At 43.2% G+C, this 51,679-nt stretch overlaps 3 protein-coding genes and 1 non-coding gene across 4 annotated transcripts; all 4 read right to left on the reverse strand.

Annotated features, from left to right (window-relative positions):
• Positions 1–2,981: 2,981 nt before the first annotated feature.
• Positions 2,982–23,407, reverse strand: LOC119934676 (keratin, type I cuticular Ha4-like). Its single transcript, XM_038754240.1, has 12 exons — positions 23,134–23,407; positions 22,928–23,009; positions 22,701–22,851; positions 17,374–17,502; positions 11,835–12,107; positions 10,585–10,667; positions 7,130–7,286; positions 5,873–6,034; positions 5,660–5,785; positions 4,547–4,767; positions 4,014–4,030; positions 2,982–3,040 (listed from the first exon to the last, which is right to left on the reverse strand). The coding sequence occupies exons 1-12, from the start codon at positions 23,405–23,407 to the stop codon at positions 2,982–2,984; spliced, it is 1,734 nt and encodes a 577-aa protein (XP_038610168.1).
• LOC119935470 lies at positions 15,949–16,086 on the reverse strand. Its single transcript, XR_005453351.1, has one exon. It is a non-coding gene; the product is annotated as a small nucleolar RNA SNORA7 (small nucleolar RNA).
• A 7,303-nt stretch (positions 23,408–30,710) lies between the features above and the next one.
• Positions 30,711–36,495, reverse strand: KRT40 (keratin 40). Its single transcript, XM_038754241.1, has 7 exons — positions 36,085–36,495; positions 35,067–35,149; positions 34,275–34,431; positions 33,134–33,295; positions 32,911–33,036; positions 31,553–31,773; positions 30,711–30,801 (listed from the first exon to the last, which is right to left on the reverse strand). The coding sequence occupies exons 1-7, from the start codon at positions 36,493–36,495 to the stop codon at positions 30,711–30,713; spliced, it is 1,251 nt and encodes a 416-aa protein (XP_038610169.1).
• Positions 36,496–44,842: 8,347 nt separating this feature from the next.
• LOC119934960 (keratin-associated protein 3-3-like) lies at positions 44,843–46,084 on the reverse strand. Its single transcript, XM_038754550.1, has one exon. The coding sequence runs from the start codon at positions 45,494–45,496 to the stop codon at positions 45,191–45,193; it is 306 nt and encodes a 101-aa protein (XP_038610478.1). The 5' UTR covers positions 45,497–46,084; the 3' UTR covers positions 44,843–45,190.
• Positions 46,085–51,679: the final 5,595 nt, after the last annotated feature.

Here is a 51,679-nt window from a genome sequence, read left to right on the forward strand (position 1 = left end):
CTGCCTTCTAGGAGCTTACAATCTACAACTCCGTGGAGATTCAGACATTTGAAAGAGTTGAAATAAACTTTCCTAGAACACATAAATGTAATCTAACCTAAATGACTTGTTTCTTAGCCTAAGACAACCAAGGAGAAGCAACCTTAAGAAAAAAAGACATTATTGAATAGGCACGTCCTGTAAATCCATTTTTCTTCTTCAACTTACTATGTGCCAGGCACTGCGGTAAGCTCCAGGATAGATACAAGACGATCGGGTTGGACATAATTCCTGTCCCAAATTAGGGGTCCCACTCTCAAACCCCATTGTATGGATGAGGTAACTGAGGCACAGAGAAGTGAAGTGGTCACACAGCAGACACGTAGCAGAGCTGGGATTAGAACCTAGGTCCTTCTGACTCGCAGGCTGGTACTGTAAAATGTGAATTTGGTACTCTACCCTCAAAGCCATAAATGTCATGATACTGTGCTCTGTCAAATAGGTCTTCCACTTCCCCCTCTAATGAATTATTAGGTTCATTTTTTAGTTTCCCCCTCTACCTACATAGTTTATCTCATCCCTACCTCTATCCTCTGGTTTAATCATGTAAATAAAGGTGCCTAAATTCGGCACAAGTAATTTTAAATTCCCTGTGAGTGTTTTTTTCTAATGGCAGTAGGGTGATTTTGTTTGTTCTACATCATCACTGTATAGTGTGTAACTGAGTTACAGCATGGGTGGGATCATGATTGTATGCTCTTTATGGAAAGGTCTGTGTATACTGGGAGGTCTGAAGATTCTTGTGTGAGGGGAGAAAGGGATTAGTAAGTAACTTCACATCAGCATATATCATCAGTGGTATTTATTGAGAGTTTACTGTGTGCAGACCGCTCTTACGATCATTTTTTAGTCTAAAATTATAATGTAAATGATTGTAAACTGTTTCAGTGAAGCAACTAGGCATATTGGCTGAAGACAAGTCTAAAGAAAACCAGGTTGAGGAAAACTGACCCTCCTTGAGGGCAGGGCAGGGATTGTGTCCACCAACTTTATTTTATTGTACTTTCCCAAGACCTTGGCGTGGCTCAGTGGAAAGAGCATGGGCTTTGGAATCAGAGGTCATGGGTTCAAATCCTGCCTCTGCCACTTGTCAGCTGTGTGACTTTGGGCAAGTCACTTCACTTCTCTGGGCCTCAGTTCACTCATCTGTAAAATGGGGATGAAGACTGTGAGCCCCCCGTGGGACAGCTTGATCACCTTGTAACCTCCCCAGCACTTAGAATAGTGCTTTGCACATAGTAAGTGCTTAATAAATGCCATTATTATTATTATTATTATTACTCTGCACCCAGTTAAATGCTCAAGCAGCTTGGCCTAGTGGAAAGAGAAGAGATCCGGGAGTCAGAGAACCTGGGTTCTAATCCTGGTTCTGCTACTCGTCTGCTGGGAGACCTTGGTCAAGTCACTTATCTTCTCTGTGCCTCAGTTTCTGCATCTGTAAAATGAGGATTAAATCCTACTCCCACTACTTAGACTGTGATCCCCATGCCTGAAAAGGTACTGTGTTCAAACTGAATATATCTACGTTAGTCAGCACAGCGTTTGGCACATAGTAAGCACTTAATGAATACCATAAAAAGTATTATTAATAAATACAAATGATTGATACCATCTTTGTTATGGTATCATTAAGTGCTTTCTTATCTGTCAAGCACTGTTCTAAGCACTGGGATAGATACAAATCAATCAGGTCAGACACTATCTATCCCTACCCAACATGGAGCTCACGGTTTAAATAAGAGGGTGAACGGGTATTGAGTCCCCATTTTCAGTTGAAGAGACTGAGGCACAGAGAAGTTAAGTGATTTGCCTAAGGTCACACAGCAGGCAAGTGGCAGAACTGAGATTAGAACCCAGGTCCTCCAACTTCCACGTCCATGCTCTTTCACTAGACCAGGCTGCTTCCCAAATAGCCTCAAACACTTACACGCCTATCTGTAATTTTATTTATTTGTATTGATGTCTGTCTCCCCCAGTCAAGACTTTTAGCTCTTTGTGAGCAAGGAATTTGACTGCTTATTGTTGTATTGTACTCTCCCAAGCGCTTAGTAAAGTTCTCTGCACACAGTAAGCACTCAGTAAATATGACTGAATGAATGAATTACAGCAGTCATATTATTTCCGAGTTTATTCACTTAGACCATTTAAGGAGCAAGGGAAGTAATACTAGCTTCATTCAAACTTTTCCTGATTCACTTTCCTAGCATACATTGTTCTTCGGCCTCAGGGAATGCTATTGCCAAATGACTTATCAACTTAAAATTTAGGAAGATCCTAACAATCTACACACCCACAAGTCCAGGGACCTTGATAAATGTTTTCTAGTGGGAAACTATTGGCTGGATTGCAAGGTTCTTTTAATATACTTTTTGGAAGATTATGCTGCTATATAAACCATTTACAAGTGAAGGCCATGGAGAAAGAGTCCAAATTTCATCATAGTAAAATGATAGAGTTGGATAGAAATGAAAGTCTTGAATTTGAGCCAACTAATTTAACAGTAGCTTGTGTCTCAACTCCGTCAACCACTTTTCCCTCTCTGTGGTTATTGTTAGATACTGTTTAGCATGTAAAGGATTTACTTGTTTTTTGCTGAACTCACAGAAATATGAAAGAGCTTTCAGTGTGGATTACCACCTGGTTAAATGCACTGTAATTAAATTGCAGAGAAATAATAATAATGCTTTGTATATCCAAAGTGCTTCCTTCTCTGCTTTTAAGTCGTAATAAGACATTCTCTGGGAGGTATAGTAAGTACAAAGATGTTATTCTTTCCAGTTTACTGATGGCTAGATTAAAGCAGAGTAAGTCACTTTTCCACTTCCTCATAGTGAAAAAGTAGAAAGTAAATCTGGAAGATTCTAGTTCTGAAAACTTTGCCCACAGTTAGGTGAAATTCCCGTTTGCTCTAAAGGCTTTCCATTGGTATTAGAGTGAGAGTTTTAATGAATGTTGTAATGGAAGGTGAGTCTCTCAAAAATAGGTGTAATTTTTCCCAGAACTGGGGCAAAGCAAATATTTCTTCACATAAGAACTGGGGTATGAGAAAATTCATTCATAGGGAAAAGTATAAAGGAAAAGGTGTAAGATTGACACAGATATTTGAGAGCAGAGCTCTCAGAGTTGATGGCATAGTGTGGTCAGAAACAAAGTGAAATCTGTGTTTTGTGTTATGAATTTTCATTAAGTCTGCTTCTCTGGAGTGCCTCTACCAATTCCGTTTAAACGCTTAGAACAGTGCTCTGCCTACATTAAGTGCTCAGTGAATACCACTGATTGGTTGACGACCCAAGTCTAAGCTCATATCTGGAATTGTTGCTTCTGAAACATCAATCTGTGCCTTTCACCTGCACATGCCATAGCAAGAGCAAATTTAACGGCAGAACTGATCTTTGACATTTGAAGTTGCAGGATGAGTTAGTGATGCTTTGATGCTTCAAAGTCTATCGTCACCAGCCATTTATTGATTTTATAATCCCCGAACACCAAATCCAATTCCAGAAAAATAGAGTTTCTTGGGTTATTGTATAAGCACGTTACTAGTTTTTGGAAGACATTCAAGTGAAAGCCAAGCGAGAAAAGGCAATGTGCAGTTAATCATAAATGCAGATTTGTTCTGATACTTTGGACAAACAGAGAAATCAAGGTTCTTGAAAAGACTATTAGTGAAAGGAATCCTTTGTGGGGAAGCACCATAGCAGGTTAGACTTGGAATTGGGGGTTATAGAAGACACAAGGCTGAACGAGCTTTTGGGTAGAAATGACCTTCCCATCCCTAATGTCTTCAATAATAGTAAATATTTTCACAATTATCCGTGGGCAACGAGTGCCGGTCTGACAGGGCATGCATTTTTCAAGAGAAGCAGGGGGAGCACACAGGTTGCAAGGTTCGCATGCCACTTCTGTTGGTGCTGTACACTCAATAGCACAGGGTTTGCAGGGTGGGCAAGTTGAAGGCACACAGTCTGTCTCACAAGGGTTGCAGGGGAGCCTGAGGAAAATATTTCAAGTAGAACTTGTTAAAATGTTTTGGCCAGCCCAAAACGAAAAATTACAATAGCATCAAAAGAAACGGATCCCTAAAATATTGCTCAGCACACTGCCCGTAAAGCCAAAACTACCTGATGCTGTATACTTTCTTTTCCCATATATTACACACAGAACATGAAAGCAAGCAGAGACTTAGAAAAGTCATATGCCCTTGTCTGTAAAACACATTAAGCACACTGACACTCACCCCAACACCACAGCACTTATGTAATTATCCTTAAGCGTGACCATTTTACCTATCCATGATTTATTTTAACATCTGTTTCCCCCTGTAGACTGTAAGCTCCTTGTGGGCAGGAATCACGTGGACCAACTCTCTTGTATTTTCCCAAGGGCTGAGTACAGTGCTCTGCACACAGTGAGTGCTCAATAAATACCACTGATTGATCGATTGAGGAGTATTTGCATTCTTGTGTTCTTTTCAGCATCCCATGTTCGATCACAGTACGGTACTCACTTGCAGTCCTCGCTCTCCAGCAGGCTGCGATAGGTGGTGATCTCACCCTCCAGCCGGGCCTTGACGTCCAACAACACCTGGTATTCCTGGTTCTGCCGCTCCAGGTCACAGCGGATCTCCGCCAGCTGGAACTCCACGTTATCTATCAGAGCCTGGACTTGGGCCAGTTGGGAGCTGTAACGGGCCTGAATTTCAGTCAGGAAGCTTTCCTGGGAGTTTCTCTGAGTTGAAGAAGAAAAATGGATTTACAGGACGTGCCTATTCAATAATGTCTTTTTTTTTTAAGGTTGTTTCTCCTTGGTTGTCTTAGGGTAAGAAACAAGTCATCTAGGTTAGATTACGTTTTATGTATTCTAGGAAAGTTTATTTCAACTCTTTCAAATGTCTGACTCTCCATGGAGTTGTAGATTGTAAGCTCCTAGAAGGCAGGTATGGCATCTACCGACTATTCTATCGTACTTTCCCAAGCGCTTAATACAATGTTCTGCTCACACTGAGCATTTATTAAATACCACTGATTGATTATCCTGCAACTTTCTGGGAATTTAGTGCATTTCATAGTCATTGTTTTGAGATTAGTCACTTGGAGCCTACCAGATTTTGAAATCTTGACACCTAAAAAGAAAGGAATGAATCCCTCTTGATCTTCCCGTCTTTTGTCTCCTGTTCATCCCTTTAATTACAATAATTACGGTATTTGTTAAGTGCTTACTATGTGTCAAGCACTGTTCTGAGTGTCATAGTAAACACAAGCTAATCAGGTCAGGCACAGTCCTTGTTCCACATGGGACTCACAATCTAAGTAGGAGGGGGAACAGGAATTGAATCCCCATTTTACAGTTGAGGAAACTGACACACAGAGAGGTGAAGTTACTTGTCCATGGTCACATGACAGGCATGTGGCAGATCCGGGATAAAACCCAAGTCCTCTAACTCTTAGGCCCGTGCTCTTTCCACTAGACCACACTGCTCCTTAGTACTCCCCTACCCTCTTAGCCCTGTGATTTCTCAGTTACATGTGAAAAATACAGGCTGGAGTTAAATGAACTCTTTGGCTACGTTTGCAGAAGTCAAGGTCAAACAGGCTATGTCAGGGCAATTTACGTGACACACCAAACTGTGCTGGGCCTCCAGTTCGATCTCCAGGGTGTTGACCGTGCGTCTCAGCTCAATAGTCTCCGACTGACAGCACTGCAGCTGTCCTGAGCTGGAAGCCATTTGCTGGTTCAGTTCCTCTCTCTGGAACACAAAGGAAAGGAGACTCTTTAAAGGGCCTGAGAAATCCTCTGGAAAGGTTAGGTCTTTCAAAATTCTCACGATACCCACTTGACCATTAAACCACTCTTGAATATCTCTGCGGTTAGTTTCGAGCAGGCTTTCGTATTGGCATCTCATTTTTTCTAGCGCTTGATTCAGGTCCACAGATGGGGCAATGTCCATTTGAATATTCAGTCTGTTACCGAGCTGACATTGTAGTGAATTGACCTCCTAAAGAATGAAAAAGAGGAGTGCGTTTTGAGTGATCCATTTCACGTGTCAATCGGTTAGAGTACTTCCTTTCAAATTTTCAAGGGTCCCCAAGAAACTCTTATTGATGTTAGTTAGCTATTAAGTGCTCACTGTGTGCCAAAGAAAAATGCTAAGCACTGAGAGAACTACAAGAGATTAGCTTGTAAATCATCCCTGTCCCTCATGAGGCTGCCGATCTAAAAGGTAGGAAAAGTCAGCAATTCTTATCTCTATTTTACAGAATTTGGAAAGGATAATTTCCATTTTGTTGAAATAGTTGTGGCCCAGAGCTTAGTACAGTGCCTGGCACATAGCAAGTGCTTAATTCATAATATTATGAATAAAAGTTTTTTTCCCTCAAAGGCTCTCCCCACAAATGCAAATCATCAGAAGTACAAGTGTATATCACTTATTGTACACTTGTAAATTATTTACAATAAGTGTACATCACTAATAAGTGTAAATAAATGATGTACAATAAGTGTACATCAGAAGTGTCACAGTGACTTGCCACCTGTCCACATGTTTTGTTTTGTTGTCTGTCTCCCCCTTCTAGACTGTGAGCCCGTTGATGGGTAGGGACCGTCCCTATACGTTGCCAACTTGAACTTCCCAAGCGCTTAGTACAGTGCTCTGCACACAGTAAGCGCTCAATAAATACGATTGAATGATGAATGAATGAAAGTACAAGCACAAAGGAAGAAACCATTGTCTTAGTGGAAGGGTACTGCTAAAGTCTAAGTTTGATGGGCTAGTTGGGAATTTGGTTCATGAATTAGCTTTGGTATAAGAAAAATATTTCAAATTGAATGAACTGTCATCCAGGGAAAGTTCCATGTTAATTGATTGATATCAGAATGATCAGTTGAAGAAGTCAATCAATGATAGGTAGTGTCTAAAACGGTAGAACAGATGGGTTTGATAGAGACAGACTTAATACAGTTAAATAAACTTAAAAGTGAAGAAATATTTAGTGGTGGGTAGTCCTGTTTTAAAATAAGTTGTAATTGAAAGAAATGTACAAATTTATATACACAATTTAAATCTAGCTAATAGTTGGTATTTTTCTCTAACCTCTGTATGGTTGTTTCTGAGACAAAGGAACTCTTCCTTCAAGGATTCAACTTGCATTTCTAGGTCGGCCTTATACAAGGTCAACTTGCCCAGGATCCTCTGTAAGCCATTGATATCGGCTTCCACCAGCTGACGGAGGGACAACTCAACTTTGTACCTTTAAACATAGGAAAGAATAAAAGAAAGTCAAAATATGAAACCCATTTTTTAAAACAAAAATCCAGTATCTCATGATCATTACCACTGGTCTCAGAATCTGGAGTAAAAAGCCCTCAATTTGATCTTTGTAAATAAGGTGTAATGCACTGCTTTTTCTAAAAGAAGCTAGCTTTGTTCCTTAATATATTGAGCCTCCTCCTCTTCCCCTTCTCCTTCTCTTTATTATTATCATTATTATTTTATTAAGTGCTTACTATGTGTCAAGAACTATTCTTAAAAGGCTGGTATAGATAACCAGTTAATCAGGTTGGACACAGATTCTGTCCCACATGGGGCTCAGAGTATAAGCAGGAGAGAGAAGCAGCATGGCTTAATGATAATAATAATAAAAATGACAGCATTTGTTAAGTGCTTACTATGTGCAAAGCACTGTTCTAAGCGCTGAGGGATACAAAGTGATCAGATTGTCCCATGGCGGGCTCACAATCAATCCCCATTTTATAGATGAGGGAACTAAGGCACAGAGAAGTTAAGTGACTTGCCCAGAGTCACACAGCTGACAGTTGGCAGAGCCGGGATTTGAACCCATGACAGTGGACTCCAAAGCCTGGGCTCTTTTCCACTGAGGCACGCTGCTTCTCCAATAGATAGAGTGTGGTCCTGGGAGTCAGAAGAACATGAGTTCTAATCCCAGCTCTGCCACTTGTCTTCTATGTGACCCTGGGTAAGTCACTTAACTTCTCTGTGTCTCAGGTACCTCGTCTATAAAATGGAGATTAGGACTGTGAGCCCCATGTGGAACACAGACTGTGCTGAACTTGATTAGCTTGTATCTACCCCAGTGCTTAGTACAATGTTGGGCACATAATAAGTACTTAAAAAATTACCATAAAAAACCAACAGGTATTGAATCCCCATTTTACAGGTAAGGAAAGTGAGGCATATAGAAAGTAAGCGGCTTGCCCAAGGTCACACAGCAGAAGATTGGTGGAGTCAGTATTAGAACTCAAGTCCTTCTGATTCCCATGGCTGTGCTGTACCCATTAGACCACACTACTGATCTCGAGTTTCTTACAGAGACTTTTAGTGGCCAGGTGGAAGAGGGAGTAAAATTATCTGAACTGTCACAGGGCTTGGAGACTCTACCCGAACGGGTGGTTGTTTTCTGTACAGAAGACTCCTCTTGGCCTGGTGTTTCCATCAGGACTTACATATTTTGGGCTTTACAGGTCTAAAAGAGAACTCCTCCTCTTCCCACAGAAACCCTGTCTCCCCTTGATTTTTCGGTCACTGAAAACAGCACCACCAACCTCCCTGTTTTGTAAGTCCGTAACCCTGGCATTATCCTCCACTCATCTCTCAAATTCAACCTATATTCACTCTATCACAAAATCCTATCTGTTCTACCTTCACACATCTCTAGAATCTACCCAAGTTGCTACTACACAGATCCAAGCCCTTATCCAGTCCTGCCTCAGCCTCCTCACTGAAGTCCCTGCCTCCTGTCTCTCTCCACTCCAGTCCTTAATTCACTCTCCTGCCCACATCATTTTTTCTAAAAAAAAGTTCAGTTCACATTTCCCAACTCTTCAAAAACCTCTAATGGTTGCCCATCCATCTCCACATCAAACAGAAACTCTGAACCATTGGCTTTAAAACACTTAAACAGTTTGCCTCCTCCTATCTTACCTTGCTGATTTCCTACTTACAACCCAGCCCACACGTTTTTCTCCTCCAATGCCAACCTACTCACTGGACTTTGATTTCATCTATCTCACCAGTGACACCTAGCCCATGCTTTCCCTTTGGTCTGGAACTCTCTCCCTTTTCCCATATTTTTCCAACATTCAAGGCTTTACTTAAAGCACATCTCTTTCCAGTAAACTTACCCAAATAAGTTCTCATTTCCCCTCTCCCTTCTATGTCACCTATAACCTTGAAACTCTACCCTTTATACTGGTAAATATTCAACTCACTCTCAGCCACACAGCACTTATGTTCATACTCTTAATTGTATTTTAATGTTTGTCTCCCTGACTAGACTGTAAGCTCCCGGTGGGCAGAGATCAGGTGTACCAACTCTGTTGTATTGTACTCTCCCAAAAGCTTGATAAAGTGGTCTGCACTCAGTAAGCTCTCAATGAATACTATTGATTGAGTAATTCTGCCATTGGACAGACATCAGTCAGGTGTGTAATAATAATAATGGCATTTATTAAGCACATACTATGTGCAAAGCACTGTTCTAAGTGCTGGGAAGGTTATAAGGTGATCAGGTTGTCCCACGTGGGGCTCACAGTCTTCATCCCCATTTTACAGATGAGGTAACTGAGGCATAGAGAAGTTAAGTGACTTGCCCAAAGTCACATAGCTGACAATTGGCGGAGTTGGGATTTGAACCCATGACCTCTGACTCTAAAGCCCGTGCTCTTTTCCACTGAGCCACACTGCTTCTCACACAGAATACCTGTGTGAATACAGTACACTTGCTTCACTAACAGAATCTCAGTGGGAGACAATGCACCCACCATGTGAAAGGAGAATCGGACTCAATGAGACTGATTTTTCCCCATTTTTAAAGATCCAGAAAGTCAGTATCTACAAGGGTTTCATTATATGTACAGGTATTTCACCCCTACTATTCTTATATTTGGACTTCATTCCACTCAACTGCATTGATCACCTGTTACCCTGCAAAATAAGGCAGAATTGACTCATTAGATTTAAAGATTTATCCTTGGTGTCTAACGGGACATCGTCTCATAGTCAAATTCTAGCTCTTGAAAGGTTCTAAATGTTTATTCTTCCTTCTGCTCAGCTATCTGTAAAGGATATCTGTCTGCCTGTCACCCACTTTAGATAATAAACTCCTGGAGAACGGGAGTCGGGTCTTCTACTGTACTCCCCCAAGTGATTAGTTTAGTGTCCTGTCCACAGCAGGGGCTCAGGAAACACCATTAGTTACAGTGCTGCTTACTGGAAAGAGCAATGGGAGTCAGGAGATCCGGGTTCTAATCCCAGCTCTGCTTTTTGCCTGCCAAGTGATCTTGGGCAAGTCACTTAACTTCTCTGTGCCTCAGTTTCCTCAACTGCAAATTGGAAATTAAGTAGCTGTTCTCCCTCCCTATGAGACTGTGAGCCCTATGTGGGACAGGGACTGTGTTTGATCTAATTATCTTGAATCTACTCCAGGACCCAGTGCAGTGCTTAGCACATAGTAGGTACTTAGCAAATACATTAATTATTATTATTCTTCTTCAAATAATCCTAACCAGCCCAATTTCACTTGTGCTTACTTGGTCCTGAAGTCATCAGAGGCTAGTTGAGTGTTGTCAATTTGTGTAACCAGTCTGGAATTCTCAGCTTTTGTACATAAGATCTAGGATAGAAGAGATTGCACAGATTAATGAAACTTTAAAGTTCGAAGCTTCTTTTCTAAAGGACTCTTCTGCTTTGGTAGTATTTCTACTGAATGTGAAGGAGCGATGTTTTCAATGATGGCTTTTCTAGTTGCATTTGATGATCCCAGAATGCCATTGTTCTAATTATTATTTTGGAAACTCACAGCTTTTTCTAAATTCCAGCTGTAGAATGGATTGCTTACGGGCATATATGGTTCTCTCTGGCTCTCTATCATCCTAACGTTCACGTTAATGTTAGGCAATTTTGCTTTTGTTTCTCTGTGAAGTTTGCTTCCCTCATTTCCTTTTTAGCATTTTAAAACCCTTTATGATCCACCTTCTTAATTCCCCTTAGCATCCTTCCCTCCTTCCCCAACTCCAGGCCGGACAAAATGGCCGGTAGAAGGAACGCAGACCCAGAAGTTGCCTATAAACAATGACTCAGAGGCAGCCAGAGAGACGAAGCAAGAAAGAAAAGAGTTAAGTTACAATCAATCAGATTTTTCTGTCAGTCAAGTTTTCTAAGATTCTTCCTTCCCTAATTTAGCCACAAAGGAAGAAAAGCCCATCGCTCAGCCCACATTTTGCCTCTGGATGCAAATCATCTAGGAATGAGATCATGAATGGCCCCCTGGAATAATGAAGAAACGTTAAAATCAATCAATTGTATTTATTGAGTGCTTACTGTGTGCAGAGCACTGTACTAAGCGCTTGGGAAGTACAAGTTGGCAACATAATCCCAGTTTGATCCTGACGAACACTTTTTGCTTCCCCGTACAGGAGTCCCTCCTTTGTAAAGAAAAGTTAGAGAAGCAGCATGGCCTATTGGGAAGAACATAAGCCTGAGAGTCAGAGGACTCTCCAGCTCTGCCACTTTTCTGCTGTGTAAGCCAGGGCAAGTCACTTTACTTCTCTGTGCCTCAGGTACCTCAATTGTAAAATGAGGATTAAGACTCTGAGCCCCATTTGGGAGAGGGACTGTGTCCAACCTGATTACTTTGCATCTACCCCAGCGCTTAGAACAAATACTATAACAAATACTATTAAAAATTGCAGTAGTTTCAAGAGTTCATTGAACAAAGCACAGAAACCTCTTTGCAGACATCAGCCAATAAATTGTTAGCCAGTACTCAGGGAGTTATTACCTTTTTCTGGAGCTCTTCAATCATTCTAAAGTAAGCAATGTAGTCAGGGGAAACCACGGGCTTTTCATTTTGACAGAATTCTTGGATCTTGCACTCCAGATTGGCGTTCTCTTGCTCCAAGCACCTCACTTTATCGAGATAACTGGCCAGGCGAGCATTCAGGGATTGCATAGTCTCTTTCTCGTTGCTGTTGAAGTAGCCTTCATCATACCACCCACAAATCCTCAGATGGGAAGGGATGTTGCAGTTGTTCATTAAATGGGAGGAAGTCCACTGTGGGGAGGGAAGGCAGAGGGTGGGCAGACATTCCCTCGGTTGGCAGGTACTGGATTCGCAGCTGGTTGGTTGGCAGCCACCATGTCCAAAATCCCCAGGATGACAGCTAAGTGAAGTAGAGACGGCCTTTGCAATCGGTACCCTGTAATAGCTCTTGAGGGAGATTGAGGAAGAGAAGTTGGATTGGCAGGAGCTGGTAGTCATCGTCAGCCCGTGAGGGTTGCCGTCTCAGTATGTCTTCAAAGCCCAAGCTCACTCACATATAAAGCTCAAGATACCCAAATCTATTATGATCCTTCCTTCAGCTTTTATATAGCCTTCCTGTGAGGTGATGACACAACACCAAGGATGTTTTCCTTTCTAATGTTTATGTCAGTTTCCATAGGAACATCTCATTAGTTTGCTATTTACTGGCCTGAGAAGAGTTCCTTGTCTCATAAAAAGGTTCAGTTTGGTTTGTTGCTAAACTATAACCCATTGCAACTACTATTTGTCACCCAAGTAAGAGCTTCAGACATTGTCTTCAAAAAGAATTGTCGTCATAGGTCTAAATGTCATCCCTCATCAGTCAGGTATGATGTGTCAAATATGCGACAAGTGCTCTGATTGGAGTTGCTATTATCTCGTGAAAAGTCTCACCTCCATCAGCCTTCCTCTAGAGAAAAGAATGTTAAGTGAAAGAAGTATTCAGTTGGAGCTTTTCCTATTCAGAGATACATTCAAAAATTTAGATTCTTCTGGTTTAAGACCAGTCACCTCACCCAGCCCCAGGAGGCTGAATTAATTCATTCGATCATACTTATTGAGTGCTCACTGTGTGCAGAGCACTGTACTAAGCTCTTGGGAGAGTACATTATAACAATAAACAGACACATTTCCTTCCCACAATGATCTTATGGTCTGAACTTTGGAGAATCAATCAATCAAGCAATAACATTTATTGAGCGTTTCCTGTGTGCAGAGCACTGAACTAAGCACTTGGGAGAGTACAATGCAGCAGAGGTGGCAGACACATTCCTCCCCACAGTGAGCTTATGGTCTAGTGGGACTGAGAACTAGATTACAAGCAGTTTTTTGCAAATACAGTCTGATGAGCTGTGTGCCTAGAAATGGTTTTGATCAGTGCTGCTGATTGCTTATCAGTCCTTCAGCAGCAGCAGCAGCATCAATTCATTGATCTTGGTATAATTGCAGTAGAAATAAAAATACGGGACGAGCAGTGAACACACTACAGATCCAGTCCAGAGCTGAATTGGTGGTCTTCCTCTCCCCCACAGCCCCGCGACAAAGGGGTCTAGAGTGGAAATTCATTCATTCATTCATTCAGTCGTATTTATTGAGTGCTTACTGTGTGCAGAGCACTGTACTAAGCGCTTGGGAAGTACAAGTGGGCAACATATAGAGACGGTCCCTACCCAACAGTGGGCTCACAGTCTAGAAGGGGGAAATAAAGCCAGGTTTGTTAGCCAGACTCTGTTACAGTGCAAGCACCTATTGGACAATGATCATGTCACTTCTCTGTTTTACACTTCCCACGTATGTCAATCAGTAGATCGATCAGTTGAATTTATTGAGTGCTACTGGGTGCAGAACACTGCGCTGTCAGTCAATCGTATTTATCGTGTGCTTACTGTGCTCAAAGCACTGCTCTAAGCACTTGGGAAGTACAATTAAGACACATTCCCTGCCCACCATGCGCTTACAGCCTAGAGGGGGAGACAGACTTTAATATAAATAAAAACATTACAAATAGATACATTAAGTGCTGTGGGGCTGGGAGTGGAGATGAATAAAGGGAGCAAGTCAGGGTAACACAGAAGGGAGTGGGAGAAGAGGAAAGGAGGGCTTAGTCAGGGAAGGCCTCTTGGAGGAGATTTGCCTTCAATAAGGCTTTGAAGTGGGCGGAGAGTAGTTGTCTGGTAGACGCGATCCCTGCCCGTGAGAAGCTTACATTCTACAGGGGAGACAGATATTGAAATAAATTACAAATATGGGGTAGTAGCAGAGTGTAAGGTTATAGTCATAAGGGCAGTGGATTATCCACTTGCTCAAAGGGCTCACAGCCAAGTGCATAGGTGAGGTAGAAGGGCAGACAGGTAGGAGAAATGAAGGTTTTGTCAGGGTAAGTCCCTTGGAAGAGATGTGATTTTCAGAGGGTTTTGAAGGTGAGGAGAGTGGTGGCTTGTCAAATGCGAAGGGGTAGACAGCTCCAGGCCAGAAAGAGGATGATGACAAGGAGTCAGCAGCAAGGCAGAAGGGATCAAGGTACAGAGGCATCAGAGGAGCAAAGTGCGCAGATTCGGTTGTAGTAGAGAATCAGAGAGGTAAAGTAGGACGGGGAGAGCTGATTGAGTGCTTTAAAGCCCATTTGGAGGAGTTTTTGTTTGATGCGGAGTTGGATGGGCAACCATTGGAGGCTTATCAGGAGTGGGGAGTATATTCATTCAGTCATTCAATCATATTTATTAAGCACTTACTTTGTTCCAAGCATGTTACTAAGCGCTTGGAAAGTACAATTCGGCAACAGATAGACAATCCCTCCTCAACAATGGGCTCACAGTCTAGAAGACGGGCTCACAGCAATACATACATATCTATAATTTTATTTATATTGATGCCTGTTTACTTGTTTTGATGTCTTTTTTCAAATAAATGATCCAGGCAGCAGAGCGTAGGATGGACTGGAGAGGGGAAAGAATCTATAATTCTATTTATATTGGTGCCTGTTTACTTGTTTTGATGTCTTTTTTCAAATAAATGATCCAGGCAGCAGAGCGTAGGATGGACTGGAGAGGGGAAAGACAGGAAGCAGGGAGTCAGCGGGGAGCCTGATGCAGAAGTCAAAGCAGAGTATAATAAGTGCTTGGATCAGTGTAGCGGCAATTTGGGTGGGGAAGAAAGGATGGATTCTAGAGGTGTTGTGAAGATAGAATGAGAGATATGTTTGAGGATAATGCTAAAGTTACAGCCTTGTGAGACAAGGAGAAGAACAGTGTTGCTTACACTGATAGAAAAGTCAGGGAGAACACAGGGATTGGTTGGTAGGATGAGTTGTTCTATTTTGGACATTACAATATACAATGCATTATGTTACACAGTACATTACACCCACTCGGTGATCAATAAATATTCCTGCTACTAGAGACCTCCTGTCCTCCCTTGCAGATTTCCTTTCTATACACCGACCTGAATGAGCCTCCCTGCTTGTGATCATTATAATCATTGTGGCATTTATTTAGATCATACTATGTGCTAAGCACCAGGGTAAATACAAGTGAGATCAGACACAGTCCCCCACTTATAGAGGGCTCAGAACCTATCTTATCCCAATTGTACAGATGAGGATAGTGAAGCCCAGAGTGGTTAAGTGACTTGTCCAAGGTCACGCAGTATGCCAGTGGCAGAACTGGGACTAGAACTGTGGTCTGTTACTTCCAGTCTTGGGCTCTTTTCACTAGACGATTCTGCTTCCCAGCCATGTCAACCTTCTCTCCTCCCTGGATCTAATTACCAGAGAACCCACTGCTGAGATGATAATTAGAACAACAATAATAATAATGATAATGTTAAAAGATTCGTTAAGTGCTTACTATATGCCAAGCACTGTACTAATATTGGGGTCTTGTCTTATGCCGTCAAGTCATTTCCAACCCATAGCGACAGTATGGATACATCTCTCCCAGAATGCCCCGGTCTCCATCTGCAATTGTTCTGGTAGTGTATCCATAGAGTTTTCTTGGTAAAAATTCGGGAGTGGTTTACCATTGCTGCCTTCCCTGCTGTAACCTTGAGTCTCCACCCTTGACTCTTTACTGCTGTCCAGCATAGGTGAGTTTTGACTTGTAGCAGATTGTCTTCCACTCGCTAGCCACTGCCCAAGCTAGGAATGGAATGGGTAAGCCTCTGCTTGACTCTCCCTCCCATAGCCGAGACTGATAGGGTACTGGAAACTCTTCAGGTGCGACCCTAAGAGGGAAACTACTGGGGTAGTTTTGAGATATTCAGGTTGGACACAGTCCCTATCCCACATGGAGCTCACAGTCTAAATAGAGGGAGTAGGATTTAATCTCTATTTTACAGGTGAGGAAACCAAGGCCAAGAAAGTAAAGTAACATTCCCAAGAGCAGACAAGTGGTGGAACCGGAATTAAAACCTAGGTCCTCTGATTCCCAGGCCTATACTCTTTCCACTAGGCTACGCTGCTTGAGATGATCTTCCTTGACTCCCTGAGGCAAAGTTTATTCCATCCAGGTATGACCCACTGCCCCAGGCATCTAATCTACACCCATTTGGCTGCTGCATTAGCTTCTTTGCTAGCTTCTCTACCTCTAGTATCTCTCCATCTAGAATCTTCCTCCTCCATTCCATATTTCACTCTGCAGCAGCTTGGCCTAGTGGAAAGAGCATGGCCCGGGAGTCAGAAGGACCTGAGTCCTAGTCCTGACTCTGCCACTTGTCACTTGTGTGACCTTGGGCAAGTGACTTCACTTCTCTGTGCTTTAGTTACCTCAGCTGTAAAATGGGGGTTCTGACTGTGAGCCCCATGTGGGACGGGGAATATGTCCAAGCTGATTAACTTGTATCTACCCCAGGATTTAGAACAGCGCCTGGCACCTAGTAAGCTTTTAACAAATGCCATAAAAAGTCATTCTGCACATGCCTCCTGTCTCCTTGAAAACTCCCAAAGTTTGTCTATTTCTATCTATAACAAGCAGAAGTTCCCGACCATTAGCATTAATTAATCGTGTTCACTGAGCACTTACTATGTGCAGAGCACTGTACTCAGCACTTGGGAGACTGTGAGCCCACTGTTGGGTAGGGACCGTCTCTATGTGTTGCTGACTTGTACTTCCCAAGTGCTTAGTACAGTGCTCTGCACACCGTAAGTGCTCAATAAATACGATTGATTGGTTCAATAAAACACTCAGTTACCTCTCCCTCATCCTAATCAACGCTCTTCCCTCCAGTTTGCCGTTTTTATTCCTCTCAAACTAACCTGCTCACCATGTGTTCTGGTTTCTCCTGCCGCGGATCTCTTGCTCCCTCCCTCCCTTCTGCCGGGTACCACCTCCCCATCTTCCATCAGTGAAGAATGAAATGCGTGCCCTTGATCCACTCAACCATTATTGAAGAATCAATCACCCTCTGCCTGCCCCCAGAAGGTTCCATGCATGCCAGTCTGGGAATAAAAGATACGGCTCTGCCGTCTCGACCCTTTTTCACCTCCAGAGCTGAACTAAACATCTGACATTTTCAGCCTCACCTCCGTACACCTTCTTGGCCCCACTCTAATGTGGCCAAGCGAACTGCCTTTCTTCCCTGCCTGCCACAGTGGCACTGGTTTCCCTCCACACCACTGGGATGGTCCCATCCCGTCCTGCTTCCCGCCGTCCTAGAGGGAATGAGAACAGCACCTGCAGTGAGGCCTTGTATAACTGGGAATCTAGTGGCTAAGGACTGCTGTGGATTCTGATTCACCAGGAGAAACTATGCTCCTCTGGCCACAGATCCCTACTAATTTTTATTTCTATTTTCCATATAGTGTGTTTGTCTTTGTCCTTTATGTTGTTCTAATATTTTAGTGTCTCATTGTTCCAAATGAGTCTGTCTCCATTTACCCCGCTGCACCAAACCTATTTGTATTCATAGATTGTGAGCCCCTTGATGGACAGGGTCTAAGTCTAATTCCTACCTGTCTATTTTTCCCAGTGCTTTAGTCACATTAAGTACTTAGTATATACTACTACTTCTAATAATAATAATAATAATAATAATAATGGCATTTACTAATACTACTAGTACTACTATCACTACTACTACTCTTCATTTGGCAGCCCACTGTACTGCCCATCTTCAAAGCCCTTCTGAAATCATATCTCCTCCAGGAGGCCTTCCCTGATTAATTTCTCAACTTCTCACCCTGTGTCCCCCTCAGCTACTACTTAAGGACCACTTAAGGACTTGGGTTCTAATCCCAAATCCTCCACTTGTCTTCTGCGTGACTTTGAGCGAGTCACTTCACTTCTCTGGGCCTCAGTTACCTCATCTGTAAAATGGGGATGAAGACTGTAAGCCCTATATGGGACAGGGGCTCTGTCCAACCCAATTAACTTGTATCTACCCCAGCGCTTAGAACAGTGCCTGGCACATAGTAAGCACTTAACAAATAACACAATTATTATTTTTATTATTAATATTATTGTTGTTATTATTATTACTAAGCACTTCCCTAACACCTAGGCACTCATGTGTTCCCCCATAGTACTTATGTACATTTCTTTCTACTCTATTACTTCCTCCTATCAATAATTTTCTGTCTCCCAACTTGATTGTCAGTTCCTTGAGGGCAGGGATTTTGTCTCCTAGGTTATTATACTCTCCAAGTGTTGGTATTTAATAATGTTGGCATTTGTTAAGTGCATACTATGTGCCAAGCACTGTTCTAAGCACTGGGGTAGATACAAGGTAATCAGGTTGTCCGCCATGGGGCTCACAGTCGTCATCCCCATTTTACAGATGAGGTAACTGAGGCACAGAGAAGTGAAGTGACTTGCCCAAAGTCACACCCCTGACAAGTGGCGGAGCTGGGGTTAGAACCCATGACCTCTGACTCCCAAGCCCGGGCTCTTTTCCACTAAGCCATGCTGCTTCTCTTACTAAGTGCTTAGTATAGAGGTCTGCACAAGCGGGAGATGCTTAATAAATATTGACTGATGCTAGCTTTTGGGTCTCCAGACCCTCTGCCCTCCCTTAATGGAAAAAGATCTCTGAATTCTGACTGGTTCTCGGGCCCATCTCTGACATTTTTCCCTGCTGCCCTCCACAGACCTCTAGACGGGCATACTGGGAGCTGAAATTGGGGTGGTCATTGAGGAGAGTTAGCAGAAGAGTGCTCACTTTCAAATAGGAAGAGTTGTAGGTTCCCCTCTAGACTCTTCCCTCTCCCCTCTTGAGAAACAGCATGGCCTTGATAAAGCTTGAATGCCTTCCTTGATCTTGAAAGCTAGGTCAATGAGGGGTTCTATTTCTAAGGTAATTTGGGGATATTTTATTTTAGCTGGAATGCTACAAAACAGAAGAGTGACAAAGTCATTCACTCATTCATTCATTCAATCATATTTCTTGAGTGTTAACTGTGTGCAGACCATTGTATTAAGCACTCGGGAGAGTACGATATAACAATTAACAGACACAGCAAGCCCACCACTAGCTTACAGTCTAGAGGGGGAAACAGACATTATTATAAATAAATAAATAAATAAATAAATTACAGATATGTACATAAGTGTTGTGGGGTTGGGTTGGGGGTGAATAAAGGGAGAAAGTCGTGGTAATGTAGAAGGGAGTGGGAGAAGAGGAAAGGAGGACTTAATCAGGGAAAGCCTCTGGAAGGAGATGGGGCTTCAATAAGGCTTTGAAGAAGGCCTTTAAATCTGTTAAATTTGAGAAGGGAGGGGGTTCAAGGCCAGAGGAAGGGCGTGGACAAGGGGACGGCAGCGAGATAGATGAGAATGAGGTAGAGTTAGAGGGTTTGCATTAGAGGAGCAAAGTGTGCAGCCTGGGTTGTACTGGGAGAATAGAGAGGTGAGGTAGGAGGGGGCAAGGTAGTGGAGTGCTTTAAAGCCAATCATTATTATTATTATGGTATTTGTTAAGTGCTTACTCTGTGCTAAGCTCCGTTCTAAGCGCTGGGGTAGATACAGAGTAATCAGTTTGTCCCATGTGGGGCTCAGAGTTTTAATCCCCATTTTACAGATGAGGTAACTGAGGCACAGAGAAGTGAAGTGGCTTGCCCACACTTAGACGTGTTGCAGAGCCGGGATTAGAACCCACATCCTCTGACTCCCAAGCCCGTGCTCTTTCCTTTAAGCCACACTACTTCTCATTTCTAGACTGTGAGCCCACTGTTGGGTAGGGACTGTCTCTATATGTTGCCAACTTGTACTTCCCAAGCTCTTAGTACAGTGCTCTGCACACAGTAAGTGCTCAATAAATACGATTGATTGATTGATTGATTCCCTGACCACAGTGAGCTCACAGTCATGAGTGGGAGACGGACATTAATGTAAATGAATTAAAATACAGATCTGTGGGACACAGAGCTCAGAGAAAGTGCAATACCTATTACAGGGGCAACAGAGACGGGAATGGGAGCTGAGGAAAATGAGGAATTAGTAGGAGAAGGCCTCTTGGAGGAGATGTGTTTTTAATAAGACTTTGAAGGTGGGGAGAGTGAGTGTCAGATATGAAGAGAGAGGGTGTTCCTGGTCAGAGGCAGGATGTAGGCCAGGGGTCGGGATGAGATAGATGAGATTGAGGTACAGTGAGTAGATTGGCATTGGGGGAGTGAAGGACACAGGCTGTGTTGAAATTGGTAGTCAGGGGGGTCAGATATGAGGTAGCAAAGTGATTGAGTGCTTTAAAGCCTGCGGTAAGGAGTTTCTGCTTGACATGGAGGTGGATCAACAACCACCAGAAGTTTGTGAGGAGAGGGGAAACATGGGCTGAACATTTCTGTAGAAAAATAATCCAGGCAGCAGAGAGAAGTATAGACTGACACTGCGGAGACAGGAAACGGAGAAGTCAGCAAGGAAGTTGATACAGTAATCAAGGAGGGATAGGATAAGTACTTGGATTAATGTAGTAGCAGTTTGGATGGAGAGGAAAGAGCAGGTTTTAGTGATGCTGTGAAGGCTAACCAGACAGGATTTGGTGACGGATCGAATATGTAGGTTGATGAGAGAGATAAGTCGAAGATAACACCAATGCAACGGGTTTATCAATCCATCAATTCGTCAATCATATTTATTGAGCACTTGCTAGACTGTGAGCCCACTGTTGTGTAGGGACTGTCTTATATGTTGCCAACTTGTACTTCCCAAGTGGTTAGTACAGTGCTCTGCACATAGTAAGTGCTCAATAAATACGATTGATTGATTACTATGTACAGAGCACTGTAGTAAGGGCATGGGAGAGTTCAGTGCAAGAGAGTTGATAGAAACATTCCCTGGCCAGACAGAGCTTACAACAGAGAAGATAGTGGTGCTGTCTACAGTGATGGGAAAATCATAACGAGGACAATGAGAAACAGCGTGGCTCAGTGGAAAGAGCACGGGTTTTGGAGTCAGAGGTCATGGGTTCGCATCCCGGCTCTGCCACATGTCTGCTGTGTGACCGTGGGCAAGTCACTTAAATTCTCTGAGCCTCAGTTCCCTCATCTGTAAAATGGGGATGAAGACTGTGAGCCCCATGTGGGACAACCTGATCACCTTGTATCCCCCCTAGTGCTTAGAACAGTGCTTTGCACATAGTAAGCGCTTAACAAATGCCATCATTATTATTATTATTAAGGTTTGGGTGGGAAGATGGGTACTTCTGTTTGGGCTATGTTAAATTTGAGGTGTAGGTGGGACCCCCAAGTAGAGATGTACTAAAGGCCAGAGGAAATGCAATATCTTACCTCATCTTTAAAATGGGGATTGATAATGTGAGCCCCAAGTGGAACATGGATTGTATCCAAGCTAATTAGCTCATATCTACCCCAATATTTAGTAATCAGTCAGTCGGTCAGTAAATCATATTCATTGAGCATTTACTATGTGCACAGTGCACCGTGTTTGGAAAAGTACAACGTAACAGTGTAACAGACACATTCCCTGTCCACAGTGAACTTACAATCTAGAGGAGACAGATATTAGTATATATCAGTGAAATTACAGATCTGTACATCTGTGCTGTGGGGCTGGGAAGTGGGGATGAATAAAGAAAGCAAGTCACGGTGATGCAGAAGGGAGCGGAAGAAACGGAAAAGAGGGCTTAGTCGGGGAAGGCCTCTTTGAGGAAATGTGCCTTCAAAACGGCTTTGAAAGCCGGAGGGGTGGGGAGAGTAATTCTATGTCAGATATGAAGAGAGAGGGCATTCCAGACCAGAGACAGGACATGGGAGAGGTTGGCAGCAAGATAGACAAGATCAAGGTACATTGAGATGGTATGCTGATGCTGTTTCCTGTTTTGCCTTCTTGTCTCTCATTCTTTACAAAGGTTTTGCTCCAAAAGAACTACTCCTTTCTTTATAGCGTTACCTCATGCTGGTCTGTCTTCAGCAACTGACTCCCAATATTCAGCTGGGAAGCAGCACTGTCTGAAGATTTGTTTTACGTTGCTTGTTTAAAGAAACTGCTTGGCCTAGTGGATAGAGCATGGGCTTGGGAGTGAGTAGGATCTGGGTTCTAATCCCAGCTCCACCACTTATCTGCTTTGGGACCTTGGACAGAAGTCACTTAACGTCTCTGTGCTTCACTTACCTCATCTGTGAAATGGGGATTAAAACTGTGATCCTCATGTGGGACAGGGACTATGTCCAACCTGACAATCTTGTATCTACCCAAGCACTTAGAACAATGCCTGGCACATAGTAAGCACTTAACAAATACCATAAAAAAAACTTGTCCTTAAAATTTTTCCTCTGCCCTTCTTGCTTTTGGTTTGCCAATTTCAGGTCTCCAATTTCAGCAGTTGTTTGGGTATTCTGCTGTCTATTATTCTTCTCAAGTGTCCCAACTAGCTTAGCTTTGTTAAAGTGAGCATTGCTTCCGTGCTAGGACTCTGACTACATTCAAGAACGTCATTGTTCACGATCTTGTCTTGACATTTGACATTAAGTATGACGCATAAATGATGCTGGTGGAACTCCTCAAGGAGCCGGTGGTGGAGCTTGTGTGTGTAGGGTCTTGTCACCCAGCTGTAGCGGAGAGGGGCAGCACTACAGCTTGGTAGATGTTCAGTTCGGTCTAGAGCTTGACATTCTGCCCTCTGACAATCTTTCAAAGATTCTTTCAAACTTCTTAATCAAGTTTTCTATTTCCTTGCCTATCATTGCATTGTTGTTCAGTGTGCTGCCTAGTAACAGAATCGTTTTTGGCACGGTGCGGCCAATATAATTTTTTAATTAGGTGAATGGCTTCCCTCGTTCAGGCTGAAACATCACCTAGTTTTGTTTAGATTTATCATCAACCCATAATGCCTGCCGATTTGGTGAAATGGTTTACCATCATTTGCATGTCTTCTTGGGTGGAGACCTCTAGAATACAGTCATCTGCATGCAATAATTCTTGAATGACTGTCTCTAGAACTTCATATGATGCATGAAGTCTGTTGAATCCAAGCCTCTTGCTGCATCTTCCAGCATTCAAAGAAGAAGTTGATAGGACCAGGCCCACGACACAGTCCTGCTTTACTCCATTGGCAGTGGGTAGTGGATCAGACAGCGCACAGTTGGTCCTGACCTGTCCAGCCATACTGCCAGAAACTAGTCTCAGACTGTCATAAATCAATCTCAGGCCCTTGAAGAACTTTTCAGGACAGGCAAATTGGCTTAGTCATTTCCTAGGCCCAAATCTATCGATGGTAGCAAATGTTTTGTAAGGTCTTAGTGATGCCCCCTGAACTTTTCCTAAATTTGATGCACAGCAAAAATAATGTCCCTTATGCTACTATGATTCTGAGAGCATTCAGTTGATGCTATTTTCTAGTAGCCAATCCGGTAGTACTCTGTCTAGTATCTTACTGGCCATGGAGAGCAATGAGAAGCCCTGATAATATCTGTAACCTGATCTTTGGCCTGTTTGAAGATGTAGGAAGGGGCAAGGTGATGGAGAACTTTGAAGCCTGTAGTGAGGCGTTTTTGCCTCATGCGAAGGTTGATAGGCAACCACTGGAGATTTTTGAGGAAGGGAGTGACATCCCTAGCGCGTTTCTGTAGAAAGATAATCTGGGAAGCAGAGTGAAGTATAGACTGAAGCAGGGAGAGATAGGAGGATGGGAGATCAGAAAGGAGGCTGATGCAGTAATCCAGTCAGGATAAGATGAGAGATTGTATCACTAAAGTAGCGGTTTGGATGGAGAGGAAAGGGCAGCTCTTGGCGATGTTGTGAAGGTGAGACTGGCAGGTTTTTATGATGGATTGGAAGTAATAATAATAATAATGGTATTTGTTAAGCACTTACTATGTGCCAAGCACTGTTCTAAGCATTTGGGGGATACAAGGTAATCAGGTTGTCCCACGTGGGGCTCACAGTCTTAATCACAGTCTTGGAAGCAGCATGGCTCAGTGGAAGGAGCCTGGGCTTTGGAGTCAGAGGTTATGGGTTCAAATCCCAGCTCCGCCACTGGTCAGCTGGGTGACTTTGGACAAGTCACTTCACTTCTCTGGGCCTCAGTTACCTCGTCTGTAAAATGGGGATGAAGACTGTGAGCCCCACATGGGACAACCTGATCACCTTGTAACCTCCCCAGCGCTTAGAACAGTGTTTTGCACATAGTAAGCACTTAATAAATGCCATTATTATTATTGTTATTAATCTCCATTTTACATATGAGGGAACTGAGACTCAGAGAAGTTAAGTGGCTTGCCCAAGGTCACACGGCTGATAAGTGGTGGAGCTGGGATTCAAACCCATGACCTCTGACTCCCAAGCCCAGGCTTTTTCCACTGAGTCATGGTGTGGGGTGAATGAGAGAGCGGAGTCAAGGATGACACCAAGGTTGTGGTCTTGTGAGATGGGAAGGATGGTAGCGCCATCCATAATGACGGGAAAGTCAGGGAGAGGACAGGGTTTGGGAGGGAAGATGAGGAGCTCAGTCTTGGGCATGTTGAGTTATAGGTGGAGTGCGGACATCCAGATGGAGATGTCCTGAAGGCAGGAGGAGATATGAGCCTAGAGGGAGGGAGAGAAAACAGGGGAGGAGATGTAGATTTGGGTGTCATCTGCATAGAGATGATAGTTGAGGCCGTGGGAGTGAATGAGTTCACCAGGGGAGTGAGTATAGATGGAGAACAGAAGGGGACCAAGAACTGACACTTGAGGAACCCCTACAGTAAGGGGATGGGGTGTGAAAAGATGAAAGTGAAGCTTCCAATTATTGAAATATCTCAAAATGCATTGTAATTGTAAGGATGATATGCAGAGTATACGGTGATGATATGCAGTGGTGATACGCAGAGTAGAAAGCTGGACTAACCATCATCTGATTTATTCTAATGTCACAGCAGCAGATATATCATAAACTATTGTCCTTGTCCCCTGGTTGGCTCAGTGTTAGGTTCATGAAGAATGAAGACGCCGTGCAACAAGGAACCGGGTTTATAGGCTCCAGTGTAAACAGTGAATGAGCATTTCTCTCTGGTAGTATTTACAAGGCAGCCATCAAGACATGCCACATATAAAGGCGATGCTACTAAGACAGGTTTGATAAAAATAACTCAGATACTTAAGAGTCCTTGTAGCAAATCAATGAATGCCTCAACAACACTTGGTAGCCCATCATGACCCTGATAAAAGAGAGATTTCTAGAGGTGTGAATTGTGATACCACCACTGAAGAGATCCTAGATTATGCAGATTACCACCAAGGAAAGATTTCTGTATATTACAAAAGAAGCTATGTGATTTCATACCCATTTTCACAACCCTGGGGAATTATAATGATGATTCTTGTTGTCCCAGGCAAAGACAAGATCCTGTGGAGGTGCCTAGCCATCTATCAGTCTGTGATATTAAGTGCTTACTATGTGCAGAACACTGTATTAAGCACTTGGGAGAGTACATCTTTGGCATTATGCCTGACATCGCTCTTATTCAACCCCCATATTCAACCTGTCACCAAATCTGGTTGGTTCTACCTTCACAACATCACTAAAATATATCCTTTCCTCTCCTTTACTACAGTATCAGCCTTCCCGCTGGCTTCCCTGCCTCCTGTCTCTCCCACACCAGTCCATACTACATTCTGCTGCCAGGGTCATTCTTCTAAAAAAACCCAACATTAGGTCCATGTCTCCAGTGGTTTCCCATCTACTTCTGCATCAAACTGATTTCTCACTGTCTGCTTTAAAGCAATCAATTATAGTGCCCCCTCCTATCTTAGAGGCCAGCATGCACACTCTGCTCCTCTAATGCCAACTTGCCAACCTCTTGCCCAAATCCTTCCTTTATCCTGGAACTCCTTTTTCCTTTATTGACAAACCACCATTCTCCCCACTTTCAAAGCCTTATTAAAATCACATCTCCTCCAAGAGGGCCTCTCCGACTAAGCTTTCATTTCCCTACTCTCTCTCCCTTTTAAGTCACTAGATCAGTACTATTTAAGTACTGGATATTCACCCCACCCTCAACTCCATAGCACTTATGTACATATCTGCAATTTGTTTTTATGTCTGCCTCCCACCCTCTCTCTAGACTGTAAGCTCCTAGCAAACAGGAGACATGTCTACACACTCTGTTGCATTTTACTCTCTGAAGCGCTCTCGAGAAGCAGAGGAGCAGCATGGCCTTATAGATAAAACACAGGGGTGGGAGTCAGAAGGACCTGGGTTCTATTCCCATCTCTGCCTCTTGACTGCTGTGTGACCATGGACAAGTCACTGAACTTCTCTGGGCCTCAAGTTCCTTCATATATAAAATAAGGATTAAGACTGTGAGCCTCATATGGGACAGAGACTGTGTCCAACCAGATTAATTTGTATATATACCAGTGCTTAGTAACAACAACAACAATAATGGCATTTATTAAGTGCTTACTATGTGCAAAGCACTGTTCTAAGCGCTGGGGAGGTTACAAGGTGATCAGGTTGTCCCACGGGGGGCTCACAGTCTTAATCCCCATTTTACAGATGAGGTAACTGAGGCACAGAGAAGTGAAGTGACTTGCCCAAAGTCACACAGCTGACAATTGGATTACTGGATTACTGCATCAGCCTCCTCTCTGATCTCCTATCCTCCTGTCTCTCCCCACTTCAGTCTATAGTTCACGCTGCTGCCTGGATCATCTTTGTGCAGAAATGTTCTGGACATGTTACTCCCCTCCTCAAAAATCTCCAGTGGCTACCAATCAACCTACGCATCAGGCAGAAACTCCTCACCCTCGGCTTCAAGGCTGTCCATTACCTCGCCCCCACCTACCTCACCTCCCTTCCCTCCTTCTCCAGCCCAGCCCGCATCCTCCGCTCATCTGCTGCTAACCTCCTCACTGTACCTCGTTCTCACCTGTCCTGCCATTGCCCCCACCCCCGGCCCACATCCTCCCCCTGGCCTGGAATGCCCTCCCTCCACACATCCACCAAGCTAGCTCTCTTCCTCCCTTCAAAGCCCTACTGAGAGCTCACCTCACCCAGGAGGCCTTCCCAAACTGAGCCCCCTTTTCCCTCTCCTCCTCCCCATCCCCCACCCTACCTCCTTCCCCTCCCCACAGCACCTGTATATATGTCTGTACAGATTTATTACTTTATTTATTTTACTTGTACATATTTACTATTCTATTTATTACATGATGATGTGCATCTAGCTTTAATTCTATTTGTTCTGATGACTTGACACCTGTCCACATGTTTTGTTTTGCTGTCTGTCTCCCCCTTCTAGACTGTGAGCCTGTTGTTGGGTAGGGACCATCGCTATATGTTGCCAACTTGTACTTCCCAAGCACTTAGTACAGTGCTCTGCACACAGTAAGCGCTCAATAAATACGATTGAATGAATGAATGAATGAATGAATGAATTAGCAGAGCCAGGATTTGAACCGATGACCTCTGACTCCAAAGCTCGGGCTCTTTCTGCTGAGCCATGCTGCTTCTCTGGCACATAGTAAGCCCTGAAAAAATACCACAGGTGTTATTATCATTATTATTATTAAGTGCTTAAACCACTACTCTGCACATAAGTGCTTAATAAATACCATTGATTGGTTGATTAATTGATTACAGTGCATTGGAGTAGAATGTGATAGAGTCAGTAAAGACTACACATTGTCATTTTAAGCGATGCATCTTTCAATATCAAAGCACAGGGAACCTTCTCCATGGAGACGTGGCACTCACTTCAATTACTGACATAGTTCCCACGTAAGACAGAGCCTTGAAGAATGGTAAATTACCTGGAGCTAGTCATATAACACAGAGAGCCTCTATGCATGGAAGGATTACACTACTTGAATATTGTATAAGCTGTGTCAATATATGGAGCATTGAGGAGATGGCTTTATCATCATTCTCTTCAAAGAGAAAAGTGAAAATCATTTTTTTAATGGAATTTGTTAAATGCTTACTACGTGTCCCACTTAAGGTCTAGTAAAAATACAAAATAATCAGGTTGGACACAGTCCATGCTCCACATGGGGCTCACTGTCTTAATCCCCATTTTACAGATGAGGAAACTGAAGCACAGAGAAGTTAGGGGACTTGCCCCAGGTCACACAGCAGACAAGTGGTGGCTCTAGGATTAGAACCCAGGTCCTCTTGCTCCCAGGCCCATGTTCTTTCCATTATGCTGCCACGTGCCTTGAAATTATAGTAACTATTGCTGTATTTCATTTCTTTTTTTCCCTGACAAGGTTTGCCACAGTCTTTCTGGATGGTTACTGAAGAATGGCAGTAATCACCCACTCCCAGAATCGTGATATGATGCTGATGGCATTTGTTAAGTGTTTACTATGTGTGAAGCACTGTTCTAAGCTCTGGGGGGGATACAAGGTGACCAGGTTGTCCCACATGGGGCTCACAGTCTTAATCCCCATTTTACAGATGAGGTAACTGAGGCACAGAGAAGTGAAGTGACTAGCCCAAAGTCACACAGCTGACAAGTGGCAGAGTTGGGATTAGAACCCATGACCACTGGCTCCTAAGCCCGTGCTCTTTCCACTTAACTACATTGCTTCTCTTAAATAGCTTTAGACTGCATCCTGACAAGTGGCAGAGTTGGGATTAGAACCCATGACCACTGGCTCCTAAGCCCGTGCTCTTTCCACTTAACCACATTGCTTCTCTTAAATAGCTTTAGACTGCATCAGGTACAGAAGTACAGAGGAACACACCACAACCCCAACCCGGTTCTTCATAAAGCTTATAAAGCTTATGTTGCCAATTTGTACTTCCCAAGCACTTAGTACAGTGCTCTGCACATAGTAAGTGCTCAATAAATAAGATTGATTGATTATAAAAGCCTTTGACAGCATCAGATCTGGGCTCTGACAATAAATATGCCTACTCTCAGAAGAGAGGCAGGGTAACCTAGTGAAAAGACCCCAGACCTGTCATGTACCTGCTGTGTGACCTTGGGTAGTCACTTCACCTCTCTGTGCCTCAGTTTCCTCTCCTGCAAATTGGAGATTCAATATCTGTTCTCCCTCCTACTTCCTAATGTGAGCCCTATATGGGACCTGATGATCTTGTATCTACCCCAGTACTGAGTACAGTGCTTGACACCTAGTAAGCAGTTAACAAATATCAAAATTATTATTGTTATCTTGGGCCAGTCACTCAAATTATCTCAGCCTCAGTTTCCTCATTTTATAATGGGGATTCAATACCTGTTCTCCTTCCTGCTTAGACTGTGAGCCCCATTTGGGACAGGAATCATGTCCAACCTGGTTATCTTGTTAAAACCCCAATGCTTAGCACAGTGCTTGGCACAAAGTAAGCACTTATCAAAGCCCATAATGATCATTATTACGATTCCTCCCTCCTGTCTATGTGAGGAAGAATACTGAAGAAAAAATGATTGAATGTAGTTCCCACCCAGGCTGATCTTAATCCAGAAGAATGCTATTCCATCCCCCATTCCAACCTGCTCCCGTCCAGGCAATGATACAATTGTCCGATTTTCTGCTGTTGTGACTTTACATGGTGGCATTGTTGTGAAGTTCTGGATTTCTAAAAGCATCCTGTTTTCATACTTCTCTTTATGTCACTGCTTAACTTTTTAGATTGTGATCAATCAATCAATCAATGGTATTTACTAAGTGTTCACTGTGTGCTGAGCACTGTACTAAACACTAGGAAGAATACACTATAAGAGAGTTGGTAGACAGGTTCCAATGAGCTTACAGTCTAAAGGAGGAATTTACAGTCTATTTGAAGATCACAGACTCTGTCTCGATTGCCTTCCATGTATCTCTTCGCATAGTGTGAGCATGATGTTGATGGCATTGATATCAGTTTGCCCCATATCCAATAGGAGGTTGTGTTATGCCCATGATACATATGCCAATAGACATTTATTATAATGAGAACTGCATTATTCTGCTTTAGAAATGGTCTTTACTGAGAAATGTACAAGAGAGCTTCATGGCATCCTAGAAGACTGATGCAGCACAAGAAAAAGGGAAGCAGAGTGACCTAATGGAAAAACCACATGCATGGGATTTAGATCGCTTGTGTTTCAATCCTGGCTCTGCTATAGGCCTACTGTATGACCTTGGGCAAATCACTTAACTTTTCTCTTTCTCAATTACCTCAGCTGTAAAATGAGGATTAAATGCTATTCCCTCCTATTTAGACATCTCATCATAGTACAGGGACTGTGTCCAATCTGATTACCTTGTTTCTACCCCAGCAATTTATACAGTGCATGGCACCTAGTAAATACTTATATAAAGTACCGTAAAAAGAGAAAGGAAATAACAAAGCAGATGTGGTCTAGGGACGCAAAAAGTGTGGAAACTTCAGGATGGTCTAGTTTTGAAGCAGGTGGGTAGGGAACGCAGGTGGCTTTTCTTGTGTCCTGGGGTAGGTTTTAGATTCAATTCCTTAATAAATGGGCCTTCAGCATTTTCAGGCTTGGCAGTTTTCTACTGTACAAATCACACAGGGTTCGCTCAGGTCACAGAAAGTATAGGAGGCAGAGCATGGATTGCAGGGAAGCCTGAAGAAAAAGAATTGTAGATTTAGTACCGGGGAAGGAATTTTATGGCAAGCTACCCACAGTGGAGAAAACATAAAGTAAATTAGAGAAATACTGAATTTTCAAGGAGAAATCCCATTCAGAATCAAAGTTATTTCAAATCTATTTAACTCCAGAATCCAGAATGATTGTTCCACTCTGCTCTAATTCAACCCAAATCAAAACGCAGGTAAAGACTACATTTGGAGGATTCCAGAAACCAAGATGCTCTCTTTTGATAATAATCAGTCACTTGTATTTTTAAATTGTTTCTGTCGTAGGATTTCCGTTGATTTCCATAATGTCTCCTGCACGGGAAGTAACTCTGGAGATCCGCTGAATGATTCTGATCAGAGAGAAGGCAACTGAATGTTTAGAGGCAAGGTACTACACATAAAATAGAGGATGAGAAACTTAAAGAGTTGAAAGGATCAACAAGTGTCCTGCTGTTTCTCTTGAGAAGTTACCTTAAGTGGTATTTGTTAAGTGGCACTGTGCCACCTCTGGGGTGGATACAACCAGATCAGATTGTCCACAGCTTCTGTTCCACATGGAGCTCACAGTCTTAATGAAGGAAAGATGCTATATTCTATAAATTAACTCATGAAAACTCCAAATTTTCTCTTGGGTGAAGTTTTGAGGACCTGACCTGAGGAAAGAGTTTCCCTGGAAAGTACATTTTCAATCCTCTGGAGTCTTTCATGATTTCATATGTCAACTGAACTATACGTACTTGCAATCTTCGCTCTCAAGCAAGCTTTGGTATGTGGCAATTTCACATTCCAGTCGGGTCTTGACATCAAGGAGGATTTGGTATTCCTGGTTCTGCCGCTCCAGGTCACAACGGATCTCAGCAAGCTGGGTCTCCACATTGTCGATCAGGCACTGTATCTGTGCCAGCTGGGAACTGTAACGGTCCTTGGTTTCTGAAAAAGTGCCTTCCAGAGATTCTTTCTGCAAAGGAATGGGTGGGAAAAGCCGGATAAAATCCAAGCTGTGGTGATTTCACTTCAACCAATCAGTCGATCAATCAATTATATTTATTGTATTTAGAGGAGCAGCATGGCATAGTGGATAGATCACCAGTGTGGGAGGTTCTAATCCTGGCTCTGTCACTCGTCTGCTGTGTGACCTTGGACAAATCACTTTACTTCTCTATGCCTCTGCTACCTCACATGTAAAATGGGGATTGAGTCTGTGTACCCCACGGGGGACAGGAACGCCGACTTTGCTCATATCCACCCCAGGGCTTAGTAGAGTGTCCGGCACATAATAAACACTTAACAAAAACCCTAATTATTTAATATTATTTATTGACCACTTATTTATTTTTAAATAGTATTTGCTAAGTGTTTATTATGTGCCAGGCACCTTACTAAGTGCTGGGGTAGATACAAGCTATTTAAATTGGACAAATTCCATGTCCCACATGGGACTCACAGATTTAATCCCCATTGACCCCTCCCTCAATCCTACAAAATTTATGTATATATGTGTAATGTATTTATTTAATTATTATCTGTCTCCCCCTCTAGACTGTAAGTTTATTGTGAGCAGGGAACATGTCTACCCATTCTTTTATACTGCACTCTCCCAAGCGCTTAGTACAATGTTCTGGACATAGTAAGCGCTCAGTAAATAAGATTGATTTTACAGTTGAAGTAACTGAGGAACAGAGAAGTTGAGTGAATTGCCCAAATTCATACAGCAGACAAATGGCAAAGCTGGGATTAGAACCCACATCCTTCTGACTCAGACCCACTAAGGTAGAACTACACACCTGGGAGAGTACAGTATAACAGAATTGGTAGACGTGTTCCCTGCCCACAAGGAGCTTACAGTCTAGACCAGAATCTTTGACTGATGCTTCCAGTTTCAAGGCAAAATATCTCAAAATATGTCTCATGAACCCAAGAAAAACTTCTCACATAGAGGCACTGTCCTTTGATAAATACAAGGCAGGTCAATCTGTAAAGCCAACCCCATGTGCCAGATGGATGCCTAAATTCCTTCGGCAGTCTGATCTGTGTAAGCAATCGTGTCTACTTGATCTTCCATTTAGAAAATATTAACTCTCTGACTGCTACATACCAGACTCTCCTGGGCCTCGAGTTCAATCTCCAGAGCGTTGGCTGTTCGATCCAATTCGATGATCTCCGATTGGCAGCAATGTAACTGCTCTGCACTGGAAAGCTGCTGGTGATTCAGTTCTTCTGTCTGAATGTGAACAAGCAAACAAGAAATAGAAAGACGTGAAGAGAATGATAAAGCAAGACTAAAAACCTCTCTGGCAGTAATGGCCCCGTGGACTGACCTGGATAGCAAACCATTCCTCAGCCTCTCTGCGATTGTTAGCTACCACAGTTTCATACTGACACCTCATCTCATCCAGGAGCTTGTTCAGATCTACAGTTGGGGCAGTGTCCAGCTCCACAATGAGTCTATCCCCAAGCTGGGCCTGGAGGGAGTTTACTTCCTGAAAGAGGAGAGAAGGCCATATAAAACTAAACAGCATCCTTCTTATTTTGTGCTCCACAGTTAAACTCTCTGGAATTTTCTCATAGGAAAACATTTCAATACTGTAGAATGTTTGCATTTCTAGTTTCTAAATTCAGTCCTGGAAATATAAGAAGCAAAATTTTCACGATTCAGCTTAGCATAAATATGAGTTTTCAAATCTGTGCTAATGATTATGTGATTCTCATGTCTCTAATAATAATAATAATAATGATGGCATTTGTTAATTGCTTACTATGTGCACTTACACTTACTGTGTACACTGTTCTAAGCACTAGGGAGGATACAAGGTGATCAGGTTGTCCCACATGGGAAGCACTTGGAGAGTATAATAACACTAGGAGACAAAATCCCCGCCCTCGAGGAACTGGCAATTAAGTTGGGAGACAGAAAATTATTGGTAGGAGGAAGTAATAGAGTAGAAAGAAATGTACATAAGTACTATGGGGGAACGCTTGAGTGCTTAGGTGTTAGGGAAGTGCTTAATAATAGTAATAATTGTGTTATTTGATAAATGCTTACTATGTGCCAGGCACTGTTCTAAGTGCTGGGGTAGATACAAGTTAATTGGGTTGGACAGAGTCCCTATCCCATTACAGCTCACAGTCTTAATCCCCATTTTACAGAGGCACAGAGACTGAGGCACAGAGAAGCTAAGTGACTTGCCCAAGGTCACACAGCTGACAATTGGTGGAGCCTGGATTTGAACCCATGACCTCTGACTCCCAAGCCTGTATTCTTTCCACTGAGCCACACTGCTTCTCTACCTGAATTTAACCCCATTCAATATGGGTTATCATTACATTCTAATAAATTATCTTTAAATTCAGTTCTCAAGACTCCTAAATGTGTCCATCTACTAATGTGTGGCATCAAATTAACTTCTTTTAAGCACAAATCTCCCATGATGCTTTCCCTTTTTCCATCCTTTTCCTTACCTCTTCGTGATTCTTCTTGAGACAGAGGAGATCTTCCTTCAGAGACTCCAGATGTGCCTCCAAGTCCGATTTGCACAGGGTCAAATCATCTAGAATCCTTCGCAGGTCCCTGACATCAGCTTCAACTGGCTGGCGGAGGGATAGTTCAGCTTCATACCTTTAATCACAGAAGGCAGATGAGGCCTCTTGTTCGCAGCACCCCATTTCTGGTATTAAATTAGATGCTTAGGTGTTTACACAAACTCTTTCAGGCTCTGAGAGTACCATTTAGTATACTGCCGTATAAGGGTCTAAATGACACCCTAGGGGCTTGAAGTAGTTCATAAGGCATCTCTCATGCGGCAGGGAGTGACTTAATCCTGAGGACATTCTATCTCAGGGATACAGAGAGAGCAACAAAGCCAAGCAGAAATCTTATTTCAGTTTTTTCATATTTCAGTCTGTTTTACATTCCCTTTTTCCTTTTATGGCTTTCCCACCGCCTCTTTTTGATCCTTTAAATTTTTAAAAAGGGACCCATCCACTCATTCTGCTAGATTCGATGATTTCCAACTGACTGTAAGCTCCTTCTGGGCAGGGAATCTGTTTATTGTTATAAAAATTGTACTCTCCCTTGCACTTTGGACAGTGCTCTGCATACAGTTAGTGCCCAATAAATATGATTGAATGAATGAAAAGTAGGCCATCATTGCTGGGATTCAAGCGCTCTCTTCTGAAGGCAGTTTCTGCCTATGAAAATGTTATTTTGGAGAGTTCTAGATGGATTGGTAGTTCAAGTTGGCATAAACTTACTTGGTTCTAAAGTCATCAGCTGCCAGTTTGCAGTTGTCGATCTGCACAGCTAACCTGGAATTCTCTGCCTTGGTGCACAAAATCTGGGAAATAAGTTATTTCGTAGGAAATGAGGTCTGGTAAGAAATCCAAAGTCTTACTCCTTTGATTTACTCCTTAGACTCCTTGACTTACTCCTTAGATTTCTTCACTACAATTTCTGAATGAAATGAAAAGCTGATGCTGTCAGTACTGACCTTTAATTTCCAAACCCTTTTAGATTTGATGTTAACTTTCTGGGAATCTAGAACCCGCTGAGAAAGTGGAGAAGCTCTTATGAAAACCAGTTCTTCTGAAGTTTTATCATTCCCAACATCTGAGACTGTAAGCTCGTTGTGGGCAGGAAACGTTTCTACCAACTCTGTTGTATTGTACTTTTCCAAGCACTTAATACCTTGCTCTTCATCCAGTAAGCTCTCAATAAATAGGATTGATTGATTGATCGATCGATTGATTGCTTTCACCAGAAGGGGCTCAAGTTCTTGTTTAATTGGTCTGATCCTTTGCCCTTTATATTCTTGAGAGTAAAAAGGAGTCCAGCATTAAGAAGGGACAGTGGTAACAAGATAACTCTAGCCAGTAAAAAGTTTCAATTCCAGATTTCATTTTCCAGAAATAGAATGTTTTCAGAACAATAATAATAATAACATTCATTCATTCAGTTGTATTTATTGAGCAGTTACTGTTTGCAGAGCACTGTGCTAATAACAATTATTATGGTATTTGTTAATCACTCTATGCCAGGCACTGTACTAAGTGCTGGTGTAGATATACAAGCAAATTGGGTTAGGTGCAGTCTCTGACCCATGTAGGGCTCACATTCTCAATCCCCACTTTCCAGTAACTGAGGCAAGAGAAATGAAGCAACTTCCCCAAGGTCGCACAGCAGACAAGTGGCAGAGCCAGAATTAGAACTCAGGACCCGAAAACCTGCCACCGTGAATCTAGACCACGGACTGAGCAGTGAATATCAACAGACCTTTTGCTGGAGATCCTCAACTGTGTTGAAGTAACACTGGTAGTCGGGACAGACAAAAGTGATTTGTTGTTCGCACTGCTCTCGGATCTTGCACTCCAGCTCTGCGTTCTCCTCCTCCAGACACCGCACCTTCTCTAGGTAGTTGGCCAGGCGATCGTTCAGAAATTGCATGGTCTCCTTCTCGTTGCTATTGAAGGCCCATTCATCGCGCCAGCCACGGTGCCCCACCACGGGCAAATAGCAGCTGCTCGACAGGCGAGATCGGCATAGGAATCTGGGCGTCTGACATCTGGCTGCTCCACAAGAAGCAGGGAGGCAGGGGGTGTCAGTAGAGCAGGTTGAGGCAGATGGACAATCAGTTACTCTGCAGCAGGACTCGGGAGAGCAACTTGAAGAGCAGGCAGAAGTCATGGTGAGGAGAAAGGAGAGGGGAGGAGAAAGATGAGACGCAAGTCCCCAAAGACCCGAGTATATGAAAACCTCTTTCCTTTCTGGACCTTTTTATATGGCTTCCATAATGGGTGTTGACAGACTGCACAGGATGTTTTCTTTGTCACTGTTTACACTTGTTTCTATAAGAACATTTCATTAACCTGCTTATTTATCATGGAAGAGTTCCTGGTCTCATAAAAAATAGCTAGCTTCATGTTCCTGAATCAGAATGCATGCCAAGAGACTAAGATTGCTGCCATTTCTTCAATCAGTCAATCAAATGGTATTTATCAATTGCTTACTGAGGGCAGAGCACTGTATTCAGCGCTTAGGAGAGTACAGAAGAATTGGTAGGCATGTTCACCGCCCACAGCAAACTTGCAAACTAGAGTTTACAGACTTCAATGACCTCTATTACAGTATCTGTTTCTGCTCATCAATGGAAGTTACAATGTGTAGTCTTTGGCTACTGCCTCTTCCTATTCCGAGGTCACCAAGGTGAAATGTTGACTCGTAATCTGCCCAACTAACTTATGGATAAAGGGTACAGTGAATTTTTACCTGAAGAATCTGGTAACGGAAACTCCAACGTCCATCAGAGCATTTAGAAACAAATCACTTGCTTCAGATAAGCATCCCCGTAATCTCCGAGATGTTGAAGGAATAGAGAAAGAAGGGCGAATTTTGGTGGTCCAGAGGTCATGTACCTATTAAAAAGAAGAACTATGGAGTTCGTTCAATAACATTTTGACAGGTGGGTCTTGAATAAGAGTAGAATGATAGGTAAAGTGAGTTTGTTAGTCTTTGGAAGAATCTCTTGATCTCCCTGAGTATTGGATCTCATTAAAATATTGTTCAGTTCCTCCTTCTCGTAAAAATGTTTAGTGTGATTAAGAATCATAGCAATGGCTTTTGGACACTGGTACATGGGCACGTAAGTTAATGGTAGGGATGACTGTTTTAAAGGGCATCTTTCGTGACAGTGGCCTATCTTATTCTCTTTTGGGATATTACATGACTTTGTAAACAATGATAATGCTTATTAAGTGCTAACCATGTTCCAAGCATGTTGGAGCAGGTAAAACATAATCAGATTGGTCACAGCCCATGACTTAAATGGGGCTCACAAGGAGGGAGAAAAAATGTTTCATCCCCATTTTTCAGATAAGGAAATGGAGGTATAGGACACTAAAGTGACATGTCCAAAATCACTTAGCAGGCAAGTGATTCATCAGGAACTAGATGGTAAGTTTCCTGATTCCCAAGCCTAAACTCCTTCAATGAGGCATTACTGCCACTCTATCCTAGAGAAGCAGTGAAAAGAGAATGTGTCTGGGAATCAGAGGACCTGTGTTCTAATCCCGGTTCCACTACTTGTCTGCTATGTGACGTTTGGAAAGTCACTTGTCTTCTCTGTGCCTCAGTTGCCTCATCTGCAGAATGGGGAATAAATCCTACTCCTTAAGCTCTGAGTCCCATGTGGATGGGGACTACGTCCAACCTGATTATCTTGCAGCATGGCATAGTGGATAGATCATGGGCCTGGGAATCGGAAGATCATGGGTTCTAATCACGGCTCCACTATTTGTCTTCTGTGCAGCTTAGGGTAAGCCACTTGACTTTTCTGTGCCTCAGTTACAGAAATGGGGATTGATACTCTGAGCCCTACTTGGGACAGGGACCCTGTTCAACCCGATTTGCTTGTATCCACCCCAGCGCTTAATACAGTGTCTGGCACATAATAAGTGCTTAATAAATGTCATTTAATAATAAATAAATAAATAAAGTCTGTCCCAGTGCTTAGTACAGTGCTTGAGCTTTTAACAAATACCGCCATTATCCTTCGATCCAATTTTGCCACACTGATGCCTAGCTTGCACTCTTCAAATCATCATCATCATCAATCGTCTTTATTGAGCGCTTACTGTGTGCAGAGCACTGTACTAAGCACTTGGGAAGTACAAATTGGCAACATATAGAGACAGTCCCTGCCCAACAGTGGGCTCACAGTCTAAAAGGGAGAGACAGAGAACAAAACCAAACATACTAACAAAATAAAATAAAGAGAATAGATATGTACAAGTAAAATAAATAAATAAATAAATAAATAGAGTAGTAAATATGTACAAACATATATACATATATACAGGTGCTGTGGGGAAGGGAAGGAGGTAAGATGGGGGGCATGGAGAAGGGGACGAGGGGGAGAGGAGGGAAGGGGCTCAGTCTGGGAAGGCACAAAGCATTTAGCAAGAAACTCTTGAGTTCTAAGCTTTCATTCACTTGGGGCTGTCAAAGCATTTCATCCGGGTGTACATCTGTTTCCCTGCCTTTCTCTACTTCTAGCAAAAAAACTCAAAGTTCATTCATTCATTCAATCATATTTATTGAGCACTTACTGTGTGCAGAGCACTGTACTAAGCACTTGGGAAGTACAAGTTGGCAACATATAGAGACGGTCCCTACCCAACAGCGGGCTCACAGTCTAGAAGGGGGAGACAGATAACAAAACAAAACGTGGACAGGTGTCAAAATCGTCAGAACAAATAGAATTAAACTATATGTACATCATTAACAAAATAAATAGAATAGTAAATATGATCCTAAGAGAAGCCAAACATTTGTTGCAGGCCCAGCTGAACTAATTATACATGTTCCTTTGCCCTCCCTCTTCTCTTCGTGATCATTATGGTATTTAATAATTGTGGTATTTGTTAAGCACTTACTACGCACCAGTCACTGTACTAGATGCCAGGACAGATACAAGCCAACTGGGTTGGACACAGTGCCTGCATGGACGAGTGTCTTCTGGAAAGAGAAAACAGTTTTTTAGCTCAGTGTTGGAGCACACTGAAACAATGTGACTCCCAGTGAATCAATCAATCACTGATATATACTGAAAATTTACCGTGTGCAAAGCACTGTCCTAAGCACTTGGAGAGTACCATGGCACAAGTAGACAAGATCCCTGCCCTCAGAGTGCTTACAATAGAGCAGGAGAGACAGACACTTTTATAAATTACAGATAGGGGAAGCAACTGAGTATAAGGGTGTATGTTTAAGTGCTGTGAAAGTAGGGGTTGGGTGAGCGTGGGCAGAAAACTGCAGTAATCAGAGTTGCGCCTTGAACCCTTGGCAAGAGGGACATTTGGTTCTGCTGTAATCTGTGGAAGGGGAAAACCCTATTCCTTCCCCTCCTCCACCTCCATGCTCCCATTTTAAATCCTGAGATCCATTAAGGCTCCCTCCCTAGAATTCAGGGCATTATTTTTAGTAGGAAGAGATGGTTTGGAGGAGGTGGGCATTTCATATGAATGTGGAGTCCTGGGGGCTTCTCAAGAGTGGGGAATTCATTCACTCATTCAGTCATATTTATTGAGTGCTTACTGTGTGCAGAGTACTGTACTAAGCACTTAGGAGAATACAATATAACAATAAATAAATGCCTTCTCTGCCCAAAATGATCTCACAGTCTAGAGAGGAAGACAGGTGTTAATATAAAGAAATAAATTACAGATATGTACGTAAGTGCTGAGAGGCTTGAGTGGGGAAATGAATAAAGGAAAGCAAGTCAGGGCAATGCAGAGGGAGTAGGAGAAGGGGAAAAGAGGGCTTAGGCAGGGAAGGCCTCTCGGAGGAGATGTGCCTTCGGTAAGGCTTTGAAGTGGGGGGAGAGTAATTGTCGGATTTGAGGAGGGAGGGCATTTCAGGCCAGGGGCAGATTTGGGATTGGAAGAGGGGTCAGCGGCAATGTGGAAATTGAAGTACAGTGAGAAGGTTGGTATTAGAGGAGTGAAGTGTGTGGGCTGGGTTGTATGAGAGTAATAATAATAATGGCATTTATTAAGCGCTTACTATGTGCAAAGCACTCATCTAAGTGCTGGGAAGGTTACAAGGTGATCAGGTTGTCCCATGGGGGGGCTCAAAATCTTAATCCCCACTTTACAGATGAGGTAACTCAGGCACAGAGAAGTTAGGTGACTTGCCCAAAGTCCCACAGCTGACAATTTGGGGAGCCAGGATTTGAACCCATGACCTCTGACTCCAAAGCCCGGGCTCTTTCCACTGAGCCACGCTGCGAGTAGCGAGGTGAGGTAGGAGGGGCCAAGGTGATTGAATGCTTTAAAGCCAATATTGAGGGGGAAGCCTGGGCCAATGCCCTCATGTCCCATTAAAGTATTTGTTACTCTATTTATTTATTTATTTTACTTGTACATATTTATTCTACTTATTTTATTTTGTTAATATGTTTTGTTTTGTTCTCTGTCTCCCCCTTCTAGACTGTGAGCCCACTGTTGGGTAGGGACCGTCTCTATATGTTGCCAACTTGTACTTCCCAAGCGCTTAGTACAGTGCTCTGCACACAGTAAGCACTCAATAAATGCAATTGAATGAATTAATTAAAGGGGTAAAGAGTTGCTTACCTGAAAGACCTTAGACCTGGGAGTCTGAGGACCTGGGTTCTAATCCTGCTCTGCCATTTACTTGCTGTATGACCTTGAGGTAGTAACGGTAATACTTATGGTGCATGTTAAACACTTACTATGTGCCAAGGACTGTTCTAAGCGATGAGGTAGATGAAAGTCAGTCAGGTTGGACATAGTCGCTGTCCCACACGAGACTCACAGTCTAAGTAAGGGGAATATAGATGCGGTAACTGAAGCTCAAGGTCAAAGAGAAGACATGAGGTGGAGTCTGGATTAGAACCCAGGCCCTCTGACTTCCAGGCCTGTTTGCTTTCCACTAGGCATGCTGCTTCTCAAGTGACATAATTAATCTGTGGCTCAGTTTCCTCATCTGAAAATGGGTATTAAATTGTTCTCTCCTACTCAGAGTGTGAGCCCCATATGGGACAGGGACTGTGTCCAACCTGATTGTCTTGTATCTAACTCAGTGCTTCGTAGAGTGCTTGGCACATAATAGTCCTTAAAAAGTATCATTATTGTTATTATTATTATGATTATTAGTTAAGTAGTAGTAGTATTCATCCCTTAATGTTGTTCAGGACTTGGTCAACTGGACTCATTTCTCCAAATTACCAAACTAGACCAAAGCAATGAGGTGATCGAGGAGCAAAAATTTGGCTCATAATAATAATAATAATAATAATAATAATAATGGCATTTGTTAAGTGCTTACTATGTGCAAAGCACTGTTCTAAGCACTGGGGAGGATACAAGGTGATCAGGTTGTCCCACGTGGGGCTCACTGTGTTCATCCTCATTTTACTGATGAGGGAACTGAGGCCCAGAGAAGTGAAGTGACTTGCCCAAAGTCACATAGCTGACAAGTGGCCAAGCGGGGTTTGAACTCCTAAACCCATGCTCTTTCCACTGAGCCATGCTGGCTGATGATTTTTATGCATATAATTTTTTTTTTCCTTTTTAAGTACAATATTTGTTAAGTGTTTACTATGTGCCATGCACTCTACTAAGCACTGGGGTAGATAGAAGATAATCAGGTTGGACACAGTCCATATCCAACATGGAGCTCACAATCTTAATCCCCTCATTCACTCATTCATTCAATCGTATTTCTTGAGTGCTTACTGTGTGCAGAGCACTGTACTAAGCCCGTGGGAAGTACAAATCGGCAACATGTAGAGATGGTCCCTATCAATCAATCAATCAATCAATCAATCGTATTTATTGAGCGCTTACTATGTGCAGAGCACTGTACTAAGCGCTTGGGAAATACAAATTGGCATCACATAGAGACAGTCCCTACCCAACAGTGGGCTCACAGTCTAAAAGGGGGAGACAGAGAACAGAACCAAACATACCAACAAAATAAAATAAGTAGGATAGAAATGTACAAGTAAAATAAATAAATAAATAAATGAATAGAGTAATAAATATGTACAACCATATATACATATATACAGGTGCTGTGGGGAAGGGAAGGAGGTAAGACGGGGGGATGGAGAGGGGGACGAGGGGGAGAGGAAAGAAGGGGCTCAGTCTGGGAAGGCCTCCTGGAGGAGGTGAGCTCTCAGCAGGGCCTTGAAGGGAGGAAGAGAGCTAGCTTGGCGGATGGGCAGAGGGAGGGCATTCCAGGCCCGGGGGATGACGTGGGCCGGGGGTCGATGGCGGGACAGGCGAGAACGAGGTACAGTGAGGAGATTAGCGGTGGAGGAGCGGAGGGTGCGGGCTGGGCAGTAGAAGGAGAGAAGGGAGGTGAGGTAGGAGGGGGCGAGGTGATGGACAGCCTTGAAGCCCAGGGTGAGGAGTTTCTGCTTGATGCGCAGATTGATCGGTAGCCATTGGAGGTTTTTGAGGAGGGGAGTAATATGTCCAGAGCGTTTCTGGACAAAGATAATCCGGGCAGCAGCATGAAGTATGGATTGAAGTGGAGAGAGACACGAGGATGGGAGATCAGAGAGAAGGCTAGTGCAGTAGTCCAGACGGGATAGGATGAGAGCTTGAATTAGCAGGGTAGCGGTTTGGATGGAGAGGAAAGGGCGGATCTTGGCAATGTTGCGGAGCTGAGACCGGCAGGTTTTGGTGACGGCTTGGATGTGAGGGGTGAATGAGAGAGCGGAGTCGAGGATGACACCAAGTTTGCGGGCTTGTGAGATGGGAAGGATGGTAGTGCCGTCAACAGAGATGGGAAAGTCAGGGAGAGGACAAGGTTTGGGAGGGAAGACAAGGAGCTCAGTCTTCGACATGTTGAGCTTTAGGTGGCGGGCGGACATCCAGATGGAGATGTCCTGAAGCCAGGAGGAGATGCGAGCCTGGAGGGAGGGGGAGAGAGCAGGGGCAGAGATGTAGATCTGGGTGTCATCAGCGTAGAGATGATAGTTGAAGCCGTCCCTATCCAACAACAGGCTCACAATCTAGAAGGGAGAGACAGACAACAAAACAAAACACGTATGTATGTATTTATAACTTGTATACTGACCTGTAATTTATTTATTTATTTATTTATTTATTTATTCATTTATTTATTTGTTTGTTTATTTGAGAAGTTAAGTAACTTGCCCAAAGTCACCCAGCTGACAAGTGGTGGAGCTGGGATTTGAACCCATGACCCCTGACTCCAAAGCCCAGGCTCTTTCCATTGAGCCATGCCATTCCTCAGTTTAGACTGTGAGACCCACGTGGGACAACCAGATAACCTTGTATCCTCCCCAGCTCTTAGAACAGTGCTTGGCACATGGTAAGCTCTTAACAAATACCATCATCATCATCATTATTGAAAATGTCACTCCCAGGATGAGGAAATAAGCAGAGGCAACAGGTTCTCAGTCTTGGATTGAGAAACACCAGAAGGAGTCAATAATAATAATGATGGCATTTATTAAGCGCTCACTATGTGCAAAGCACTGTTCAGGTTACAAGGTGATCAGGTTGCCCTACGTGGGGCTCACAGTCTTAATTCCCATTTTACAGATGAGGTAACTGAGGCACAGAGAAGTTAAGTTAAGCGCTGATCCAGTGCTTAGAACAGTGCTTTGCACATAGTAAGGGCTTAATAAATGCCATTATTATTATTGACTCGTCCAAAGGCACACAGCTGACAATTGGCGGAGCCGGGATTTGAACCCATGACCTCTGACTCCAAAGCCCAGGCCCTTTCCACTGAGCCATGCACTTCCCTTCTAGGAATGGAAGAGAAGGCAAAGGTGGTCACTGCTTCTTCTTTCCGATAATAATAATAACTATGACAATACTGATAATTATGGTATTTAATAATTAAGCAATCACTTAGCATAAAGGATGAACAGATAAGGTGATAAGATACATCCAACAGCATTTGCTAGCAATAATAATTTGTTAAGCACTTACTATGTGCAAGGTACTGTACTAAGCTCTGAAGTGGATTCAAGCAAATAGGGATGGACGTAGTCCCTTTCCCATGTGGGCTCACAGTTTTTATCCCCATTTTACAGATGAGGTAACTGAGGCACAGAGAAGTGAAGTGCTTTGCCCAAAGTCACTCGCAGACAAGTGGTGGAGCCAGGATTAGAATCCAGGTCCTTCTGATTCCCAGGCCCATGTTCTATCCATTAGGCCACCCTGCTTCTCTGTGGCACACGGGGCTTAGAGGTTGGAACACCTTGTTGTCACCTAGATCCTTTTGTATGGTCTACCCTTGACCAGTAATTCGGCAGATAAATTGGCCATATTGCTTTTAATGTGGGAAAAAAAGACAAAAACAAACAAAAAAAAAACCCAAAGCCAAAACTCAGCAATTTTTCAGCAGCTCTTGTTTCCACGTGGGAGAGATTACTACAAATAGAAACTAAATCTGAAGCCAAGACAAGACAAAGTGCAGTCAGGAAAACAAATAAAAGCCAGAGGAGCAATTTGTGCTATGCCAGAGAAGTAAAATTTATTAGGAAATCCACAGCGAATATTATCAGTCTGTGGGAGGACAATGGAGGGAGGACAATGGAGGGTGGACAGGCAGCCCCCAAAACATCCTGACAGAGGACATTGATTCCTCAAACTTAAGAGTTTCAATACTGTAAAGGTTTTAGCAAGCCTTCATGCTTGCAATGCTGGATTCCTTTTCATGAGTTTTAGCCAGATAATCATACGAGAGCCTCTCAGTTTCCTGTTCCTGGAACACCAGACATCCGGAAAGGTACAGAGTCATCCCAAGGCAGGTCGATCCCGGATCGGAAGCTGGGAGGTGGAAATCAGGCATCGTTGGAGAAAATGGGCGCCGATCAGAAGCAGCTCGGCTGGCAGGGTTCGCTGGGGCAAGGCTGGACCCACGTGGTCAGCGGGATGCTCTCCACGCCCGGGGTGGGCAGGCAGTTATTGAGGAGGAAGCAGGTGGGCACACAGGGCTGAGGGACGTGGCAAGGGGGTGGCGTGGTGTCGTAGCAGGTGGGCTCCAGGAGCCAAGTAGTGTGAGGGCAAGTGCTGGGCAGGCAGACCCCGCAGCGGCAGCACTTGTCGGAAGAGCAGATGGTGGTGGCCGGCCCCGTGGGGACACTGCAGCAGGCCCGGCAGCAGGAGTTGTAAGCCATGGTGCTGTTGGACGTCCTTTTTGGTTTGGATGGAGACCTGAAGTTTCTGTAGTTTAGAGGCCTCTTCGCCCCGTGGGGCTTTTATATCCCATCCTGGGTGGATGTTGAGCCAATGGTAGGCTTCTGTTCCTTGTTACTGTTTACATTTTCAGTCCTATTATCCCCTAATTGCCTTGGCATTTAGATGCCTGTAAAGAGTCCCTGGCCTCCTAATTATGTTTTATTTGAGTTCCCTGCTTCTGGCTGGGTGTCCCTAGGGAAGAGCTTTGTGATGCATCTTCAAGAGTCCCCGTCACGTTGTGGTTTCAATGACAACCCAATTTAACCAGGATTAGGGACAATGAGTGATATTGTTGTTCCCCTGCTGGAAGCCCTTGGGTCTTTGTCACTCTACCCTCTTGGATGTTTTGGGGTGATTAACTTTTCCCATGATTTAAAGAACAGAGGGTGTGTTTTTTTTTCTGTAAACCTTCAACCAGGAAAGGGATTGAGGGGGAAACTTCGGGTCAGGTAGATGTCAGATAGAGCTAACTTTTCCCATGATTTAAAGAACAGAGGGTGGTTTTTCTTTCTGAAAACCTTCAACCAGGAAAGGGATCGAAGGTGAAACTTTGGGTCAGGTAGATGTCAGATAGAGCCCAGGCTAGAAAGAGTAAGCATCCCAGAATTATACAATAGTAAATAGAGCTGAGAATTGCTGAATGAACAATGGACCATTTAATCTGTGTAGCTATGGCAACAATCTGAGTCAGTGATGTCAGGAACCTGAATTTTAAGTGGGAAAGAAATCATCATTCAGTGGATGTATTTAATGAGCAGAGCACTGTGTGCAGAGCACTGTACTAAGCGCTTGGAAAGAACAATTTTGCAACAGATAGAGACAGTCCCTACCCAACGATGGGCTCACAGTCTAGAACGTTCCCTTCTGGAGTTTTCTCTACTGTACTGTACAATGCAGTACAACAGAGATGTTAGATAAGTTCTCTGCCCACAGCAATCTTGCAGTCTCGAGGAAGAAAGGAAATGTTTTTTTTCCCTGTTTCTACTCAGGTAAGATCACTGGAGAGTTGAAGCTGCTGTGTAGATAATTCAGCTGAGTGGAAAGAGATTTGGGGAATGATTTATCCAGATTGATATACTGCTTTGATCAAATTCACTGAACGCTTTCTACGTCATTTCCCATATTTAGGAGGAGTGCTCTGCTAGTTTTGTGATAATCGTATCATAATAATCGAACTGGTAAAATAATAATAATAATAATTTGTTAAGCACTTACTATGTGCCAGACACTGTACTAAGTGCTGCAGTGGACACAAGCAAATCAGGCTGGACACAGTCCTTGTCCAGCATGGGACTCACAGTCTTAATCCCCATTTTACAGATGAGGGAACTGAGACACAGAGAAGTGAAGTGACTTGTCCAAGGCCACACTGTAGACAAGTGGCAGAGCCAAGATTAGAACCCATGACCTTCTAACTTCCAGTCCCATGCTCTACCTACCAAGCCATGCTGCTCATACGTTGTGCTCAACATTGTGCATTTATTGTGCAAATATGCCTCACGGGTAAAGATAAAAGCAATATAAAAATAAAATGACAGCTTTCTAGTGATAGTTTATATGTCCATATCATTTTTCATTGAATGATCTTGTAGTGCTCTACAAATATTAATTAATTTTCACCATGAAGTAAGTAAGAAAACTTTTACTATCCCTCTTTTACCAGCTGGGAGAATGAAGCCTTGAGAAATGACTTGCCTAAGGAGATCCAGTGACTCATTGATTTATAAACTAAAAATAGGATTCATAAGAGCATATTTCCAGACTTGTGGTCTATTTCCCCAAACAATGGAAGTTAAAATTATGTCTTACTAGGCGTTTAACATTATTGATAATGCATTATGCTTTCTTTCCTTCTTTAAGTTTATAGGATGATTTTGAAAGAGTCTCCTAGGAACTATCTATCCAACAGTTTGGAGTTGGACTCAGAGACAACAGTTGTTCTTTCATCTTGCTTTGGGCTTCAGGGGAGGGTCAGTGTGAGAGGCCCTGAGGGCACAGGCCAAGATTTCTGACGAAAGTTGGGATTAGATAGAAGCATGAGAGCTTCCTATTTGGTGGTGATAAAAGTCGCCAACTATCAAGCGTACTTCTTGATAGTTACAAATGTCAAGATTCTTCCACTCCCTTCTGCATCATCCTTGCACTTGGATTTGTACCCCTTACTTACCCCACCCTCAGCCCCACATAACTTATATACATATAATAGTAATAATAATAATGACATTTATTAAGCGCTTACTATGTGCAAAGCACTGTTCTAAGCACTGGGGAGGTTAAAAGGTGATCAGGTTGTCCCACGGGGGGCTTACAGTTTTAATCCCTATTTTACAGATGAGGGAACTGAGGCCCAGAGAAGTGAAGTGATTTGCCCAAAGTCACACAACTGACAATTGGAGGAGCTGGGATTTGAACCCCTGACCTCTGACTCCAAAGCCCGTGCTCTTTCCACTGAGCCACGCTGCTTCTCTAGTTACGTGTGTAATTTACTTATTTATATTAATAATAATAATAATGTTAGTATTTGTTGAGTGCTTACTATGTGCCAAGCACTTTTCTGAGCACTGGGGTAGATACAAAGTAATCAGGTTGTACCACGTGGGCCTCATTCTTCATTCCTATTTTACAAATGAGGGAACTGAGGCACAGAGAAGTTAAGTGACTTGCCCAAAGTCGCACAGCTGACAAGTGGCGGAGCCGGGATTAGAACCCATGACCTCTGATTCCCAAGCCCAGGCTCTTTCCACTGAGCCACGCTGCTTCTCTGTCTGGCTCCGCCTAAAGACTGTAAGTTCTGGTGGGCAGGGAACCTGACCAACAACTCTTTATATTGTACTCTCATTCATCAGCGTGGCTCAGTGGAAAGAGCCCGGGCTTTGGAGTCAGGGGTCATGGGTTCGAATCCTGGCTCTGCCAATTGTCAGCGGTGTGACTTTGGGCAAGTCACTTAACTTCTCTGGGCCTCAGTTACCTCATCTGTAAAATGGGGATGAAGACAGTGAGCCCCCTGTGGGACAACTTGATCACCTTGTAACCTCCCCAGTGCTTAGAACAGTGCTTTGCACACAGCAAGCGTTTAATAAATTCCATCATTGTGTGTGTGTGTGTATGTGTGTGCATGTGTGAGCAAGAGACCTTCAAATTTTAGAGCTAATACTTCTCATTGTGATATTTTATTAGAGAATGCGAGAGTGACTGATAAAACCCAAGTGGAGTGAATAATTCCGGCCCCCAGTGACTGATACTCTTTATTTCACCGATGATAAAATGAATCTGGTGACATCCCAAGTCATCCAATTCCCTATCAAACTCCAGGGGAGCAAAGATACCTGCCAGAATCACCGATGATAAAATGAATCTAGTAACATCCCAAGTCATCCAATTCCCTATCAAACTCCAGGGGAGCAAAGATACCTGCCAGAAACCACACATCAAGAAACTCTAGCTACCTTCAACAAAGTGACTGGTGAACGGATGCTATTACAAGACATTTTCTCCCTTGCAACCAAATAAAGCTGTGGGCACCATTAGCAGAAAATTCCCAGAACTGGTTTGATGAGAATGACTCCAAGATCAAAGAGTTACTCTTTGAGAACTCATGGCAATGCAAAGCCATGCGCAACGCTAATACTTTGCAGTTCCTCACAACCGCAACAGGGATGCTTAGTGAAGTCAGCACTGGGCAAACTGAGGAAGTTGAGAAATACAGACCACAGGAGGTGGGGCACAAGAATGCACAGACAGCTGAAGGTAGGAGGAGATCATCAATATGATAATAATAAAGGTATTTTTTAGGTACTTACTATGTGCCAAGCACTGTTCTAAGTACTGGGGTGGATACAACGTTATCAGGTTGGACATAGTCCCTGTCTCACATGGAATTTGCCGCCTTTTCCTCCATTTTACAGTTGAGGTAACTGAGGCACAGGGAAGTGAAGTGACTTATGCAAAGTCACACAGCAGACAGGTGGCGGAACCGGGATTAGAACCCAGGTCCTTCTGGCTCTCAGGCCCGTGTTCTATCCTCTAGGCCATCGTGCTTAACTGCTGCAGAGCAGCAGCATGGCTCAGTGGAAAGAGCACGGGCTTTAGAGTCAGAGGTCATGGGTTCGAATTCCAACTCCACCAATTGTCAGCTGTGTGACTTTGGACAAGTCACTTAACTTCTCTGTGTCTCAGTTCCCCCATCTGTAAAATAGGGATTAAGACTGTAAGCCCCCCGTGGGACAACCTGATGGCCTTGTAAACCCCCCAGCGTTTAGAACAGTGTTTTGCACATAGTAAGTTCTTAATAAATGCCATTATTATTATTATTATTATTATTATCATTATTATTATTATTATTATTATTATTAGCAAGTCACCAGTTGGCTTGGTATTGTTTGGATTGAAAATGGTGGTATGGGCCCAGTTGAAATTCCTGGCAAACAGACTAAGGCTAATGGTAATATAAAACCTAAGTTAAATGTTGATACTTGAACCAAAAATAGCCTTAAATTTCAAATCCAAGTTAGAGTTGATTATCAGTCACCTTCAGCCCTTAGCTGGATACTTGAAGAGAAGAGATTGTGGCCTATTTACTTGTTTGTTTTGTGGTATTTGTTAAGTGCTTACTTTGTGTCGGGCACTGTACTAAGCGCTGGAATAGATTCAAGTTAATCAGGTTGGAGCCAGTCCCTGTCCCATTGGGGCTCACGGTCTTAATCCCCATTTTACAGATGAGGCAACTGGGGCACAAGGAAGTTAAGTGAGTTGTCCAAGGTCACACAGCAGACAAGTGGTGGATCTGGCCATGTTGCTTCTCTAGTTGTGGTTCCATTTGAGGATTGTCAGTGCTTGAGGCTTAGCTTAATGGAAAGAGCATGGGCCTGGGAATCAGAGGCACTGAGCTTTAATCCTGGGTCCATCACTTGTTTGCTCTGTGACCTTGGACAAGTCACTTGACTTTTCTATACCTCATCTGTAAAATGGGGATTAAGACTCTAAGCCCCATGTGGACCATGGACTGTTCTCAATTTAAGCAGCTTGTAACTACCCCACCACATAGAATAGTGCCTGGCACATAGTAATTTACAAATACCATTGGAAAAAAAATATCAGTACAATACGCACTTAACCCAATAGAGAATTTCTAATTCCTGATCATCTGGAACTAAATGTTGCATCTGACTCTCGTACTCCCAAATAATCTTAATAATAATGACATTTGTTAAGCGCTTACTATGTCACTGTTCTAAGCGCTGGAGAGGATACAAGGTGATCAGGTTGTCCCTCGTGGGGCTCACAGTCAATCCCCATTTTCCAGATGAGGTAACTGAGGCACAGAGAAGTGAAGTGACTCGCCCAAAGTCACACAGCTGATAAGCGGCGGAGCCGGGATTTGAACCCATGACCATCTTTTGGATGGTGAGCGCCTTGTTGTTATTTAATAAGTTTCCCAAGAATCAGTGGTAAGGTAGAATCACGAACAAAGTGGTTCTAGATCCCAGTCAGACTACCGACATTGAAAGAGTGCTTGTCGCATCACATGTTTGCGGGGTGGCACACGTGAGACGAATGGAACACAGTAGCTTTTTCAGAGAGCTGCCAGCTCATGCTGAGCTGAAATGGGCTAACCACAAAGGTTGAGCCAAGCAAATCCTTCATAAACACAGTGGAAAACCTCAAACATTACTGGGGCCAGTTGGGAAACAACAGAAGAAGGCAGAAGAAGAAGATTTGGACACTGAGAGGCAGAAATTAAAACTGAGTTGGACATCCAGGAATAATCTTTTCACTCAGATATGAAGAATGTAGTGATAATAATAATAATCGTATTGTAGAGAAGCAGTGTGGCTCAGTGGAAAGAACGCAGGCTTGGGGGTCAGAGGCCATGGGTTCTAATCCTGGCTCCACCACTTATCAGCTGTGTGGCTTTGGGCAAGTCACTTCACTTCTCTGTGCCTCAGTTACCTCATCTGGAAAATGGGGATTAAGACTGTGAGCCCCATGTGGGACAACCTGTTTACCTCGTATCTCCCCCAGCACTTAGAACAGTGCTTGGCACATAGCAAACACTTAACAAATACCAATTTTTTTTTAATGCTTACTATGTATCAAGCACTGTTCTAAGTGCTCGGATTTGT

Source organism: Tachyglossus aculeatus, chromosome 11 (genome assembly GCF_015852505.1).
Source record: "Tachyglossus aculeatus isolate mTacAcu1 chromosome 11, mTacAcu1.pri, whole genome shotgun sequence".
In the NCBI taxonomy this organism is placed as follows: Eukaryota; Metazoa; Chordata; class Mammalia; order Monotremata; family Tachyglossidae; genus Tachyglossus; species Tachyglossus aculeatus.

Coding starts and splice junctions, on each gene's coding strand:
- KRT40 (XM_038754241.1), bottom strand. CDS start 36,495: ATGACTTCTGCCTGCTCTTCAAGTTGCTCTCCCGAGTCCTGCTGCAGA. Junction 35,150..36,084: donor TTGAGGATCTCCAGCAAAAG/GTCTGTTGATAT, acceptor CTTATTTCCCAG/ATTTTGTGCACCAAGGCAGA. Junction 34,432..35,066: donor GCTGATGACTTTAGAACCAA/GTAAGTTTATGC, acceptor CTGTGATTAAAG/GTATGAAGCTGAACTATCCC.
- LOC119934676 (XM_038754240.1), bottom strand. CDS start 23,407: ATGGCTGGACAGGTCAGGACCAACTGTGCGCTGTCTGATCCACTACCC. Junction 7,287..10,584: donor TCTGATGACTTCAGGACCAA/GTAAGCACAAGT, acceptor CTATGTTTAAAG/GTACAAAGTTGAGTTGTCCC. Junction 4,768..5,659: donor TGGAGGCCCAGCACAGTTTG/GTGTGTCACGTA, acceptor TCTTCAACTCAG/AGAAACTCCCAGGAAAGCTT.
- LOC119934960 (XM_038754550.1), bottom strand. CDS start 45,496: ATGGCTTACAACTCCTGCTGCCGGGCCTGCTGCAGTGTCCCCACGGGG.